At 43.0% G+C, this 72089-nt stretch overlaps 3 protein-coding genes and 1 non-coding gene across 4 annotated transcripts; all 4 read left to right on the forward strand.

The window, feature by feature from the left end:
- Window positions 1-3389: 3389 nt before the first annotated feature.
- Window positions 3390-5676, forward strand: LOC523762 (upstream-binding factor 1-like protein 1). The gene is given in 2 exon segments (XM_024987575.2): window positions 3390-3635; window positions 3638-5676. Coding segments are annotated over 2 exon segments (1257 nt in total). The 5' UTR covers window positions 3390-3487; the 3' UTR covers window positions 4747-5676.
- Window positions 5677-21864: 16188 nt separating this feature from the next.
- On the forward strand, window positions 21865-21973 carry LOC112444941 (U6 spliceosomal RNA). Its single transcript, XR_003033348.1, has one exon. It is a non-coding gene; the product is annotated as a U6 spliceosomal RNA (small nuclear RNA).
- Window positions 21974-26798: 4825 nt separating this feature from the next.
- On the forward strand, window positions 26799-33803 carry LOC100336475 (PRAME family member 8). Its single transcript, XM_059883209.1, has 3 exons — window positions 26799-29393; window positions 30532-31783; window positions 32746-33803. The coding sequence occupies exons 2-3, from the start codon at window positions 31266-31268 to the stop codon at window positions 33296-33298; spliced, it is 1071 nt and encodes a 356-aa protein (XP_059739192.1). The 5' UTR covers window positions 26799-29393; window positions 30532-31265; the 3' UTR covers window positions 33299-33803.
- A 16945-nt stretch (window positions 33804-50748) lies between these two features.
- Window positions 50749-58066, forward strand: LOC528629 (tripartite motif-containing protein 43-like). The gene is given in 8 exon segments (XM_059883071.1): window positions 50749-51159; window positions 52327-52422; window positions 53871-54182; window positions 55438-55460; window positions 55597-55667; window positions 55809-55995; window positions 57103-57113; window positions 57456-58066. Coding segments are annotated over 8 exon segments (1596 nt in total). The 3' UTR covers window positions 57941-58066.
- The last annotated feature ends 14023 nt before the right edge of the window (window positions 58067-72089 follow it).

Consider the following 72089-nt stretch of genomic DNA (forward strand, 5'->3'; position numbering starts at 1 on the left):
AAATGGCATGAATCTATTCAGTGTTGATTGGGTTTATCCGAGAGAACTGTAGTAACCTAATCAAAGGAGGGACTTCAAGAATCCTGATAGTCAAGCATCTCAAAAGTGATATTTCTGTTTTCTTTTTTTCCTGTTCAGAGATGTTTTGAGTTGTCAGAACCCTGGGAAATTCTGAAAGTTACAGGGGCTGACCCATCCAGAGAGCATAGAATTCCGGACCTGATTGGGTGGATTCTCCTACCAGAATTGATGAGACCAATTCTGCAATCTTATGGTGAGTACAGAGTTCTAAGTAGTGGAATTCTTGCTTCTTTCTATATATATATAAATTTTAACACCCAGCAGACTTCAGAATTTCTGAAGCAGGTGATGTACTCCCAGCTAATAAAAAAATTGAAGTTGCTTTCAGTTCACTCTGGAGCTAGAGAATTATAATATCTTCCAATGTTTGAAATTTGTAAATGAAAATGAATGATTCTGCTAACTTATGGTTTCCATGGTATAAAACTAAAATGTGAATTTGGGGATGGGAAATCCTATACAGATAGTTTTTACATTTGGCATGATGCCTAAAACTTGATGAGAAACTGTTGTAGAATGTGAAGAGTAATATTTCTTCAGGAAATGGTGGGGCTCATTCTTTGAAATGTCCAGTGATAACCTAGATACTGATGATGACTCTCAATACATAACATTGGTGACACCAAATATGAAAAAGCAGAGAAAATTCTTCACTCAGTCTGATATAGAAATGGAAATCTTGATTAATTTCAGCCATTTATTTTTATGCCCACTATATTAGATAGCACCATTATTTTTAAGTATTTATTTTTAAATTTCACTTATTTACTTGTATTTTCTGGTTCTTAGCTAGAGATGTGTGGGATACTTGGTTGAGGCATGCAAACACTTAATCACCACCCATGAACTACTAGTCCTGGCATGTGAGCACTTTGCTATGGCCTGTGGGATCTAGTTCCCTGAGGGGGATTGGACCCTGATGCCCTGCACTAGGAGCATGGAGTCTTAGCCACTGGACCACCAGGGAAGGGCCAGCACTCTTTTGCATTTTAACTTGGAATCTACATATTTCCAAATGTGAAAAATCTTTAGGAGTATCAGTTCAGTTCAGTCCCTCAGTCGTGTCTGACTCTCTGCGACCCCATGGACTGCAGCACACCAGGCTTCCCTGAGGATCATCAACTCCCAGAACCTACTCAAATTCATGTTCTTCACATCAGTGATGCCATCCAACCATCTCATCCTCCATCGACAACTTCTCCTCCCACCTCAGTCTTTCCCAGCATCAGGGTCTTTTCCAATGAGTCAGTTCTTCACATCAGGTGGCCAAAGTATTGGAGTTTCAGCTTCAACATCAGTCCTTCCAATGAATATTCAGGACTGATTTCCTTTAGGATTCACTGGTTGGATCTCTTAGCATTCCAAAGAACTCTCAAGAGTCTTCTCCAGCACCACAGTTTGAAAGCATCAATTTTTCAACACTCAGCCTTCTTTAGGGTCCAACTCTCACATCCATATATGACCACTGGAAAAACCATGGCTTGGACTATATGGAGTTTTGTCAGTAAAATGATGTCTCTGCTTTCTTAGTATGCTGTCTATATTTGTCATAGCTTTTCTCCTGAGGAGCAAGCTTCTTTTAATTTCGTGGCTGCTGCTACAATCCACAGTGATTTTGGAGCCCAATAAAATCAATTGTATTTAATAGGCCTTAATACAATGTCTATTAATGTTATCTGAAAAGAAATATTTAGCCCTTCAAGTCTTTGACTTTTACATAAACATGTTTACACTTGTCTTCATCTTCGATGGCACTTCTGTTGTTCGATGAAACATATCAATTATTATCTCAGTTGCACATTCAGTCCATGGCCACCTGGACACTTCCTTCTATACTCATAGCTGATTCACATTGTTGTATGGCAGAAACCAATACAATCTCTAATGCAATCATCCTCCAATCAAAATAAATTAATAAAAAGGAAGAAGAATGTAGCTATTCTCTGGAATCCATGGAGTGTTACGATTTAAGAGATTATATTCACATTAAATCTCAGCAGAACACAGACAGTTCCCATATATATCCTGCCTCCTCAAAACAAAGGCACACACACAGTTTCCCCATTATCACATAATGTATCAGAGTGGTGTATTTATTACAACTGATACTTCATTGTCACCCAAAGTTCCTGATTTTCCATTAGTGTTCATTCTTGGTGTTGTTTATTCTACTAGTTTTACACTGATGTATAGTGACAGGTACCCCCCAGTATAATATATGAAAGTGCTATATGCCCTAAAAATCTTTTGTGATCACCTGTTCATCAGTCCTCTAACCTTAACTGCTGGAAACCAAGGATTATTTCACTCTATATTTTTCTTTTTCTGGAATGTCTTATAGTTGGACTCATGAAGTATGTATCCTTTTCAGATTAACTTCTTTCACTTAGTGATATGCATTCAACTATACTCCATGTCTCTTGCTAGCTTTCTCACTCATTTCTTTTTAGCAGTGAATACTATTCCATGGCCTGGATGTACCAGGGTTTCTTTATCCATTCATCTACCTAAAGACATCTTGGTTGCTTTCAAGTTTTGTAGTTATGAGCAGAGCTACTAGAAGTATCCATCTGCACTTTTTCTAAATGGATTCACCTGATTTTGGCAAATGTAGAAGAAGATGATTATGGAATTTCATGGTAGGAGGATATTTAGTTTTGTAACAAACCACCATGTTGCCTTTCAGAAAGTGTTAGTCATTCAGTTGTGTCCAACCCTTTGTGATGACACGGACTGTAACTCACCAGGCTCCTCTGTCCATGAAATTCTCCAGGCAAGAATATTGGAGTGGGTTGCCATTCCCTTGTCCTGTCTTTCAGAAGGCCTGTACTATTTTGAATTCCCATCATCAGTGAATCAATTGATGATGAATCCTGATTCATCAATGAATTCCTCAATCAGGAATTCATCAATTAATTCCTGATTCTCCCCATCCTCTCAGTATGTGGTGATGGCTGTCTTTGGGATTTTGACCATTCTTATCCATGTGCTGTGGTTTGGCATTGCGGTTTTAAAGTCCTTTGCTTTTCAGGCACTTACTTTTATTAACTCCCTTCATTTTCTCTTATTCTTTGTCCCTTGAGTGAGTAGCCAGTCTTTTAGTTTGCTCCTTTATGTGTAAAACACTGTCTGGTGAAATTGTTTGGAAGGCAGAGTGAATGCGGTCTGAAGATACTTAACTCTGCAAAGGAACCTTCATAATGTTCACCATGAATCTCAATTCAGACTAGGCCAGTTTTCATTTACATTCTTAAGGGTAAATAAAACGATAGAAGAGACATATCCCAAGTGATATGTTCTTCTCTCATGTGTCACATAGGAGAGTAACTTTCTTTTTCTTTCTTCACAGAATCATCACACTAACCTGCTGAATCTTGAGAGTGCAGATGCTGGAGATTCTGCTGAGATGACTGAACTTCCAGGACCATATAATTGTCCCAAAGACCTAGAAATGGTGCTGCCTAAAAGTCAAGATGACTGGTCCAAAGAAGACATTGTGCAGTTACTGGAATATATGGAGAAAAGCATTCCATCCAATGACAGACACACATTCAAAAGACCCAGTCAATGGTGGACTGGGAAAAAGTAGCTTTTAAAGATTTTTCTGGGGAAAAATGCAAACTCAAATGGTTAGAGATTTCTTATAACTTGAGAAAGTTCCACACTTTTAAAGAAGTAATCCAGGAAGCTAAGGAAAATGTTAACAATCCTTCCAAAAGCAGAAACCACAAGAAACATCCTGATTTACCCAAGAGGCCCCTGACAGCTTACCTTCTCTTTTTTAAAGAGATGAGACCTCAGTACCTCCAAAAACACCCCAAGATGAGCAACCAGGAGCTGACCAAGGTTCTGTCTGAGGAATACAGGAAGCTGCCCGAACACCTCAAGCTGAAATACAGTCAAGATTTCCAGAAAGAGAAACAGGAGTTTCAGGAGAAAATGGTTCTGTTCAGAGAACAGCACCCTGAACTAGTCCAGAACTCCAAGAAACCTGATGTCCCCAAAGGAAGTCGAAGTAAAGTGCCAAAGAAGTTTCAGGAAAATGTGCAAAAAGTGAGGTCTTCCCCAGAAAACAATTTACCCATGAAGTGGAAATTCCATGGAGAGCCCAAGAAGCCCCTGATGAATGGCTATCACAAGTTCCACCAGGATCTCTGGTCAAGCAGGGAGCTGAAAGTGGTGCCCCCGAGGGAGCACATGGTGGAGATCAGTAGACGCTGGCAGTGGGTCCCTCAGGACCAGAAGGAGCTTTATAAGATGCAGGCGGAGGGACTGCAGACACAGTACAAGGTGGACCTTGATCTCTGGCTCAGGACTCTGTCTCCTGAAAAATATGCTGCTTTCAGAGAGGCGACTTGTGCTAAGTGTAAGAACATGAGCATGATGGGGAGCCCAAACCCCAAGATTAGAAGAATGGGTCTGCAGTCCCCATCATCAGGGAATCTGCAAGGAAGACTTAGAGAGGACCCGGGGCTTCAGTCTGAAGAGTCAGAAACATCAGACACGATTGGAGAACATTGTCCTGCCTCAGGGAGATCAGAGGAAAACAAGGAAGAGGAAGCAGGCAGCAGCTCCTCAGCCCCCAGCACTGAGGATGAAGATGGAGATTCTGAGCTGGAGGACAGCAGCTCCAGCTCATTGTCCTCAGGGGACTCCTCTGACTAGGATTCCAACTGAGTTTTGCTTCATAACCTGAAGGGACAAAGAACTTTCCAGCAAAAGTCCATGGGCCCTTCTCTCTATTGCCTCTTCATTGTCTTCCTTCTTTCTCTCCCTCATCATACAAAGTGGGACCTGTTGGAAAGAAGGCATGTTGTGCTATAATTTCTGACCTCTCCATCTACCCTACATTCACCTCGAGAGAAAGTCAATGCAATGATGCTTCGTGGAATAAACCCTGAGCTGACTGGGCTCCGGGGCACCCTGGACTAGACTGAGCTCCCTGAACTGGGAAGGTTTGCTCTCCTCACCCTCTGCCTGTCACACGTGTGAGGGGCTCCCGGGGTCTGTGACCCCCTCTTCTCTGTGACCTTGTCCCTCAGGACTCAGGCAGTGAGCTGGGGAGGGAAGATCTGATTGACTGGAAGTAGGAGACTTGCCTTTAAGACAATTGTCTCTGTCCCTTCTCTCTGAGGTGAGGGGCTGGCCCTTCCTTATCTTGGAAGCACGGATGGGCATGTGGGCAGCAGCATTTCTCTCTATATATTTATTCTTTGAGTTATCAGTGACATTTTTCTTACTGATTTCAAAAATCATAAATTAAAATTTAAAACTGCTCCATTTGAGTTAGCTTTTCCTTAAAACCATCATCCTTTGACTCAATGACACTAATTTTCCAGGCTGCATCTAAATTTCTTCTGGTTTCTGCCCCAACCCATTCCTCATGCTGAAGATTGTAAGGAATCATGTTTTTACCATAGACTTGGTTTTTTGCATTATGTTATGTGATTGTATTAAACAGGTGTTTTGTATAAGCATTTTAGTCCATAGGTTACTAAATTGTTTGGGAATTGTTATGTAGCAGAATGACATTATTTTTAATATTTTGGTTTATTTATATATTTGAAAATGAGTGTAAACCATCATGATCTCATTAAACTTTTCTAAATATTCTTGGCTGAAAATGAAAAATATTCATTTTTGGCTCTCATGCACTGTTAGTATCACAGAAGTAGTTGTGTTCTTATATATGAAAAGGGATGAGTTTTGAGAGTTCATCTTACTCCTTGATGTCTTAGGGAAATATTTTATTCTTTTCTTTTTATTTTGTTTTATTTTTAAACTTTACAATATTGTATTAGTTTTGCCAAATATCGAAATGAATCCACCACAGGTATACCTGCGTTCCCCATCCTGAACCCTCCACCCTCCTCCCTCCCCTCCCCTCCCTCTGGGTCGTCCCAGTGCACCAGCCCCAAGCATCCAGTACTGTGCATCGAACCTGGACTGGCGACTCGTTTCATACATGATATTATACATGTTTCAATGCTATTCTCCCAAATCTCCCCACCCTCTCCCTCTCCCACAGAGTCCATAAGACTGATCTATACATTGGTGTCTCTTTTGCTGTCTCGTACACAGGGTTATTGTTTCCATCTTTCTAAATTCCATATATATGCGTTAGTATACTGTATTTATATTTTTCCTTCTGGCTTACTTCACTCTGTATAATAGGTTCCAGTTTCATCCATCTCATTAGAACTGATTCAAATGTATTCATTTTAATGGCTGAGTAATACTCCATTGTGTATATATACCACAGCTTTCTTATCCATTCATCTGCTGATGGACATCTAGGTTGCTTCCATGTCCTGGCTATTATAAACAGTGCTGTGATGAACATTGGGGTACACGTGTCTCTTTCAATTCTGGTTTCCTCAGTGTGTATGCCCAGCAGTGGGATTGCTGGATCATAAGGCAGTTCTATTTCCAGTTTTTTAAGGAATCTCCACACTGTTCTCCATAGTGGCTGTACTAGTTTGCATTCCCACCAACAGTGTAAGAGAGTTCCATTTTCTCCACACCCTCTCCAGCATTTATTGCTTGTAGACTTATGGATCGCAGCCATTCTGACTGGCGTGAGATGGTACCTCATAGTGGTTTTGATTTGCATTTCTCTGATAAAGAGTGATGTTGAGCATCTTTTCATGTGTTTGTTAGCCATCTGTATGTCTTCTTTGGAGAAATGTCTATTAGTTCTTTGGCCCATTTTTTGATTGGGTCATTTATTTTTCTGGAGTTGAGCTGTAGGAGTTGCTTGTATATTTTTGAGATTAGTTGTTTGTCAGTTGCTTCATTTGCTATTATTTTCTCCCATTCTGAAGGCTGCCTTTTCACCTTGCTAATAGTTTCCTTTGTTGTGCAGAGGGTTTTAAGTTTAATTAGGTCCCATTTGTTTATTTTTGCTTTTATTTCCAATATTCTGGGAGGTGGGTCATAGAGGATCCTGCTGTGATGTATGTCAGAGAGTGTTTTGCCTATGTTCTCCTCTAGGAGTTTTATAGTTTCTGGTACAGACAGGGAACTTACTGTACAGCACACGGAGCTCTGCCCAGTGTCATGTGGCCGCACGGATGGGAGGGAGGTTTGAGGAGAATGGACACACGTGTCTGCAGGGCTGAGTCCCTTTGCTGCTCACCTGAAACTATCACAATATTTCTATGATTACTTATTTTTTGTTTTCAGCTGCACTGGGTCTTCATTGCTGACCAAGGGCTTTCTCTAGCTGAGAGAGTGGGGCTCCTCTTCCTTGCAGTGTGCGGGCTTCTCACTGGGGTGCATCTCTTGCAGACACAGGCTCCAGCTCATTGGCTCCGCAGCTGTGGCAAATGGGCTCAGTTGGGATCTTCCCAGACCCGGGATCGAATCTATGTCCCCTACACTGGCAGGTGGATTCTTAACCACTAGATCACCAGAAAAGGCTTACCACATTGCTATTCAGCTATATGCCAATACAAAACAAAAAGTTTTAAAAACAGATGCAGAAAAATACAAATACTAGATCAATATAAGTTCAAAGTCTGAATTTTCTAATAGAAGCAGATGGCATTTGTTAAAATTATAAATCTGTATTTGTTGCCTCATCTACCTAGTCATGAACTGGGAATAAAACTGCAATCATAAAAGATCTAACTTAAGATTAGATTTAGTGCTTCTAAAATGACTGACCCACAGTTCATTCACACCCACAAAATGTTAAGTGGATTTCTATCCTCCTGGTAAATCTAAACATATCTTTTGATTGAAAAACTCACAGAAAAGAGAGGGAGGCGCTGCTCACTGATGGCCAGACAGCTTCTCCCTTTCCCCTAGAAATGAAATTGAAGCCAGGAGTCTAGCAACTCAGCCGCAGAGATATTTCTACATTTTTGCCAGCACAACCCAGTGCTCTACTTCATTAGACCTTCCTTCTCAGAACCTGCCCAGCCTGTACTTCTGATCCCTTCACTGTAGAAGGAAAGGTACGGGGCAGCAGCAGGAGGAAAGCAGGGGTCAGGGACTCAGCTCTCAGGATTCTCGGTCCCCCCTTTCCTTGTCTGCAGCTTCTCTTTCAATGAAGGGCAGGAATTCTTGAACTTTCATTCCTGTTTCATTGAATGTTTCATTGAAGTTTCATTGAAACTTGAAAATTCCAAGTTTCATTCCTTGAACTATCCCTTCCAAGATATTCTGCCCCCTCTATCCAGGAGTGGAGCCCACTGGTTCCCCTGGAGGTGCAGGCCCTGGAGGTGAGGGGCGCAGACTCTGAGTGTAAAGAGCAGCTTTGGGACCCCTTCAGCCCCCCTCCCCTGCCCCCTCCTGTACATCCTCCAAGGGGGACTGTGCTGAGCAGAGCCTCACCCCCACTTTCCCAGATGTGCCAGGTACACGAGCTGGTCTGGGGCCTCAGGGTAAAGCTCCCTCTCTGGACAAAACCACATTGGACTGTTAGAGTTTCAGTGCCTACAGAGGCAGGGACGAGAACACAGAGCCCAGTGTTGCCATCTCCAAGGTCTGCAGGGTCCCTTCCTGCCCTGAAGGAAGGTCCCAGCGGGTAGCCACCCCTTGAGTCCAGGGCTGAGTCTACTGGGGCCCCGCACCACTGTGGGCAGATTGGCCTTGGGCAGGCAGGAGATCACCTCCCTCCTGGGTCCAAGTCCCTTCAGAAGCTACCAGGATTCCTTGGTATCACAGGGCTTTCTGCACCCTGGGAAATTTTGTGAGCTCCTGGAGAACCATGATTTTTAAGGCCTAAACTTCCTCCATTGAAATGTAAGATCAAACCAGTCTATCCTAAAGGAAATCAGTCCTAAATATTCACTGGAAAGACTAATGCTGAAGCTGAAGCTCCAGTACTTTGGCCACCTGATTCGAACAGACAACTCATTGGAAAAGTCCCTAGTGCTGGGAAAGATTGAAGGCAGGAGAAGAAGGGGGCAACAGAGGATGAGACGGTGGATGGCATCACCAACCAACACATTTAACTACCAAGAATGTTTAGGGGAAATTTTTTTAACTGTAAGGTACACTATCAAAATTTCTATTTGCATTTAACTTGTAATTCAAATGTCCTGAACTAATTTATAGTTCTCTGTGACTCTGGGGCTTCCCTGGTGGCTCAGAGGTAAAAAATCCACCTGCAGTGCAGGAGTCACAGGAGGCACATGTTCGATTACTGGGTCTGGAAGATCCCCTGCAGGAGGGCAAAGCAACCCTCTGCAGCATTCTCACATGGAGATTCCCATGGATAGAGGAGCCTGCTGGGTTATAGTCCACGGGATTGCAAAGAGTTGGACATGACTGAAGTGACTGAGCATGCACGTGACTCATGCACGTGAGCAACTGACATATCTAAGAATGATTCCAGGTCTTAAGGGACCCTTCTTTCAGAGTCTTCTCTCATTATACAAAAAAATAAAAAAAGTATAATAGGCTTGAATCCCATTATCATTTCACCAACTTTCAGGTAGATTTGTCCATATTATCTTGGTAGAAATATGATTTTAAATATTTAAATTGAAGATTGGTAAAGAGGTTAAGATTGACAATACAGAATCTTTATTTAAAGATCCCAATATGTGGGGTTCCACCAATGGACCAAACTCATCTTGAAAGTGGTTGAGCCAGCCCATCCGTCCAGTGATGTCTTCTGGACAAAGTTTTGGGTTCATAAGTTGGCACATGGACAGCAGCACTGACTCATCCCTGCAAAGAGATTCCTTTAAGAGTTTCTCTTTTGTATCAATGTATTTACAAATGATAGACAGTCACTTGAAAAGTTTTCATCAAAATCTTTATCTCATATTGCATTATACATGCACAAACATCAGATAAGTTTGCACAATTCTTAGAGAATCTTTCTAATTTTTCTCTTGACTGACTCCACTGTCCTGACTCTCAGAGGTATTTGCCTCTCTCACCTACCCCTGAAATAGAGCAGAACCCTATGCTCCTTCCTCCCTCCACCCATAATGTCCTCAGCCTGTCTTTTGTCTGAAGAAAAACTTTAGTCAAAGAATAAATGTAATCTAAGAAGTGAGAAAACCCAGATACAAAGGAAAAGCAGTCAAACAATAATAATTTAGTCATTAAGCAAAGTCAAGAATCTTTAATTCCTCTCCAAAGACTATGCATAGTATTCTGAGCCATACCCTTTGACCTGTTTTGTAGAAACCAGAAGCCCCGCCTGACAGAAGTTAACTACATGACAACCAGACTGTCCGTGCCATAAGCGGCACAATTCCGAGAACTGGCCCCAGAGAAACTGGAAAAATGTAAATGACTCTAGACTTGAAAATTAACTGTACTTAAAACAATCAAATGATGCTAGTCAGACAACCTCATGACCAATTTCAAGATGACTGTTGGAGCTGACTGCGCTTTTTCTGCGTGGAGCCCTTTCCTTTCTCCTACACACCCTAAACTCCCCATTTAAAAATCCTCACCCTCAAATTATCAGTGGGGAGTGGGAATTTGGACATGTGGACCCTCTCTGACAATTGCTGGTCTCCAAAGTAAAGTGGACTTTCCTTTAGACCAACCTTACCTTTGGAGTAGACTTTCAAGCAGTGGGCAGCCAGACCTGCCTTTCAGTTGATGCTACCTGGAGGAAATGAGCCTGGACACCAGAAGAAATCTGTGAGTTTGAATCTTAGAAACATAGGCAGCAGTTTACCCCTTGACTCCTTCAAGACATACACCTGCATCTCAGACTAACTTCCAATAAATGAACACAGAATCATATTCACTAGAATGAACATTGGGGTGCATGTATCTTTTCAGGTTAGTCTTTTTGTTTTCTTCAATAAGTCCTCAGAAATGGATTTGCTGGATAGTGTGGTATTTATGACTCCTATTAGATCACATGGTAGTAATGTACTATTGTTTTGAAACTGAAGATTGGATTAACTAAAAGAAATTTTAAATATAATTTTCTTTTTCTTGTTGGCTTAAAGCTCAACATTCAGAAAACAAAGATCATGGCCTCCGGTCCCATCACTTCATGGCAGATAGATGGGGAAACAGTGGAAACAGTGGTTGACTTTATTTTTCTGGGCTCCTAAATCACTGCAGATGGCAATTGCAGCAATGAAATTAAAAGATGCTTACTCCTTGGAAGGAAAATTATGACCAACCTAGGCAGCATATTAAAAAGCAGAGACATTGCATTACTTTGCCAACAAAGATCCGTAGAGTCAAGGCTATATTTTTCCAGTGGTCATGTATGGATGTGAGAGTTGGACTATATAGAAAGCTGAGTGCTGAAGAATTGATGCTTTTGAACTGTGGTGTTGGAGAATACTCTTGAGAGTCCCCTAGACTGCAAGGAAATCCAACCAGTCCATCCTAAAGGAGATCAGTCCTGGGTGTTCACTGGAAGGACTGATGTTGAGGCTGAAACTCCAATCCTTTGGCCACCTGATGGGAAGAGCTGACTCACTGGAAAAGACCCTGATGCTGGGAAAGATTGAGGGCAGGAGGAGAAGGGGAAGATAGAGGATGAGATGGTTGGATGGCATCATTGACTCTATGGACATGGGTTTGGGTGGAAACAGGGAGTTAGTGATGGAGAGGGAAACCTCGTGTGCTGCGATTCATGGGGTCACAAAGAGTCGGACACGGCTGAGTGACTGAACTGAACTGAAGTATTGTTTATACATTCAACAAAAAGTTTTGCTGTGTATTCTGATAAATTTCAATCCTTAAATTTCAAAATTTCTGTGACTTGAGGTCTCTCCTCAATTAAAATTTCACATGGGTTTGGGTGGATTCTGGGATTTGATGATGGACAGGGAGGCCTGGTGTGCTGCTGTTCATGGGGTTGCAAAGCGTCAGACATGACTGAGCGACTGAACCAAACTGAACTGAGCAGTGACCTTGGTTCACCAGCCCAGAAGGGGAAAAAATCTAAGTAAAGTTTACCTTTTGCCTGAAGGTTATCTGAAGGAGTGAATAAGAAGTGCCCACATGGTGGCTCACTCAGTTTCTGTTCAGTAACAGAGACATTTATGCTTATTATTGTTACTAACCTCACTCAACTGCATGTTATTAATAAAAGGGATTGCTCACCTGGGATTTAAAACACCTATTGATTTGAATCCATTAAACCCTTTCTTATGCTAAGGCTATTCATACCCATGGCAGAAATATGGTGAAAGGGATCGTCCCCAAAGAGACCAAGTGGGAGGACACCCTTAGCAGAGTCATCACCTTGGTAGCCAGCGGTATGTAAGAATTGCTTGGGCATCAAATAAATGGGCTGGGAGAGAGGCATGGGAAACTCTTGGAGATGGGGAAAGCCTCTCCCTTTATGTATGACCTTAAACTTCAGAGGTATCTTTGCATGATGTAGCCGAAAGTGGGTGTCATCCCTGAATGTAGCAGAAATTTAGACACCAAGGAGAGCTTCTGTACTTAGTGCAGAAAAGGTGTTGGTACTTATGAAGAGAAATCAGAGAATTTTATTTCTGTGCTTAATTCCATCACCTTGGTAAGAATTTGTGTTGATCTTAGCTAAGTCTGAGTAATGATGTAAATATACTGGAAAGGGGCCAATAAAATTATGGTTTGGCTTCTAAGATTCTGGGAAAATGGCTGGGGAAATGTGCCTTCTGGAAAATGTCCTTAGTGAGAAAAACATAAAGAAATAGGTGGATGTCTCCTGGTAGCAGCTGCCTCTGGATGACCGTTTGGGAATGGACCACGTTGATTTCTTCTCTGACTCCAAGTTCTCAAAGTGCCCCCCAGGGCCCATCTTTGAGCCTCTTGGTCTTGGGAAAAGTCTTGACAGAATTTTTACTTCTTCTGCTTCTCACATCTTAGCTTGAATCTTTGCATGCAGTTTGCTGTGCTGATCCCAACTTTCTGAGAAAAAACACTAAGGTGACTGTCTCCTCTGAGCCATTCTCCTTTACTACCTTTAAAAAAAAAAAAAAAAACTGTTTTATTTATTTTTGGTTGCCTGAGGTCTTTGGTGCTGAGTACGCTTTTTTCTAGTTGAGGCAAGTGGGGGTGCCCTGTGGTTGAGGGCGCCTCCCTGCAGCGCCCTCTGTGCTGTAGAGTGGGCTCTAGAGGGCATGGGTTTCAGTAGTTTCACTCCCAGCTATAGGGCACAGGCTCAGTATTTGTGGGGCTCACGGTTAGTTGCTCCTTGACTTGGGCTATCTTCCCCGACCATGGATCAAACCCCGATCTCTTCACTGCCGTCAAATTATTTACCAATGAGCCACAGGGCAGCCTTCTTTCACTACCTTAATATCACCCTGAATAGTGTCTTTGTGAATCAGTGAATGGGTCCTTGATGATCCAGCCACCCTGTCTTTCTCTGCCTCCTGAATGTGTATCAGATTCAATCAACTAACCTAGAGAAATACGATGATCCAATCAGGATAAACCCAATGGGTACTCAGTAATCTAAACAAGTATCCCTTTCTGATTGGGTTAGTAGTGGGACAGAGGGATGATGGGAATAAAAGGTTGTACTGAAGAAGAGATGCAGAATCTTCATACTCTGGAGACACCAGCAGGGCTCTCCATGTGTCTGACGTCTGAGCACCTTCCAGACACATCAGAGCAAGAAGTCACCTCCCTCATATAAGAACACCTTTTTTTACCATTGACTAGCTAATACTTTCACTTTTCACTTTCATGCATTGGAGAAAGAAATGGCAACCCACTCCAGTGTTCTTGCCTGGAGAATCCCAGGGACAGGGGAGCCTGGTGGGCTGCCGTCTATGGGGTTGCACAGAGGCGGACACGACTGAAGCGACTTAGCAGCAGCTAACACTGAAGGGTGGCCTGTATCTCTGGATGTAGCGAGAGTTTTCAAAAAAACCATTTCTCTCACATGAACACATTTCATGTCTTGATTTTGCCTAGCAGTGTAATTTTGCCTGAATCTCAAACATTTTGATTTGTGCTTTAGCTGATATAAATTTTTTTTAAAATATAAATTTATTTATTTTAATTGGAGGTTAATTACTTTACAATATTGTATTGGTATTGTCATACATCAACAGGAATCCGCCACAGGTATACACATGTTCCCCATCCCATACTCCCCTCCCTCCTCCCTCTCTGTACCATCCTTCTGGGTTGTCCCAGTGCACCAGCCCTAAGCAACCAGTATCATGCATCGAACTTGGACTGGTGATTCATTTCATATATGATATTATACATATTTCAATGCCATTCTCCCAAATCATCCCACCCTCTCCCTCTCCCACAGAGTCCTAAAGACTGTTCTATACATCTGTGTCTCTTTTGCTGTCTCGCATACAGGGTTATTCTTACCATCGTTCTAAATTCCATATATATGCATTAGTACACTGTATTGGTATTTTTCTTTCTGGCTTACTTCACACTGTATAATTTTAAATGACTTTACCAAGGAGATATTTTTAATGAAAAACATCCATTTAGAATTTTATTTCATGAAATTTAAGATATTTTGACACAATGGCATTCATGTTGGGGGTAACTGAGGTTAGCTGTGCTGGTCCACATGACTCTCATCTGCCCATTAATGTAAGGCTCTAAGGATGATTTTCAGCTCTTCCCCAATTAAAGACTGGAGTGAACTCTCAGGCTTCTAGGTACCCACTTTCTAGTGGGACCTGCATCATGCAAAGCAATGGGTGGAACTGAACAGGCTAGTGACTGTCTTTTTTCCTCTTTGGCCAGAGTGTCATATGAGCTAACTGAGGCACTTCCACCCCTGCCAGAGCAGTGACCTTGGACCTAGTAGGTCCTTCTGAAAGGTTGGGAGATTGTCTTAGGTGTGCTGCTGCTTGGCCTGACATGGATGCCTTGTTCCTTGGCAGTTTCCACAGGACTCCTCTTCTTGTAGAGTCAGGACAAATGTCTGGAACCCACCCAGATTCCTGGATCTGGCAGGAAAGCACCTGCTGAGGAATGACGATTTGGCCTTTTCTGCTTTGGAGGATCTGCCCAGGGAGCTCTTCCCACCCCTCTTCATGGAGGCATTCTATGGGAGACACATCGAGACCCTGAGCCCATGGTGCAAGCCTTTCCCTTTGTCTGCCTGCCAATGGGGAACCTCATTTCCCCGCCTCATGTGGGGCCCTTACAAGCAGTGCTGGAAGCACTTGATGTCCTGCTGGCCCAGAAGGTTCGTTCCAGGTGAGTGTGATCAAGGCACCCTGATAAAATCCTGGGTGTACCAGGGGAGACAACTGGGTTGAGGGCACGTGGATGGAAAGGGTTCTGAAGATGGCAATGAAGAAGCTTGCTAAGGGAAATAGCTTCTGGAAGCATTTGAGTGCCTTTAGTGAATGGGAGCCTGAAAGAACATTCAGAACTTCCTCACCTACATCCTCAGGTGGTTGGAGCAGAGTAAATCCTCCATCCACCTGTACAGTAAGAAGCCGAAGACTGTCTCTATGCCCGTGGATGGCACTGTGAAGTTCCTGAGCATGGTGCAGTGGGACGTGTCCAGGTGAGTGGGAATCGGCCGTGGCATCTGTCCATGCTGGCCACGTCTGCTCCTTTTCTAGGAAAGATGAATAATTTGCAGAGACTCTGCCTCTCTCCCATCCACCCGACTGCCTTCATGAAGCAGGAGTAGGATCACTTTGTCCAAATTACCCCTCAGTTCCTGAGGCTGGGCCACCTCCCGGATCTCCATCTGGAGTCTCCCTCCCTTCCTGAAGGATGCCTGAAACAGATGCTCAGGTGAGAGTGGACCACGAGCTGGGTAACACTGAACACAACCCTAGAATTTCAAAAGTACCCTCTCCTTTCTTGCACTCTCCTGAAGCGTGGCATCCCATAACCACACAAATGTAGGGGGTAGGGGGCTGAACTGGTCTCGTGGCTCTTGTGAGATACCTGGCTGGGGAGATACAGAGGATTGACTGGGATGTTTGCATCCCAGCATTTGTAATTCCCTCCTTTTGTGGAGGTGTCTATGTTGAAATGATAAAATTAAGTAAGTTAGAAATGACATTGAAGTGAGGAAACTGCATCAGATCCAAGCATTCTTGAAGAGAAGCTCTATGCTCCACAGGTTTGTGCCCACAGTGGACCTGTTAATTAACATGTGGGAAAAGCATGATTCTGGAGATGCTGTTAATCAAGCTGAGAGAAAAGGATAATAAAAAGTGATTGAAAGTTGAAGATGATGCAGGGATGTATGTAAGCCCCTTTGGTCTGGCATCACATTTCATGTTGTGGAATCTTGTTTAAGTTGGTCTCGCTAGAGCCACTCTGGCCAGAGATATAGGCATCCAGAGCTCAACCTTGACTGAAACGTTAACTGAAATCATTTTTAAATCTCATCTCCCAACACTAATATTCAGTGATGTCCAAACTCGATGGAGACCCTCTCTGGCTCTCACTGTTCTAGTGATTCCATCACCTTCATTCATCCATAAGGAAATGGGGTGTGTTGACTCTACTTGATAGATGAGGAGGTGTACCTTCCAGATTCTGTGACGTGACTTATTCCTGCAGTGAAGGTGACAGTGCTCAGCCTAGCATGAGACATGACAATCAGTATATTGACCCTGAATTGATGGTCAGACCAATGATAGTTCTGTACAAACCATTTCTCTATCGTGTGTGTGCAACCTAGCACTCCAGTTTCCAAGAACTAATTATTTGGTTTCTCCCCAGGTGCCTGCCATCCCCCTTGAACAACCTGTCAATAACCAACTGCTGGCTGACAAAATCAGACTCGACCCACCATTCCCAGAGCCCAAAATCAGTCAGCTAAAGGGCCTGGTTCTGAGTGGGGTCACCATGACTAACTTTAGACCTGAGGTCCTCCACGTTCTGCTGGAGAAAGTTGCAGCCACCCTCCAGGACTGACTGGACTTAGCTCTGTGTGGGATCAAGGACTCCAGGGTGGAGGCCATCGTGTCTGCCCTGAGCCATTGCTCCCAGCTCTGGCACTTCAGTCTGGGCAGAAAACCTCCTGTCCAGGCTGTCATGGAGAAGCTGGTCCGACAGCCCACTGGGCTGCCCGGTTTAATGCAAGAGTGTCATCCTGCCCCTCAGGAGAGTGACAGACCTCAGGGTATTTTCCTGGAAGCGAGACTTGCCAAGCTTCGGGCTCAGCTGTTGGAGATTCTGAGAGCCTCAGGATGTCCCAGGGCCTGTGGCTTAGCTTCAGCCCCATCCTCCCTGTGGTGAGGGCATCACGTGGTGCCCATTTTACACAGGTATACTGCCCCTGCCTAGAGCACTGGCTCCATCAGGAGCTTTCTTCTGTGTGCTTGGAAACTGAAATCTAAAACATGGGGATATCATGGAGGGAAAACAGCATGGTTTCAGACATGTGCTCAATGTGGATGTGAAAAGGAACAGCGATCCTCAGGGGTGGGGGTTGCTGTGGAAATGTAGACTCTGGGAGGGGTCGGACTGGCATGGACATGGGCTTCTAGAATCTAATATGACACCTGGATACGTGCTGGACACCCACATGTTGCAATTATCCTTCGGAAGATAGTTGTAAAGAAACTGTCAGGAAGAAAGTTATCTTCTTGGTGATCTAAACAGGAAGGAAATCTAAAACGAGAGTGGATAAACAGATCGATATGACTTATTTCGTTGTTAAGCAAGAAACTAATATGACATTGTAATGCAAATCTACTCAATAAAAATGAATTAAAAGATAAGTAAATAAAGAGACGCTCATGGAAAACCAACTGCTGTCCTCCATGATATATTGTTCTGTGTGCGTGTGCACATGCGTGCTTAGTCATTCCATTGTGTCCAACTCTTTAAGACCCATAAAGAGTAGCCTCTTCTGTTCATGGGATTCTCCAGAGAAGAATATTGGAATGGGTAACGATGGCCTTCTCCAGGGGACCTTCCCGATCCAGGGCTTGAACCCCAGTCTCCTGCACTATAGGTAGATTCTTTGCCATCTGAGCCACCATGTAATGTAAGCCTCCTGGGGCAACTCTTACCTCCTTGCTTATTTCTTTGGCTGTTCAGTGGATTGATACACACAGAGGGTAACACAGCATCCGATGAACTATTGGAATGAAGAGCTCTCTGCAGGGCTCTCCCTGCTGACTCAGGCCATGACCCTGGGCATGGGTATTCTTCATGCTTCTATCAGTCTGTGTTAAGTCAGTTTCTTGCCTTTGTGTGTCCTTCACTGTCAAAGGCGAGGTCCTCAGTTCTGTTAAGTTTTGCACACTGCCAACAAGATTGAGACTGGTTCTCACTGTTCCATGCCTGTCAGGGAGGAGGAGTTATAATCGATACAATCAATTATAGGAGTGGTATATAGAAGTGATATAGGAATGATTATAGGAATGATATAGGAGGAGATATAATTGAGTTGTGACCAGACATTCAAAGTCTTTTTAGTAAAATGCTAAAATGTAAAAAAAAAAAAAAAAAATTGACATGGATTTTATTTCCACACCACATTCTAGATTTATATCAGTTTGGGTGGTTGATCATATCAGAATAGGTTGATAGTTTCCATTACAGTTCCAGTCTCTCCCTATTAGAAAAGTCAAGGGTAGCTTGTCTGGACATCAGAATGTTCAAATGTAAAAGAAATATATGTTATGTATTACATATAACTCACAGTCAGCTCTCCCTATCCTCTGTTCATCATCCTCAGATTCAGTCAACTACATATGATTTTTTTAACTACTGTTAAAAAAATAAATCTTCGTCTAAGTGACCCTGAGCAGTTGAACCATGTGTTGTTCAAGATTCACCTGGTACAGACACATACATAGTTTCAGAAGAAGCTGACATGATTACAGACTCTATAGTCCCACTGTGGTGTTGAAGACTCTTGAGAGTCCCTTGGACTGCAAGGAGATCCACCAGTCCATCTAAAGGAGATCAGTCCTGAATATTCATTGAAAGGACTGATACTCAAGCTGAAGTTCCAATACTTTGGCCACTGATGCACAGAACTGACTCCTTGGAAAAGACCCTGATGCTGCAAAAGATTGAAGGCAGGAGGAGAAGGGAATGACAGAAGATGAGATGGTTGGATCACATCACCAACTCGATGGACATAAGTGAGTAGGTTCTGGGAGTTGATGATGGACAGGGAAGCCTGGCGTGCAACAGTCCATGGAGTTTCAAAGAACTGGACACAACTGAATGACTGAACTGAACTCATAGTCCCACCATCTTCTATCTGTTGCCTAGAGAACTAGAAAAGGCTGTGGTATAATTCAGACCTAATCTTAATGGTATTCACTTCAGTTCAGTTCAGTCACTCAGTCGTGTCCGACTCTTTGCGACCCCATGAATGACAGCACACCAGGCCTCCCTATCCATCACAAACTCCGGATTTCACTCAGACTCACGTCCATCAAGTCAGTGATGCCATCCAGCCATCTCATCCTCTGTCGTCCCCTTCTCCTCCTCCCCCCAATCCCTCCCAGCATCAGAGTATTTTCAGATGAGTCAGCTCTTCACATGAGGTGGCCAAAGTACTGGAATTTCAGCTTCATCATCATTCCTTCCAAAGAAATCCCAGGGCTGATCTCCTTTAGAATGGACTGGTTGGATCTCCTTGCAGTCCAGGAGACTTGCAAGGGTCTTCTCCAACACCACAGTTCAAAAGCATCAATTCTTCGGCGCTCAGCTTTCTTCACAGTCCAACTCTACATCCATACACGACCACAGGAAAAACCATAGCCTTGACTAGATGGACCTTTGTTGGCAAAGTAATGTCTCTGCTTTTGAATATGCTATCTAGGTTGGTCATAACTTTCCTTCCAAGGAGTAAGCGTCTTTTAATTTCATGGCTGCAGTCACCATCTGCAGATTTTGGAGCCCCCCAAAATAAAGTCTGACACTGTTTCCACTGTTTCCCCATCTATTTCCCATGAAGTGATGGGACCGGATGCCATGATCTTCGTTTTCTGAAAGTTGAGCTTAAGCCAACTTTTTCACTCTCCACTTTCACTTTCATCAAGAGGCTTTTTAGTTCCTCTTCACTTTCTGCCATAAGGGTGGTGTTATCTGTATATCTGAGGTTATTGATATTTCTCCTGGCAATCTTGATTACAGCTTGTGTTTCTTCCAGTCCAGCGTTTCTCATGATGTACTCTGCATAGAAGTTAAATAAGCAGGGTGACAATATACAGCCTTGACGTACTCCTTTTCCTATTTGGGACCAGTCTGTTGTTCCATGTCCAGTTTTAACTGTTGCTTCTTGACCTGCATACAGATTTCTCTAGAAGTAGGTCATGTGGTCAGGTATCCCCATCTCTTTCAGAATTGTCCACAGTTTACTGTGATCCACACAGTCAAAAGCTTTGGCATAGTCAATAAAGCAGAAATAGATGTTTTTCTGGAACTCTCTTGCTTTTTCCATGATCCAGCGGATGTTGGCAATTTGATCTCTGGTTCCTCTGCCTTTTCTAAAACGAGAAGTATCTCCTCACCGCCGCCCATCCAGACCTTGACGTGGAATAGCTCCTCTAGGCCCTCCTGGGCCTGCGCAGCCACCGCTCCTTGGACGTGGGGTTGCTCCTCCCACCCGCCGCCCGTGGCCTTGGGCATGGGGGTAGCTCCTCCCTGCCGCCGCCCCTGGCCTAGTGCGGCAGTAGCTCCTCTCCGCTTTTGCGCTGTTGCAGCTTGGCATTCTTGGCCGCCACCCCTGACCTCGGACTTGGGGTAGCTCCTCCCGGCCGCTGCCCCTGACCTCGACGTGAGGTAGCTCCTCCCGGCCGCTGCCCCTGACCTCGGACGCAGGGTAAGTCCTCTCGGCTGCTCCTGTGGTGTCGCAGCCTGGCGTTCTCGGCCGCCGACCCTGACCTTGGACTTGGGGTAGCTCCTCCCGGCCACAGTCCCTGACCTCGGACATGGGGTAAATTCTCTTGTTCGCCGCCCCTTTGCATGGTGTCCTCCTGGCTTATGCCCCTGACCTCGGACGTGGGGTAGCTCCTCTCTGCCACGCTCTGTGCGCCGCCGCAGCCCCCGCGCTCTGTTCTTAATGGTATCCTGCTACTGCTGCTAAGTCTCTTCAGTCCTATTCGACTCTGTGCGACCCCATAGACGGCAGCCCATCAGGCTTCCCCGTCCCTGGAATTCTCCAGGCCAGAACACTGGAGTGGGTTACCATTTCCTTCTCCAATGCACGAAAGTGAAAAGTGAAAGTGAAAGTGAAGTCGCTCACTTGTGTCCGACTCTTCACAACCCCATGTACTGCAGCCTACCAGGCTCCTCCGTCCATGGGATTTTCTAGGCAAAAGTACTGGAGTGGGGTGCCATTGCCTTCTCTGACTTAATGGTATAATTCAGACCTAATCTTAAGGTTGAAAAGCAATGGAAGTGATGGTGTAGCTCTAAGTCAAAACTAAAGATCTGAGAACCAGGGAGCCACTTGTGTATGTACCGGAGTTTCCAGGTTCAGGAGCTAGAAGCTCCAGTATTCATGGCCAAGAAGAGAGAGAAGGCGAACAGTTGTCTTTGTTCCATCCAAGCCCCCAGAGGATAAAGTGATGCCCACCCACACTGGTGAGGGCTGATGTCTTGACTCAATTACTGATTTCAATGCTAATCTCTCCCAGGAGTTCCCTTGCAGATTCTCCTAGTGTTAATCTTTGACCTGATCTGGGCATCTCAACTCACAGTGAAGTTGACACATAAATTTAACCCTCACAGTGTGCCTAAACAAATGGAGACAAATAAAAGTTTCCTTGCTAAGGATTCAGAGGCTGCAATTGTTTCTGATTTGATGGAAGGGGATATAGGGCTTAGAGGACCTTAGGCAGATCTTTGGTTCCCCCACAGTGAATATAATGATGCACGTACAGTTTATGGGATTTTTAGTAGGATCCAACGAGATATTTGCTCTCACTTTGGCAGCACATATACTGAAATTGTAACGATACAGAGAAGTTTGTCATGGCCCCTGCACAAGGATGACACACAAATTCATGAAGCATTCCATATTTTTTAGGCTTCCCTGGAGCCTCAGCTGGTAAATAATCCATCTGCAATTCAGATGGGTTCAATCCCTGGGTTGGGAAGATCCCCTGGAGAACAGAAAGGCTAACCTCTCCAGTATTCTGCCCTGGAGAATTCCATGGACTGTATAGTGCATGGGGTCACAAAGAGTCAGACATGACTGAGTGACTTTCACAAAATGAGATATTGCCTGTTGAGGACTGGGCTCTGGAGTTGTTGAACAAGAGCTCATTATTATGTAAGCACTTCACATTTTTTTTTTTTTTTTTTTAGTCTTCTCCCTCCTCATGAATAGCATGAGTCTTCATCCCTTGAACTCAACCACTGTTGTTTACAACAGAGGAAAGAAAAACCTGGATGCTGAAACTGGACTCACATATTACATGTGCTTATCAATGAGTCAGGATTCATCCAGACTGTTCCAGTAGCCAGTGCCGGGGTGGGGGTGAGGGTGGGGGCTGGGGATGGGAGGGAGTAGGAGAGACTGGATTCATCTTCAGTGATAGACATTCTGAGCCTCGGGTCTCTAGGCCAGCTGCTTGTAGATCAGACCAGAGTGCAGGGGTTAATAGTCAGCCACCTGTTGCTCTGGCTAAGCCATGAGAAAAACCCCATGGGAAAAGAATAAAAGCAAAATATAGCAATGGGAGATGTGATCAGGGACACAGGACTGATTGTATCATAGCACAACAGACACTTTCTGTGTGCCAAGACACTAAAAAAAAGTGACCTGGCCCCAAAGAACAGGGCTCTTGATCCAAGAAGTCTTGAGTCCCCCAGTTCCATCTTTGAAACTTTAATTCTGTTTCTAGTTTCTTTTCCCCAAACTGTGCATCAACCACTTTCAATCCCTACCTGCTTCCCTGGCCACAGCACCTCACAATAAAAATCCGTTTTGTAATCAGGACTGTATACTTTAGAATTTTCAATAAACCTTGCTGTCCTGGAACTTCCCTGGTGATCCAGTGGGTATGACTCCATGCTCCCAGTGCAGTGGGCCCTGCCTGGTTCAATCTCTGGTCAAGAAACTAGATTTCATATCCTGAAACTAAGTATTTGCATGCCACAACTGAATGATCCCTCCAATTTCCCAGGTGGCCCAGTGGCAAAGAATCTGCCTGCCAATGCAGGAGATACAGAAGACATGGGTTCTATCCCTGGGTCGGGAAGAACCCCTGGAGAAGGAAATGATACCCTACTCCAGTACTCCTGCCTAGAAAATTCCATGGAGAGAGGAGCCTGGTGGGCTACAGTCCATGGGGTCACAAAGAGTTGGAGCAAACTGAACATACACAGGCACACACACACACACAATACCCACACAGGGTCACAAGGAAGATCAAAGATCCTGTGTGCATGACTAAGACCCAGGGCAGCCAAATAATTAAATAAATAAATATTTAAAAAACTGTGTCTTCTGGTAATATCATTGAGTATAAATATTTGCACAGTGGTTTATATAGAAAACACTCTAAAGTTAATTGAGGCAATATACTATTTTTAAGAATTCATGTGGGTAATTTAAAAATATTGTACTTGCTTAGAAGACTCAAAAAACAAATGTGATTTAAAAACTGATTTTAACCATAAATGAACAAGAATTGTTTCTTTAAAAAAATATGTAGTTCAATAAAATTTTGAGTCGAAAGATTTCCAAGGATATTTTTAATAGTTCAGTTCAGTTCAGTTCAGTTGCTCAGTCGTGTCCAACCCTTTGTGAGCCCACGGCCTGCAGCACACCAGGCCTCCCTGTCTATCACTAACTCCCGGAGATTCTTCAAACTCATGTCTGTTGAGTCGGTGATGCCATCCAACCATCTCATCCTCTGTCGTCCCCTTCTACTGCCTTCAATCTTTCTCAGCATCAGGGTCTTTTCAGATGAGTCAGTTCTTTGCATCAGGTGGCCAGAGTATTAGTGTTTCAGCCTCAGCATCAGTCCTTCCAATGAATATTCAGGACTGATTTCCTTTAGGATGTAGACATTATATTTAGAGCAGTTTTTGGTTCACAATATTATTGAATAGAAGGTACAGAAAGTTTTGTGAAATGAAGACATCTCTTGCCATTTCAATAAACAAGAAATGACACAGTCACCAGAGATTTCTGGCATCCAAATGTGAATGAGGGCTCCCAGACCTCCAATCCAACAGATGTCACTGCTCCCCATGGTGATCTCTGAGGAGCTCAGAGGGTGAAAGAAGCAGCCATCTGGGGCATCTAGCACTCCTTAAGTTGAACAAGGGAACAGGATTTGGCCCCAGAGAGCTGAGGTGCATATGAAAGGAATGAATTCAGTGAGCCCAGAGGCTTGCATCTTCCCATATGCAGTATGCTAAATTCCTTCACTTGAAATCTGATTTTTCTTATAGCAGCCCCTGGAATCGCAAAGTCAGACTGAGTGACTGAACCACAACAATCTTTGATGTTCAGACTGCCTTCTCCCTTTTTACAAATTTTATCACATGACTCCCCCTCCTGCCTTCTTGGAGCAGTTTTCTCAGAGCAACTGAGATTCTGTCTCCTGGGCTTGGGTCCTAAACACGGCTACCAAATAAAATCTCCCTCTACTTTCAGGGGGTGGCTAATGTTTTCATTGGCAGTTTCCATGTAACTCCTGGAACTCAGGTGAGTGGGGCCAGGACATGTGTGTTTGGAAAAGGTCTCGGAAGAGCATATCAAATGACAAGTACACAACCTAAAAGGTGAGAAGTATGTTTTATTTGGTGACTACAGATTATAGGCAGAAAGGTGGCTTCTCAGATAGCTCGAAGGAACTGTTCAAAAGTTATAAGGAGGAAAAAAAAAATTATAAGGAGAGCCTGATGGGTCGCACAGAGTCAGACACGACTGAGGTGACTTACCTTACCTTACAGTATATAAGATCATTTGGTGTTAAAAAAATCAGAAAATATCAAAGAATTATTGCACATAATAAAAATGATACATCTCACTAATTTTCATGCATTTTAAATTTTATTTATTTACTCCTCTGATTTTAAAATTTACTTATTTTGGCTGTTCTGGGTCTTCCTTGCTATGCACAGCCTTTCTCTTGTTGTGGCCAGCAAGGGCCACTCTCTAGTAGAAATGCACTGGTTTCTCATTTTGGTGGCTTCTCTCATTGCAGAGCATGGTGCCAGGGTGTGTGTGCTTCAGTAGTCACGGCTCCCAGGCCCCAGTCCGGTGCTTGTGGGGCTTGGGCTTAGTTGCTCTGCAGCCTGTGGGGTTTTCCCAGACCAGGGATCTAACCTGTATCCCTTGCACTGACTGGTGGATTCTTAATCACTGGGCCACCAGAGAATTTTTTCTTTTTCTTTTTCTCTGTATGGAAAGAGGCAGGAGTTTGGTCTTATTGAAGTCATCCATGTGAGGTTCAAGGTACCACCTCAGGACACCGACCTTCTTCTCCTCCTTGAACTGCCCTCAGGGCACACTGTCTTGGGGCTGCAGTGGATGACGGCCTTTGGGCTGCAATAACCTTTGTTTACTGACGTGCAAGTGAAATAATTGTCTCCAAAGGAAAGTGTAGGAGCAGATGGCAAGTGGAACTGAGGGAGAATGTCTACCGAGTCCCCGCTAGATGCACCTGCTCACTGGGTTACACAAGTGAGGCAGGGAAAGCATTGTTTCACCAAAATTTATTCAGGCTCATGATCCTACTCCTCGAATTATCAGATGGCTTCCTTGTAAAATCCAGTTTGAATAATTATTCTAAGTCAGTTCAGCAAAAAAACCCACTCTTGATATCTGTATAATCATAAAGGATTTGATTTAGGTCATACCTGAATGGTCTAGTGGTTTTCCCTACTTTCTTCATTTTAAGTCTTAATTTGGCAATAAGGAGTTCATGGTCTGAGCCACAGTCAGCTCCTGGTCTTGTTTTTGCTGACTGTATAGAGCTTCTCCATCTTTGGCTGCAAAGAATATAATCAATCTGATTATGGTGTTGACTATCTGGTGATGTCCATATATAGAGTCTTCTCTTGTGTTGTTGGAAGAGGGTGTTTGTTATGACCAGTGCATTTTCTTGGCAAAACTCTATTAGTCTTTGCCCTGCTTCATTGTGTATTCCAAGGCCAAATTTGCCTGTTACTCCAGGTGTTTCTCGACTTCCTACTTTTGCATTCCAGTCCCCTATAATGAAAAGGACATCTTTTTTGGATGTTAGTTCTATGGTTTTTCCTGTGGTCATGTATGGATGTGAGAATTGGACTGTGAAGAAGGCTGAGCGCCGAAGAATTGATGCTTTTGAACTGTGGTGTTGGAGAAGACTCTTGAGAGTCCCTTGGAATGCAAGGAGATCCAACCAGTCCATTCTGAAGGAGATCAGCCCTGGGATTTCTTTGGAAGGAATCATGCTAAAGCTGAAACTCCGGTACTTTGGCCACCTCATGCAAAGAGTTGACTCATTGGAAAAGACTCTGATACTGGGAGGGATTGGGGGCAAGAGGAGAAGGGGACGACAGAGGATGAGATGGCTGGATGGCATCACTGACTTGATGGACGTGAGTCTGAATGAACTCCAGGAGTTGGTGATGGACAGGGAGGCCTGGCATGCTGCGATTCATGGGGTCACAAAGAGTTGGACACAACTGAGCGACTGATCTGATCTGATCTTAATATCTGGTCTCCCCAAGAATCTGATCAAACTTCCTCACTGCCCACTATTAGTATCCAGTTCATCTGGGCTGCCCTCAGCAAAATCTACTAGTTTGGTTCAGCCAAGATCCTTTGCAGACCTGATTCCTCCTCATAGGAAATTACCAGCCAAGAAACACACTGCTTCTGAATTGTGAGTCCCTACCACCTGTATCTGTTGAAGTTGGATGACCTGAGATGCTAGGGTATCCTTATCTGTATTATCGTTGTCCTAAATAAAATTTGATGTAGCCACTTACACCTGTTTCTGTGTCTGATTTTCCTTGGAAACAATTCCCTCAGCTGATTACTGCTCAGGCAGGAAGCGTTCTACAAGTATCCCCCAGATTCCCACATATTCAACGATGACCAATTTGGAGTCTGACCACTTTTTCAGCCATATCAGGCCTTGAGTTATTTTCAGAAAATTCATTTAAACTTTAAAACATTCTTCTTTTTGATCTCATAGTAACTGTGATCCCAGAGGAACATCACCACCTTGAATTTTGAAATTTCCACATTTCCACTAACATCACAGTCTTTTCCAACATTTATGTGATCTGACAATTGGAGGAGTCCTTCTCATCCCTTCAGCTATGACAGGAATGGGCGAATTTAATTCAGATGACCATTATATCTACTACTATGGGAAAGAATCTCTTTGAAGAAATGTAATAGCCTTCATAGTCTACAAAAGAGTGTGAAATGCAGTACTTGGGTATAGTCTCAAAAATGACAGAATGATCTCGGCTCTTTTCCAAGGCAAACCATTCAACATTAAAATAATCCAAGTCTATGCCCCAACCATGGACATGTCCAGTGATTGACATAAGTTTGAGAAAGCTCCAGGGGTTGGTGATGGACAGGGAAACCTGGCTGCGGTCCATGGGGTCACAAAGAGTCAGACACGACTGAGTGACGGAACTGAATTGATGCCCCAACCACTAACGCTGAAAGCTGAAGTTGAACGGTTGTATAAGGACCTATGTGACCTTCTAGATCTAAAAACAAAAAAAGATGACCTTATCATCATAGGGGGCTAGAATGAAAATGTAGGAAGTCAAGAGTAACAGACAAGTTTGATCTTGCAGTACAAAATGAAGCAGGCAGAGGCTAACAGAGTGTTGTGAAAAGAAGACACCTGTCATAGCAAACACCCTTTCCATTAACCCAAGAGAAGACTCTACACATGGATATCACCAGATGGTCAATACCAAAACAGGTTGATTATATTCCTTGTGGTCAAAATTGGATAAACTCTATATAGCCAGCAAAAACAAGTCTGGGAGTTGACTGTGGCCAGATCATGAACTTCTTGCCGAATTCAGACTCAAATTGAAGAATGTAGGGAAAACCACTAGGCCATTCAGGTCTAACCTAAATCAAAAAAGTGAAAGTCACTCAGTTGTGTCCGATTCTTTGAGACCCATGGACAATACAGTCAATGGAATTGTCCAGGCCAGAATAATGGAGTGGGGAGCCTTTCACTTCTCCAGGGTATCTTCCCAACACAGAGATCAAGCCCAGATCTTCCACATTTCAGGTAATTTCTTTACCAGCTGAGCCACAAGGGAAGCCCAAGAACACTGGAGTGGATAGCCCATCCCTTCTCTAGTGGATCTTCCGGAACCAGGAATGGAACTGGGTCTCCTGCATTGCATACAGACTCTGTACTAACTGAGCTATCAGGGAAGACTCATGATTATACAGTGGAAGTGACAAATAGATTCAAGGGAATAGATCTGATAGATAAAGTGCTTGAAGAACTGTGGACAGAGGTTTGTAACATTGTACAGGAGGTGGTGATCAAAACCATCCCCAAGAAAAGAAATGCTAAAAGGCAAAATGGTTGTCTGAGGAGGCCTTAAAAATAGCTGGAAAAAAAAAAAAGAGAGAGAGAGAGAGAGAGAACTGAAAGGCAAAGGAGAAAAGGAAAAATATACATCTGAATGCAGAGTTCCAGAAAAGAGCAAGGAGAGATAAGAAATCCATTTTAAGTGAAAAATGCAAAGAAATAGAGGAAAATAATAGGGCATGAGAGACTAGAGATCTCTTCAAGAAAATTAGAAATACCAAGGGAACATTTCATGCAAAATAATGTCTCTACTTTTTAATATGCTGTCTAGGTTGGTCATAACTTTTCTTCTAAGGAGTAAGCATCTTTTTATTTCAGTGGCCATATTAACAAAACTCAATCAATTTTATATAGTGAATCACTGAATAAGTCCTGGATTCCCCCTCCCCCAATTCGTTTTCTTTCATGAATGATGATCTGACTCAATCAGTTCATCTGGAGACTGGCAGTAACCCAATCAGGATGAACCTGAGGGATGCTCTGGAATCCAATCAGGTAATGCCTACTGATTGGAAGTTAGCAGTTGAAAGGAGAGAAGATGTGGTTAAAAAGTTCCATAAAATGCCCCAGCACCAAAGAATAGACACAGAAACTTCTCGCTCTGGAGTCACTCCTTGTGTTCTCCATCAAGTCTGAGGTCTGAGCAGCATCCCTACCCCGACCACATCAGACCTGGTGAGTTAACCTCAGTGAGGGATGTTCTGCCAATGGCAGGCATGCAATGAATGGTATAATGCAGTTTGACATGGCATGGAGAGTTTACCTTTTTCTCTTCTTTAGGTTAAATTTAAATCTGTCCTTCTGCCTCAAAGTATTCTTTTTTTTTTTTTTTTTATCCTCCAGGGTTTCCATCTGGCCCAACTGGAATCTTCTATGATCTAGCATTGCAGAAATGAAGAAGTGGACATTTTAGTGGTGAGCAGAACTGGGTGTGACATTGTCCATTCCAAATATAGGCTGTTTCACCATGGGTGAGACCAGTAACCAACCCAAGCTTCAGTCGCTCCTCTGTACAATGGGAGTCATCATGTACTGTCTGGATGATGTGCCCATTGGTGTAATGAGTTATTAAATTCTCCTCCTATCATTGTACTGCTGTCAGCTTCTTCCTCAATGTCTGTTAATATCTGCTGTACATATTTAGATGTTCTTATGTTAACAAATACATGTTATTTTTCTTCTTTTTTTTATTATCAAATCTTTATTACTTTTCCATTCCTTTATCAAGTATATTCAGTATATATTTGGATTTTTCTTCTAAATATTTCTTTTTTTTAATTTTATTTTATTTTTAAACTTTACAATATTGTATTAGTTTTGCCAAATATCAAAATGAATCCGCCACAGGTATACCCGAGTTCCCCATCCTGAACCCTCCTCCCTCCTCCCTCCCCTCCCCTCCCTCTGGGTCGTCCCAGTGCTCCAAGCATCCAGTACCGTGCTTCCATTCTAAACATTTTGATTTGTGCTTTGGTTTATATTATTTAAAAGTCTTAACCAGCAGTTTTTCTTTTTAAAGACATCTGTTTGACATGCTGTTTCTTGACATTTACGGTTTTTGCTCTATACACAAATGGCATTCCCTTTACAAGTATCTCCTTAATCTTTCCCAGCTAAGTTGACTTTGGGAACTGAGGATGGAAGCTGTGTTCTACATGAACTCCTGTCCCCATAGTTTGGGCTTTAAGCAATAGTTCTTTTTTTTTTTTTTCCACCATAAAAACAAAGAGAGTCAGCTTTTTCAGTCTCCTGGTGCAGATGTGCAAGAGGGACATGCATTAAGGAAAGCAGTGGATGGAAACAGATGAGCCTCCATTTGGCTTTCTTCCTTCCTGCAACTTGTTAGATTCTTGCTCTAGTGGCAGGATGGGGAGAGCTCTGGCCTTAGGGACACAAACCCAGACTGGAATCCAGACACACCGAAGTCTTCCATTCTGATTCATCATTGCCAGAGCAATGACTGTGGGCCTGATTTGATTTCTCTGAAGTGTGGGGAGAGAGACTACCCTGATGGTTATGATTGTTCTGAGAAGGATGTCTTGTATCTTTGCAGTTTCCCACGATTCAATTCAGAGAAGAGTCAGGATGAGTGTTCACAACCCTCCCAGACTTGCGATCTTGGCAGCAATTGGCCTGCTGAGAGACGAGCCCTTAGCCATCTCTACTTTGGAGTTTCTGCCCACAGAGCTCTACCCACCACTCTTCATGGCTGCCGTCTTTGGCAGACACAGGGAGACCCTGAAGGCTATGGTGCCAGCCTGGCCCTTTGCCCGCCTGCCTCTGGGAAGCCTGATGCAAAAGCCTCACCAAGGAACCTTACAAGCAGTGCTGGAAGGCCTTGATGTCCTGCTTGCCCAGAAGGTTCACCCCAGGTGAGTCAGATCCAGGGAGCCTGGCAGGGTCTTGGATTCCTGGAAGAGACACATGGTGCCAGGCAGAGTGCATGACCAAGTGGTGACCAGAGGCTTCTGAAAAAGCTCAGAGGCTTTTTCAGAGGAATTGCTGAGATCACTTTGGGAAATCCCTTACAAATATATAATAGGAAGGATGGAAGAGAAAAAAGAACTGGGGGAGAGGGAGCAAGAAAGGAAAGAAACAACAGCAGGTGAGAGCAGGACTGTGAAGTAAGAGCACACATGGGGAGATGGAATGTTGCCTGAACTCTGAGGCTGTGGGTTCATTCAGTGTGGATTTTGAATAATCTTACCCCACCATTTGCTGTTTCCCCACAGGAGGGGCAAGCTGCGGGTGCTGGACTTAAGGAATACCAGCCAGGACTTCTGGAACATGTGGTCTGGAGGCAAGGGCCACATGCCCTCCAGCTCACTGCTGGTTCCAGTGGCTGAGGACATGTCCAGGAAAAGGCACCCCTTGACTCCCTTAGAAGTGTACATAGAACTTTGTCTTACGAAAAAGCCCCTGGAGAAATTCCTTACGTACCTCTTCAGGTGGGTGGAGCAGAGAAAAGCCTCCATACACCTGTGCTGTAAGAAGATGAAGATTATTTCAATGTCCAAGGAAAATATGAAGACAGTTCTCAGGATTGTGAAGCTGGACTGTGTACAGATGGTGAAACTGAGTTTCACCCAGAAGCTGTCCACCCTGGCCCAGTTTGCTCCTCTCCTGGGTCAGATGAGCAACGTTCAGAGTCTCATTCTCTCCCGCATTCGTGGGTCTGCTGTTGAGGAGCAGGACCATCAGGATCTTCTGCAATTCACCTCTCAGATCCTCCAGCTGCGGAACCTCCGGAACCTCGGCATGGAAGCTCCATTCTTCCTTGAAGGCTGTCTGGACCAAATGCTCAGGTGAGGCTCTGCCAACAGCTGATTAACAGTGGACACAATGGTAGAATATCAAGGGCAGTGTCTCATCTGCTGCTCCACCGTGAAAAGCAGTATTACAGAAGCACAGGAATCCAGGTGGGGGGAATCGGTTACAGAAGCTCTGGAAAGGGACGCCATGTTGGGAACCCACAAGTTAGGGGGCCTAGATCTAGTGCAAGTGTGTATGTGATTTCTTCTTGGAGGAGAGATTTCTGTGTTCTGAAGATTTATGTATAGGTAAGCAAAGGGGGCATTGAAGAGGGAAAATCACATCAGCCTAAGTGTTGTGAAAAGAAACTCTGTGGTCACTAACCCATGACCACAAGGAGCCTGTTTTAAAGTCCAAGTCAGTAACAGGTGTCCTTTTGCTGCATATAAGGTAATTAATATATGGGAAATGCATGGTTCTGGAGATGATGGTAGCAAAGCAGAGCCAAAAGAATGTAAAAAGTGATAGAAAGTTTGTAGATGTCATAGGGCTGGGAGTCCCTAAAGACCGGCAGCCCCTTTCTGCATGTATGCCAAGAGCCTCACCTGGCCAGAGGTATATGACCATCAGCTCACCCACAGAGTGGCGATCTAAATGAAAAGCATTTTTTATCTCATGTCCCAGAACTTACACTCAGTGATGTCCACCCTGATGGACACTTTGTGTCACGATCTCCTCTGATCATGTTCTAGTGCATTCCATTATGTCTATTCATCCTGCTAAGGAAATAGAGTGTACTGTACTCTGCTTGACAGATGAGGAAAGACGGCTTTCAAGATCATGTGAATGTGATCCAGTCACACTAAGAAAATGGCAGGACTCAGCCTAGAATGAGACTGGACACTCTGGAATTTAAACTATATCAGCTTTGGGCCAATCACTGAGTTCTCCTCTGGAACTCAACTGCTACTTTGCTTTCCCTCATCTAATTGCTTCTTCCCCCCCTCCACCCCAGGTGCTTGAAGACCCCCTTGGACAACATCTCAATCACCAACTGCCTGCTTACAGAATCAGACCTGACCCATCTGTCCTGGTGTCCAAAAATCTGTCAGCTGAAGGGCCTGAATCTTAGTGGCGTCACCCTGACCGACTTTAATCCCAAGCTCCTTCAAGTTCTACTGGAGAAAGTTGCAGGCACTCTGGAAGAACTGGACTTAAACCTGTGTGGGATCACGGACGTCCACCTCATGGGCTTTCTGCCTGCCCTGAGCTGCTGCTCCCAGCTTAGGGTCCTCACCATGTGCGGAAACCTCATCTCCATGGCTGTCCTGGAGAGTGTCCTGCATCATACTGACAGGCTCCCTGATTTAAATCTAGAGCTTTATCCAGCCCCTCGGGAGAGTTACAGCTCTCTGGGTGTCCTTCACCGGGAAAGATTTGCTCAGATAAAGGCTAAGCTGAGGGTGATCCTTACATACTTAGAACGTCCCAGGAAGATTTGGGTTAGCCCCAGCCCCTGTCCTCACTGTGGTGATGACATGTGTGGTCACCTGAGTCCCAACACATAATTCTGTAATACACTGTGTAGTCGGTTGCTTCTATCAGAAGCTTTTTTCTGGACACTTGAAAACTGAAATCTAGGTCATACATCCATTATGAAGGGAAAACACAGCCCTGGTTTCTGATATAAGCTCAGTGTGATTGAAAAACCTGATCCAGCAGGGGTGCAGGATTCCAAAAGGGAGTGTTGACTTGAGGAATTGATGTGACTTTTTTAGATATGTGTTTATAGAGTCAAATATGAAACTGAGTTTCTGGAAGGTTCAGTCTGAGACACACATGTTCAAGTTATTTCTGTATGCACACTTGTAGAAATGATCAGAAATAAAGAGACCTTCAGTGTAAATGATAAATGCCATCCATGATATTATTCTTCTTTCTGTATTTACATCTCGTAGATCTCCAGTTACTGGTGGAGTGGAAGCCCTCTGTTGCATATGATCTGAAACTCCATCATTCCCTAGTTATCTTTTTTCTTCATAGTTTCCTTACTTAGTTCTGGTGGTTAATACAAACAGCAAAGGAAATACACTCAGTGTTCCTCAATAGCACATCCTGTCAAGAGTGGGTACTTACATGCATATTCCTATCAGAAAAATACTAAAATCTTACAGCATGAAATATGGTTTTGTCACATTTATACCAGAAGTATATTTCAGAAGCATGTCTTTTGAAAGCTGGGTCATGTCAATAAGAGTTTTATTTTATTCCCATACCTACTATTGTTCTTCCCTATCGAGGAAGACTAGTAGAGCATGTTTTGACATCAGCATATCAAGATGTATAATAAAATGTCTTTACACCATATAACTTATAGTTGGCCATTTTTATTCTCAGCTCCCTACTCTATCCCTCAATCAGCTGCAGATTCATTATAAAATATTTCTTATGATTCTCTGGATCTCCTGTCTTACTAGTCTATAATGGTGCAGAAAATATTTTTCCCTGTTCCCTCTTCTCATATCTAGATATGTACTATTACAAATATTCTCTATGTGGTTTTAAATGTGATTGATAGCCTCAGGATATTTAACTGTGTTAGAAGCCTGGGTTCCCCTTGGGTAGTGCAGGAGACACTATTTTATAAAGTAGATGGGCTATAAGGTATATAGCTCGTTACATTTATAAATTCATAATACAGCGAAGAGAGACACAAGACATAAACCATTTGAAAACAAGTTAGAACAAACTAAATAATGATTAGTGAAAATCAATTGTGATCTGGTGGCAGTAATTCATCAAGTCCACAGGGGAGCTAGAGAAGCCAAATTCTGGAGGAATGTCAAAAGAAGCCCATTTGGCAGTCTATTGTCATCATGCTGAATAAAATTTGTCTTTAGCACTTAACCCCATGTCTGTCTCTGATTTTCTTTGGCACAATGATGACAGCTCAGGCAGGAAAGGTCCTTCTGCATATCCCCCAGATTCCCGCATACCCGAGAATGACCAACTTGGAATCTGGCCACTGTGGCAGAGCTCCATATCAGCCCATGAGCTTTCTTCAGAGACTAATTTTCTGATTGATTGATTGATTTTGTTCTGGCTGTGCTAGGTCTTCCTTGCTGCATAGCTTTCTCTAGCTGTGGTGGACACAGCTGCTCTTCATCGCAGGGCTCGGGCTTCTCCTTGTGGTGGCGTCTCTCGTTTTGGAGCACAGGCTCCAGTCCACAGGCTTAACTTGTTGCTACACATGGGCTCATGGTTGCTGCTCATGGGCTTAGTTGCCCTGTGGCATGAGACATATTCCTGGGCCAGGGATTGAACTGGCATCCCCTGCACTGTAAGATAGATTCTTAAACTCTGGACCACCTCAGAAGTCCCAGGTTTTTTTAAAAACAGTTTTTGTTGAACTATAGTTAAATCATTGTGTTTTTACTTAAACACACAATTAAAAATAAACACAATTTAAACACACAATTATAAATAGTTTTAGTTAAATTATTGTGTCTCATCTTAACTGTAAGGCAAAGTGACTCAGTTACACAAATATGTATTTTTTTCATCATGTTTATGTTTAAAATGTCATGAGTAGAATCCATTTTAATGCTTTTTATGTAAAGGTCATGAGACAAATATGGTGAAAGCAATCTTCCCCAAAGTGACTCAGACAGAGAACACCCTTCAGGGAGTCTTCACCTTGGTGGTCAGAGGTGTATAAGAATTGTTCAGGCATCAAATAACTGGGGTGCGTGACGGGCATGGAAAATTCTTATCGATGGAGAAAAGGTCTCCCTTTGCATGTGACATTCAACTTCAAAGAAATCCTTGTATGATGCGTCTCAAAGTGGGAGTCATCCCTGAATGAGGTAGTATGCTAACACCATAAGAGCTTCAGTATTAAGTGCAGAAAAGATGTTGGTATTTATGAAGAGAAATAGCAGAATTTTATTTCTGGGCCTAACGGTGTCAACTTGATCAGAATCTGTGTGGATTTAGCTAGGTCTGAGGAAACAGTAATCATCTAAATACAGTAGAAAAGGGGCCAGTGAAATTATGATTTATTTGACTTCTAAGACCCCTGAAAAATGGAGGGGGAAATAGCCATCTGGAAAGTGTCCTCAGTGAGAACAACAACAACAACAAAAACACAACTTAAAGAAAACCTCTGGACGGCAAGGTTATTGGGGACTGAAGCAGGTTCATTTCTTCTCTGATTCCAAGTTCCCAAAGAGCCCGCAGTGCCCAGCCTCAGTGGGCTGTGCTGATCTCAACTCTGGGAAAGAACAGCCTCTAAGGTGACAGTGTTTCCTCTGAGCCTCTCTTTTTCCTTGAAATTTATTGCATTTCTTTTTGTGGCCTTGGGTCTTCACTGTTGTTCCTGCTTTTTTCTAGCTGGGGCAAGGGGCCTGCTCTCTAGTCGTGGTGTGCAGGCTTCTCACAGAGGTGGCTTCTCTTGTTGCAGAGCAAACTCTAGAGTGCTTGACTTTCAGTAGTTTCGGCTCCCAGGATTTAGAGCACAGACTCAACAGTTGTGGCTAATGCTGCTGCTGCTGCTAAGTCGCCTCAGTCGTGTCCGACTCTGTGCGACCCCCAGAGAGGGCAGCCCACCAGGCTTCCCCTTCCCTGGGATTCTCCTGGCAAGAACACTGGAGTGGGTTGCCATTTCCTTCTCCAATACATGAAAGTGAAAAGTGAAAGTGAAGTGGCTCAATCGTTCCCGACTCTTAGCGACCCCATGGACTGCAGCCTACCAGGCTCCTCTGTCCATGGATTTTCCAGGCAAGAGTACTGGAGTGGGGTGCCATTGCCTTCTCTGACAGTTGTGGCAAGTGGGTTTATATGCCTCATGTCATATGGGATCTTCCCAGACCAGGGATCAGACCCATGTCTCCTGCATTGGCAGTCAGATTTTTTATGACTGAATCACAGGGAAGCCTTCTTTTGCTATCTTAATATCACCCAGAGTAGTGTATTTAAATTTCCCTATTTCTCAAAGTATAAAAATGAAAAAGAAATCTTTATTTTCCATCGTTGTGATCATTCATGATGTCCCTTTAGGAATGCTTAGCTCCAAACTGTCCAGGACCACTCTTACTCTCACTGAGGTTTTGACCTGTCTACCTTCAGAGAAGGCTTGGCTTAGGCCTGGAAAACCAATCACATCCCCCAAAGCTCTTCCCAGTATTTCCAGTTATCTACTAATTTTGGGACTTGGAAAATGACTCAGTTAAGCCAGCCAGCTTCAAAGGATGGAGGGAGGAAACCAAAGCCATAAGATTTGATCCTGAGAATTCATTAGAACCAGTGACAAGACCCTGAGGGTGAGGGGCTGCTGGGGGCAGCTGGGTTCTGTATTGGGTGTGAGTGGCATGGTATAGAGGATGAGTCCTCCCCTGTTCCTCCAGGGCTAGCATGGTGGAGAACTTTGGTCACTGGGACAGGGCCCATGTGAGTGGAGAGATCCCAACACCCGAAAGTCATGAGGGACGGGTCTGAGCTTAAACCTTTCATGGAGCAGAGGCTGCTTCCCTAGTCCATCCCAGCTCCAGGATTAAAGGGAACGCTACATTCTTTCTGAGGGCTTCCCTGTAGCTCAGCTGGTAAAGAACCTGCCTGAAGTGCAGGAGATCCCAGTTCGATTCCTGGGTTGGGAAGATCCCTGGAGAAGGGATAGGCTACTCAGTTCATCATTCCTGGGCTTCCCTGGTGGCTGCTCTGGTAAAGAATCCACCTGCAATGTGGGAGACCTGGGTTCGATCCCTGGGCTGAGAAGATCCCCTGGAGAATGGAAAGGCTACCTACTCCAGTATTCTGGCCTGGAGAATTCCATGGACTGTATAGTCCATGGGGTGGCAAAGAGTTGGACATGAGTGAGTAACTTTCATTCTTTCTGTGCATTTCTTTTTGTGTTTGTGAAAGTGTGATAAAGACTGAATGGGTGATGAATGATCCCAAGAAGACTATCATTTTCAACAAAATCCACTGAACCACCACCAAGAGCTACAGAAGAAACCAGGGTTGGTGAAGATGACCAGAGGCCTACTTGGCCTGGAGGGGCCCCTTGTTCCCAGAGCTAAGACTTCCTTGTGTGTCTTGGAAGCACAGCGGCTCTGTGGAGGGTGTGGTTCTACTTCTCTCCAGGCTGAGAAGAGCCTAGGAGCCCTCCATATCTGGAGCAATGTCTCCTTCTCCAGTCCACAGGTGTTCAGACTGGGGATCTCCAGGCCAGGGCACTCACCGCCGCCTTCTTCAGCCGAGGAAGGAGGCAGAGCCCAGAAGCCCACTGTTACAGCCGCAGCTTCTCTGGTGTTCAAGGCTCATCAAGGCTCATGTGGACAAGGACTCTCCAGTGCTTGCCTGTGACCAGGGTCACAGGTCGAGAATGTGGAGAGAGGGGAAGAGGGGTGCAGGGGTGGGGCAGTTTACCAGGCATGGAGTTGTTCCAGACACCCTGCCCCCAGCAGCTCTGCGAGGGATGCCTAAGGTCTACACAGCATGCCAGATCCCAGGATTGTCTGGGAAAGACCTGAGGTTCTGTCTGGCCAGGAGCTGTCGAGACCGAGTAGGGAGTTAGGAGGATGTGAGCTATGATGGGAGAACAGCCATATTCCTGAGGGTAAACAGGCTGCTCTTAAGGAACTCAGGAATCTTGTCCACAACTCCCTGGCAGTGTCAAGGAGTCCTGACCACATCCCTTAAGATATTGTTGAGGGATGGAGGTGGTGCAAGTTTCAGAAAGAAGTTGGATCTGTGGGGACCATATGCAGGTGCCCTGACGAAATTTGGTGGGAAAATAAAAGATGTGGGACCATGAAGCCATCAGGGATTCTTAGGACTTTTGTGACTGCAACCTCATCTCCAGCTCACTTACATAGCTCTGCAGGCACCTAAACCCACTTGTGCGTCTACACCTCCCTCTCTCTTCTTCCTGGGCGAGGCCCCAGGGGACTTCTTTGACCAGAACAAACCGAGAGGAGAAGCCCTATAGTTGCCCACACCTCCCAGGCCAGATGCAGCTGCAGGGGCAGGCGAGCAGCACTAAGGTGTTCCCAGCGCCAGTCTCCTTCCTTGGGTATAAACACAGCTGGGATGTCCTGATTCTTTTGCTTATTTGTTTTCAACTCTGAATATCATGCTATTTGTCTCAATCTATTTCTTTTTTAATAAAAGTTTATTAAGTAGTGCTGACTGTCGTATAAAATGTGAAGGAGTAGGAAACATCTCAAATATTGGCAAGCATGTGGAGTAACAGAAACTTTCATTGGTTGTGGGAATTTGAATAATAAAACAATCCAATAAATTATGAGTATGAGATTCAATCAAATGATTCGCCACAGAAGATACATAGGTGGTGAATATTTATAATGAATGCTATTCAACATCATTAATCATTAGGGAAATGCAAAGTAAATCAAAATAATATACAACTTTTAAAACTTTAAAAACTGTACCTATTAAGTATTGTCAAAAACATGAAGGAACTTAAATACATATTCTGCTACTGGAAATATGAAATAGTGCAGCTATGTTGTCATTTATTAAAAAGTTAGATATATGATCTATTCATCTGAGTCCTAACTATTTACCTAAGAAAAATTAAAGTATATATCTATACAAGTACATATATATATATATATATATATATATATATGTTCGTAGCACCTCTTTTGTTGTTTGTATGCAAGAGGGGAAGATGTCTGAATTTTACTGAATTTCAACTCTCCTGTGGTGGAGGGGTGGGGGGTGGGAATCTAGGAAACAAGCAGAAAAGGGAGTGACTGTCCCCAGACCCGAGGGGACCCAAAACTGTTTCAGCTGCATTCTGTGCCAAGTCAGCCTTTTATGTCATCCTTCCTTTGCTAAGTGTGTTCATGAGTTCCATGTGATACCAAGCCATGGGTTTTACAGGCACTCTAGGTGTTTAAAGGTGTATACACCTGATGGCTTCCCTAGGAAGCAGATGCCAAAGTGATGCCCACTGTGCAGGTAGGGTTCTGGGGAGACGCTGAGATGCACATGGCTTGCCTCCTGTCATATGAGGAGGAGGAGGAGCCAGGTCTGAACCCAGCTGCTTCCTCAAGGCTAGGGCCCTGGCCACACCCAGGCTTCCCAGGGACTGTGGGGTAGGCTGTGTTGGAGTCACTGTGATGGACGTGGCATGGGGTGGACAGAGCGGTGAGCAGCTCACAGATGCCCTGGGGGAGCTTTGAGTAAGGGGGAAGCCAGGGCAAGCAGGTCCCAGAACATGACCTCAGTTCCTGGGCAAGAGAGCCCCCAAACTTGGAATCTGGGTAACCAGGCCCCCTCTTCTAGAGAAGCCCCCTACAGAGCTCACTGGGAGGGAGGATGAGCCTCCAGCAAGAGCAGACAGATGGGGTGTCAAAATCCTGGCGGGCCAGTCACATGCACACCCAGGTTGGAGCTGGTGGGATGAGCTGTGGAAAACCAGGACAGCACTCTTCCTTCCAAGGTTTATCCCAAGCCCTCTAGACAGATGTCTTCCTACCTGGTGGGCATCTGCACAGACTCAGGTGTGGGCCTGCTCTGGGCGCAGATGGTCAAGTGGGCAGAAGAAGCAGGGATAAGATAATGACCACACCAGTATCTGATACCTCCAGGCCAGGCCGGCTGCTGGTCACTGTCATTGCAGAGTCCCACCTTAGAGAAGCAAGGAGCCGAGGTCAGGGTGCCACACTGCCAGTGAGGGCCAACTCGAGCTCCTGGTAAGGGTGGCCACTGAGGGCTCTCCAGAAGCAGGGCCCAGAGGTGAAGAGGGAAGGCCTTCTCTCCACACCACCCCTCCCAGGCCACCCCTGAGGACCCAGTTCTGGGTCCATGCACACTCAGCACACCTGCTCAGACCTGGAGCATCGTGTGCACATTCCCCTGAGTCAGCTGGAGGACATGGAGCCCATCTCGGCAGAGCCCAAAGGTGAGAAGGCCATAATGAGTACTTGTGAGTATGTGAGGGGTGATCAAAGTGCCAACATGCGCTGGGTCATTGAAAAAGCAAGAGAGTTCCAGAAAAACAACTACTTTTTCTTTATTGACAATGCTAAAGCCTTTGACTGTGTGGATCACAACAAACTGTAGACAGTTCTTCAAGAGATGGGAATACCAGACCACCTGACCTGCCTCCTGAGAAATCTGTATGCAGGTCAAGAAGCAACAGTTAGAACTAGACATGGAACAACAGACTGGTTCCAAATTGGCAAAGTAGTACGTCAAGGCTGTATACTGTCACCCTGCTTATTTAACTTATATTCAGAGAACATAATGAGAAATGCTGGACTGGATGAAGCACAAGCTGGAATCAAGATTGCTGGGAGAAATATCAATAACCTCAGATACCCAGATGACACCATACTTATGGCAGAAACTGAAAAAGAATTAAAGAGCCTCTTGATGAAAGTGAAAGAGGAGAGTGAAAAAGTTGGCTTAAAACTCAACATTTGGGAAACTAAGATCATGGCATCTGGTCCTATACCTTCATGTCAGATAGATGAGAAAACAGTGGAAACAGTGAGAGACTTTATTTTGGGGGGCTCCAAAATCACTGCAAATGGTGACTGCAACCAAGAAATTAAAAGACGCTGCTCCTTGGAAGAAAAGTTATGACCAATCCAGATGGCATATTGAAAAGCAGAGATATTTGCCTACAAAGGTCCATCTAGTCAAGGCTATGGTTTTTCCAGTGGTCATGTATGTATGTGAGAGTTGGACTATAAAGAAAACTGAGCGCCGACGAATTGATGCTTTTGAACTGTGCTGTTGGAGAAGATTCCTGAGAGTCCCTTGGACTGGGAGGTGATCGAACCAATCCATCCTAAAGGAAATCAGTCCTGGGTATTCATTGGAAGGACTGATGCTGAAGCTGAAACTCTAATAGCTTGGCCACCTGATGCAAAGAACTGACTCCTTTGAAAAGACCTTGATGCCGGAAAATATTGAAGGCAGGAGGAGAGCGGGATGACGGAAGATGAGAGGGGTTGGATGGCATCACCGACTCAATGGACATGAGTTTGAGTGAACTTCAGGAGTTGGTGACAGACAGGCAGGCCTGGCGTGCTGCAGTCCATGGGGTCGCAAAGAGTCGGACATGACCGATCAACTAAACTGACTGTGGTGGGGTGAGTTCTGGGCCACATGGAGAGGAGACCCATGAGCAAAGACTGGCCTCAGACCACCCATCTGGTGGACTGCAGTTTGAGAAGACTTCCTGTTGTGAATTCCTGAGCTGAGCCTTCTCTGGAAAGCTCTGTGAAGATTTCTCTTCTTGGAAACACACCTTCAAAGGCAGACACGTAGGTAATCTTTTCTCCTCTCACAGTTCCACACTTCCACAAGTGACTCCATAACCAACATCTGTGTGACTAGGTGCATGCTGAATCATGTCCGACTCTTTGCAACTTCATGGACTGTGGCAACCCAACGTCTCTGACCATGGGATTCTTCAGGCAAGAACACTGGAGTGGGTTGCATTTCCTCCTCCAGGGGGTCTTCCTGGCCCAGGGATCACACCTGAGTCTCCTATGTCTTCTTCATTGGCAGGTTGATTTTTTACAACTGAGTCACCTGGTAAGCCTGTCCAATATCTGCAACTTCTGAGGTTTTAGGTGCAGGTGGTAACTAAGTCCACAGGCAGACAGCTTCCAGCAGGGCTGTTCTTGGAGCTCAATGATGTCAGCAGGAATCATCTCTCTTGATCTCTGAGGTCTCCTTAGTGAGGCCCATGGGCTTGCAAAATGTCAGACATGACTGAAATGATTTAACACACACGCACCTCACTCAGGTGGCTCTGCTTCATGAGAGCAAGACGGCACCAACTGCCACAGGGTGAGACCATGTGCCCACCACTCCCAACAGAAAGAGAGCTTCTCTTCTCCAGGATTTCAGCACAAGACCCATAGCAGCTTTATAGAAAATATCAATAAACCATAGTAAGATGGCAGTAAAATAGGAATAACCCGAGTATCTACTAAACAGGTGAATGGATACATGAATTGTGGTATATCCATAAACTGAAGCACTACTTTGTGATACGTGACATGACATTTATATTAAAACACACTACAAAAAGATGAATCTCAAAATAATCATTCAGAGCAAAAGAAAGTGAGATTAAAAAAGAAGAGGATGTAGTGTGTGATTCTATTTATATAATGTTCTAGAAAGCACATCTAATCAATAACAACAGAATACAGATCAGTGATGCCTGGGGACGGAACTGGGGTGACTTGGAGTCTTGTGTGGGGAAAGTTTGGTGAGAAAGACTATAAATGGGCAGGAGGATGTTTTGCAGGTGGTGGGTGTGCTCATTATCTCAATCTAAGGGATACAAAATAATCATTATCACAGTCTTTGATTTTGTTATTTTAATGTTTTATAGGGAAGAGGATGGGAGAGAGGACTCTAGTGTTGTTTTCATGCATTTCCTAGATTTATTCCACCCAACTTATTTATTGACTTATTTAGACTCTAAAAATAATGTTGCTCTTCTTACCAAGTAGGTGAACATACAGTACAGCCCAATACAAAATTCTGTGTATTCTATGCAGACAGTTTATTCAAATCACATGGTGTGTTCAAATTTTCATATATCCACCTGTCAGCTGATGTAGTCCAAGCTCACCTTTCAATTTACATAAGTAATAATGTTGGTAGCAAAGTCCAGAGAGAGCATATTTGCAACTATCCTCTTGTGGATTAAATTCTCCCTTGAATTACAGTGCATTCCGATTTGTGAACAGAAATGAGAGGAGCTAAAGAAGTGAGGAAAGTACAGTAACTGGAGCTAAAATCTCGAAGCCTTCAGTGAGGTCAAAATGAAACTTGTTACAAAGTGAACACTGTGTCTAGTTAGGTTATTTCTCACAATGAAGTACAATTTTTTTGTGGGGAAAGAGGGTTGGGAAGTTGGGCAATGAACAGAATTTCATATCCCACTAAAGACCTCAGGATATCTTATACAATGGAATTGCATGATAATACACTATGATCTTTCCCCAAAAAAACATACATCAAATATGAAATTGTAAATTTATTTTTTTTATGTTTGCTTTGTAGTTTATTGGAAAAAGCCATCCAGGCCATTTGTTGAAAATAAGCATACAAAATTTCTAAACATTGCAAATGCTTACTTTTCTTTTTCAGAGTTATTGGTGATGGGGATGGGTTTATGTGTATGGAGAGAGATGTCATCTTTACTAGAAGAGAGATGGAATCCTAGGGCAGAACAAGAAACAAACTGAAGCTTTACTGAACACATATTTATTGTTGTATGACCAGAGGAACACAAAATACAGCAATATCAGGGATACACATATTATTATTAATCTTCAAATTCCAAGAGGAAACAGTATTAAAGATTAATTTGGGGACTTTCTTGGTGGTCCAGTTGTTAAGAATCCACCTGCCAATGGAGGAGACGTGGATTCGATCCTGGTCCAGGAAGATCCTACGTGCCACAGAGCAACCAAACAAATGCACCACAACAACAGAGCCTGTGTGCTGCGACTGCTGAAGCCGTGAGCCTAGATCCTGTACTCTGCAGCAAGAGAAGTGGCAACGAGAGAAGCCACTGGAATGAGAAGCCCCTACACCACCGCACAGAGTAGACTCTCTCCCTGTAAGTAGAGAAAGCCCATGCATAGCAACAAAGGCCCAGAACAGCCATATACCAATAGATAAATTTTAAAATATTAACATCTTAAGAATAGGCTTCACTTTTTTAGACATGGCTTTATGAGAAGAGCAGATTTGTGTTTTAATTTTTGTGTTTTAATATTTGTGTTTTAATATTCATGTCAGGTGTCCTTCCTGAGTAAAGCTCCATGCCCAATCATTGACTGAACAGGAAAATGTCTTATGGAGCAGGAAGAGGATGCAAACCAAGCCAAGATAAAGAAAACCTTTGGAGATATTTGATGAAACTTAGCAGATAATCTCATATTTCTTTCAGAAAAACTATGATTCCTGTCAGTCAATCATGCGGTATACAACTATGATGTGATCATTTAGTCTACTACATAGCATCAGTATTTCAATTGTGCTTATATATCGAACAGTAGAATGAGAGGCATGAGTACCTAGGGTACTAGGACAAGGGATAGACACTTAGAGAAGAACCACCAATAGCTACTGTGTGTGCAGTTATAGATGGAAAGAAAAAAAGCACTAGTGTGCTACCAAAAACAAAAAACACAGAGGGAAGAAATTCGTGGAGAACCCAATGAACAGTACAAAATTTCAGAGAATGCTAGTTCAGATGAAGTTAACAAAATCCATCAAACAATAGAGGGCTATTTCTGCCAGTGCTGTAAGTGGTATTGGGGCGCTTGACTGAGCTGAGTTGAAAAATGAAATGAGAATGAGTCCTATTTCTGGGGGAAAAAAAAGTCAAGGAAATAATAGAGGCAGAGTCAAACAAGTAATCAGTAGATCAGGTGGGTGGTAATGGGTTAGGACTGAAACATATTTTGTTAAGGGCTTCCCCAATAGCTCAATGGTAAAGAATCTGCCTGCACTGCAGGAGCCTCAGGAGACATGGGTTCCATACCTGGGTTGGGAAGATCCCCTAGAGGAGGACGTGGCAACCCACTCCACTATTCTTGCCTGGAGAATCCCAGGGACAGAGGAGCCTGGTGGGCTACAGTCCATGGGATCACAAAGAGTTGGACACGATTGAAGTGACTGAGCAGGAGCATAATCTGTAAAACGCATATTCATTTATTTTAAAAACAACACTTCCAGGGGTTAAAAATGTGAATTTAGGATATAGCTATTTTACTATAGATTGGATTGTGGCAATTGGATTAAGTACGTTTCAGAGGTTTCACTTCAGTCAATATTGTTAGGGTGTGTTTTCAATTCTTCCAAAAGCTAATCATGTGCACCTTTCCACTGGTTTGATAACCCTGTCACTGGGAGGAAGTGGGCGTGGTCTTTTGGCAACCATGGGTGACCTCCTCCAAGAGGGCTTATGCCATATCCAGTTCTGCTGCACCCAGAGCCTGTGCCCCTGAGCAGACAACTGCTGACCCGTACCTCCACAGGAGACACTCAAACACAGTTCTGTCTTGTCTCTGTGGGGTCCCTGGGTCCTGGTGTGCACAAGGTTTGTTTGAGCCCTCTGAGCATCTCTGGTGGGAATACTGTCAATATGGACTCGATATTGTCAAGATGACAGTTCTTCCCAACTTGATATTTAGATTTAATTCAATTCCTGTCAAATCCAGAAAGTATGCTGTCATGGAGGCCAATGTGCCCAGCTGTTTGCTTCTGGCTCCTCATCTCTGTAGCAACCAGCATAGAAACATGGACTGCAGTCCACAGTGGGGCTGCTGGTAGAGCTGCTGAGTGTGGAGAGTTCATGTGAAAAATCAGGGGTGACAGATAGAAAGATCTGGTGGAGCTTCCACTCTCCTGAACAAGAGCTTCATCTTCTAAGACTATGGGCCAGTGTTTCTCGTGTCACCTGGGGGTCCATCCTCCTGTACCTTGCTGGGCAGGCTTTCACTGTCCTGCCTGCTGAGCCTCTGGTCACTAGAACTCCATCCTCAAGATCCTCTGTTTTATATGGACACTCTTCTCATATTTTTCCCAGAGCTTTAAAAAGACAAATGTCTCACAGGCGGTACTGTCCTGGCTAAGAGTCCTGGGAAGCTGGCAGGAGGCCTGAAATCCTTCTGTCCCTGGTTTTAACCTGTGTTCATCCCACCATACTTCTCATTCACCTGAAAGTTGAAGGAACCTACTCACAATCCCTCATCCATCCAATCAGAGCGGAACCATCTAAGTCTGAATCAGGACGGTCTGGTGGCAATTATCAGAAGCTTGTATGCACATATCCTTTTTAACCAGCCACATCCACTCTACCTATCTTTCCAAGGAATTATCAAAAACAAGGATAGATGCACAGAAGGATTTATTATGTAGCACTTTCAATAGGAAAATTATAAATAAAAAATCACTCAAAATTTCTGAAATGTGAACTATCATTTTAAAAGTGTACTACATATCATTAAACTGTTATGTAAGTGATGATATTCAGTGCTTAGCCCATGATCTCTTACATATGTTCAAATGATAGATTTAATTAACATTCTAAAGCCACTGGTTCCATATGAAAATAAAAAACATGAAGGAACATTCACAAAACTGACTGATGCAAAATGAAAAATAGAAATTCCCTGATATCTGTCTAACTCAGAGATAGTAGTAAGCTTAGAACCCAAAATTTTACTTTCTTACCTTTTCAATCACAAGAGTGTAATAATGCAATCAATTTATTGAGTTCTAAATGTCTATCTAAGACATTTACTCTGTGGGTGGTCTTCACCACACATTTACAATAGAATAAGTAGATTTAATTTTATATTTGACAGCTTTTCTGGTGTATAGACTCATGATGGCTTCACGACATGCCAACTTGGGAGAGCTAGAGGACAAAGAGGGTAGTGAGGGCAACAGCTATGTTATAACATGGACTCATCTTCTGTGATTATTCATTCAGGCACTAAAGCAATCCAAGGGCTACCATGATGGAGGTTGCAGAAATAAGTAAGATCATTATCCTAATTTTAAACTACAGAGTTTACACTAATCTATCTTCCTAGCTGCTGCCTGAGGGACAGACTATTAATTAAACAGGGTCTGACAAGACCAACTTCATCCTCTACAGGGAGCTCTGGGCTGAGTCCTGTCTTCAAGCTCTTCTTCTGAGGAGATCCAGTGCCGTGTTTCTGCAAGAGGAAAACTTATACCTGAGTTTGGTGACCTCACTTGTGTCTACCATCATTTTGTAAAATACAGAAACATAGAGAAATGAAATTGCTTTCCTGTCAGCATCCGTAAGAAAACTTTATGACTAATTTATAGCAAGTTGTATTATTGTCATAATTACCTACATTGCCATACTTCATTTAGGAAATGAGGGTGGTAAAAAAAACTTGGGTTAAGACTTGGAAATTAAGGCCCTGGGGTTACTGTTAACAAGAATCACCTCCCATTAAAGAATGGTTGTGATTTTGCAATACAAGGTCATTTTAAAAAGTTTACTCATAAACTCTAAGAACCATCAGCCACTTGAAATATGTATAAAAGGTACATGTGTCTTGAAAAACTTAAAGAGGGGTCATGATTCCTACCCCTTTCCAGAACTCTGAATTCTCCATGTGACTGTTCAGTGGGAAATATGTCAGAAAAGAAAGATGAGGATATGGGCTATCATTTCAAAATATTTTTTATCCTAATTTTTTCAATGTAGTGGCTGTTGTTTCTACTTTGTTCTAAAGTAGCCTATTAATGACATTGGCCTAAAATGATGTCTGAGCTGGGGTCTCTGTCTACTGACCCTTTCCCCTGGAGTTGGCTGGGAGAGCACCAGGCAGAGAGCATCCCCATCCTGCCATTGCTCTGAGGCACTGGGGGGCTTGACCCAGAGCATGAGGTTGAAGGACAAGAGAAACTTCCATTCTGAAGTGGTGGCCACAGAGTTTCTACCTTAAAGAGTTCCTTTAAAATTTAAAAATCAAACTATTTTTCCATGATAGAATATGTTTAAACAAACCTCACTATATAGTGTTGAAATAATCTTTTCAAATTCTTTGGTTAAAAATAAAAATTATTGAAATTCAGAAACTCACATATCAAAGTATATTTGAGATTGGGTCTATTGTACAATCAGTAGCTCTTGATGAGAGGGTGTTTGTGGAGATTGTTTATGAAGATAAGCCAAGATGTTAGACAATCTTGTCTTGTTTCAGAAAATCTCATCATCCACATTAACACCATCAGAAGACTGATGAACAAATGAGTGGGATTCAGAGACTCAATATAAGGAGACTCCAGGAGCCAAAGTCAGTCTTTTCCAAAACTGAGAGGGAGCTCACCTGGATCTGGAGGTGGCCACACTTGGAACCCTTAATCCCTGACCCAACTTCATATTATTGTCCAGGTAATGTCCAAATAAATTGTTATTGTTTCTACAACTCCTTAAGTGAGTACACAGTTCACCACAGAGCAGCTCCTGGGACTCTTCTGAGGGAAAACAAACTAAATTTCCTAATTTTGATTTATCAGTAAGATGAGGGTTTTTAAAATGAAACAACATTCTTTACCAATTTAGTGAAATTATTCTGTTCTGGTTTTATTAGCTTGTCTTGACATGCACTGTGGAACGGTTAAGGGCATTCATTTTACTTCTGTGATTGTATTTCTTTCTTAGTTGTCCTCATGCATTTTAAGGACCATATGGGCTTCAGCAGGCCAGGCTTCTCTCTCTTCTTCAGATTACTTGATTCTATAAGTAGGACTTAATCATCATTTACCCTAAAAGTGGAGTGTGTCTATAAATACAGCAGAGATAATATTTTACATTATAGAAGTAGATGGACTTCCCAGGTGGCTCAATGGTAAAAAATATGCTTGCAGTGCAGAAGACCCGGGTTCTAATCCTGGGTTGGAAAAATTCCCTGGAGAAGGAAATGGCAACCCATTCCTGTATTCTTGCCTTAAGAATTCTATGGACAGAAGAGTCTGGTGGGATATAATCCATGGGGTTGCAAAAAGTCAGACACAACTGAGTGACTAACACTTTCACTCTCACAGAAGTAGATGATGCATACAAAGATTTGCAGAAAATATTTTTAAAATTAGGTACCAGTTGGCCCTTCAGAAATACACTTTTTCTGACTGAAATTTTTAGTCATGTATGGATGTGAGAGTTGGACTATATAAGAAAGCTGAGCACAGAACTGATGCTTTTGAACTGTGGTGTTGGAGAAGACTCTTGAGAGTTTCTTGGGCTGTGAGGAGATCCAACCAGTCCATCCTAAAGGAGATCAGTCCTGAATCCTAAAGGAGATCAGTTCATTGGAAGGACTGATGCTGAAGCTGAAGCTCCAATACTTTGGCCACCTGATGCGAAGAGCTGACTCATTGGAAAATACCCTAATGCTAGGAAAGATTGAGGGCAGGAGGAGAAGGGGGAGACAGAGGATAAGGTTGTTGGATGGCATCACCAACTCGATGGACATGGGTTTGGGTAGACTCCAGAAGTTGGTGATGGACAGGGAGGTCTGGCGTACTGCAGTCCATGGGGTCGCAAAGAGTCAGACACGACTGAGCGACTGAACTGAAGGAATGTTTGAGCAGGCAGAAAAATGACACTGCTAAACATTTAGAACTTTGAGACAGTTGAGGCACTTCTCTACTTAAATAGTATAGACACAAGGACCCAATTTTTCACAAAGTAAAATTTTAAAAGCATAATTGTTTTTGGTAACATTATTACCATAACATGGAAAATTAATCTGATTACAAAATGAAAGGGGTACTTGAAAATAGTTTTCATGATTGGAAGATACAAACATCCTCTCTCTTTTTTAACTTGCTTGTGAGGATAGGGAGAAAATTTCAACTAATTAGTATATTTATATGTCAATTCTGGTTAGAATAGTATCTAATTTGTCAAGATTTGTCTCCTCCCTATCAACACTGAATGCATTCAGAAAGTGATTTGGAAAAAAATGGGGATATGGATTCAGATTGAGATTAAAAAAAAAATAAAATAACATCTAAGGGAAAATGCCTGATAATTAGATGAAATAATGAAACTACAAGTAGGCAAGTATCTTGCATAAATCAATGACTGACCTAGAACATTGTGATTGATTGTTTAGGGCAACCAGGACCCACCACAAAGAGCTATCACTTAGATCTAACTCCAGAAGCTCATGCTATACAGAGAAAAACAAGACCTCAGCAAAACTGAGCTTCTCTGTTAGGTAGGGGACAAATGGTCAAGAAGTAGGTAGTTTTGGTTTGATAGCTTTGAAGACTTCCTACAGCTCTTGAGAGCTGTCTTTTTGTCTCAGTTTTCCATTTGCATCAAAGCATCCTCTCTGTTCCCAATGCAGTTGCACAATTGAGTCACATCCCCCCCAGCCTAATTTTGCTTGCTCCTTTGTGTCTTTGCAGAAGAGGAATAAAGTCCTGATTTTCTTCCTTCAGGAAAATGGACTCAGAAATCCCAGAACCCTTCCAGAAGGAGCTCACCTGCTTCATCTGCCTGAATTTCCTTCTAGACCCAGTCACCATAGGCTGTGGGCACAGCTTCTGTAGGTCCTGTCTTTGTCTTTTCTGGGAACAAGCCGAAGTTCCTGCCAGTTGTCCAGTGTGAAGACAATGATCAGGACAGACAAACCTCAAAACCAGTTTTCTTCAGAAGAATCTGGTGTCCATTGTCAGAAAAGCCAATCTCAGGCAATTCCTGAAGTGTGAGGAACACCTGTGTGGGACCCACAAGCAGACAAAGAAGATCTTCTGTGAAGCCGACAAGATCTTGCTGTATTTGGTCTGCTCTCAAGGCCAGACACACAAGACTTATAGACACCGTTTCATTGAAGAGGCTGCTGAGGAATCCTGGGTGAGTGATAACTCTGAGACACTTTGAAAGTTAGCAGACAGTACACATAAGAGATTAAAATGATGATGTTTAAATCCTCTCTTTACTGAGTGCCACATACAATCTAGTTAGCAATAATAAAGCTGTGAATAAAATAGAGCAGTATATCTGACTTGGGGAACTTGTATCCAATGGCTAGCTCATGAAGCTAACTGAAATTATTTAGGTGACATTTTATTATGCTAAAGGCACTATGGTGCACTCTCAGTGGCTCAGCCCTGTCCAACTCTTTTGGGATCCCATGGGCTGTAGATCATGCGGGTAAGCTTCTCTGTCCATGGAATTTCCCAGGTAAGAATACTGAAGCTGGTTGCCATTTCCTTCTCCAGGGGATATTCCCACCCAGGGATTGAACCTGGGTCTCCTGCATCTCCTGAACTGGCAAGTGGGATTCTTTACCACTGAGCCACTTGAGAAGTCAGAGAATCAGAGGCACTTTAGGACCTTAATTTTAAGAGAGAATCTTCAGCTCTAATGTCCTCAAGTTCAAAAAGCATTTTCCATTGGATTCAGTTCAGTTCAGTTCAGTCACTCAATCGTTTCCGACTCTTTGTGACCCCCATAAACCACAGCACGCCAGGCCTCCCTGTCCATCACCAACTCCCAGAGTTTACCCAAATTCATGTCCATTGAGTCGGTGATGCCATCTAACCATCTTATCCTCTGTCATCCCCTTCTCCTCCTGCCTTCAATCTTTCCCAACATCAGGATCTTTTCAAATGCGTCAGTTCTTCACATCAAGTGGCCAAAATACTGGAGTTACAGCTTCAACATCAGTCCTTTGGATACAGGTTTCCTAATCCTGGACAAAGAAGGAAGATCCAGTACGTTAGAATTAGGAGGTGACAAGCATCACTAGACCAAATTCTGATACAAGGAGTCACATTATCTGAAAATTAATCATACCTAGACAGATGATTACCTAATGGTGTGTGGTTCTGCAGTGTAGAATTTCATACAACAGATCGTTAGTGGGGAAGAATAGGGAAACCTGATGACCTGTCATGGTCTTCAGTGTTTCTCTCAAGAACCTGTATCTAATGACACTCAGTACACTGCAAAACTTTGGGCTCTGAAACCTCAATGTATTTGCATTTTCTTATGCTAAACTTCATAATTCTTTTATAGGAAAAGGTAGCCAACCAAATGAGATCATTATGGGAAAAGATCCAAGGAATTGAGAGAAATCTCAAGAAAAACAGCAAAGGGATTGACCATTGGATAGTAAGTAGGAGAATGTATTTTTCCTTTTAACAGGTTGAGGCAGTCATGCTAGAAACTTACCCATTAATAATGTGAGCTGAAATCACCATGTACTATGAAATTAGAGAATGGGTTGAACACCATCAGAAAAAAAAAATTCTGTCCCCCATTTCAACCAACAATTCCATGTCTCTTTGGCTCTTTAGAATCCATAACTGTGACAAAGTCAGATCAGTAACTGTAAACAAAAAACCCATTAGAAGCATGTGCCGCAAGTGCTAAGGTGGAGACACACGAAGTGATGTGGAAGGTTCCACATACATGATTCAAGATCTTGGGGAAAATTTCATAAGTTTAAGACCAATTCCAGTTCTGAAATTCAAGTAGATGTTTAAACATCCATGGGTTATTTCAGGCATAGATTTCTGTCAGTCATACATTCCTGAAGTATGTTAGTTGCTCAGTCATATCTGACTCTTTGTGACCCCATGGACTATGGGGCTCCTTTATGGGTAGACCCCGTGTACTACCAGGCTCCTCTTCCATGGAATTCTTCAGGCAAGAGTACTAGAGTGGCTTGCCATTTCCTTCTCCAATACATTTCAGAAAGTACAAGGCTTTTCATTGGGAACCACAAAGTACTTCAATCTGATTAGAACAAAAGCCGAGATGATACAAATCAAACTTGAACAGCAATTTTAATAGTGTGCCCGCCAAAGTGAAAAGTGACAGCTCATTGGCTAGAGAGTGATATTGATTCAACAATAAGAAAATGTGAGATGTTAAACAAAACCTCATGGGGGAAAGAACAAGGAGAAAGACAGATGAGTGAGAGAGTCCATTGATACTGGGAGGGAATATGCCACAGATGAAGATGAATGACCTTCCAAACAATGTGGGAAGGAGCCTGTGAAGTTACAGGGGAGTGAAAACCCATTGATATAGAAAAGGACACTAGAATTAAATGGCTTATTTGGCTGGATATCCGTTTAAGCCCAGGCAATGAGATTATTAGGAATATATTTCCTAAGAATACCAACACTGAGAGCAAAATGTAACATGGCTGCTAAGAGAAACAGTCAGGCTGTGAAGTCCAGGAGGCATTATATGAAATACAAATTTACTTATTAAAGTTGAAATGAGGATATTGCATATGATATAGGAATCACTCATAAATTTTAATTACTTACATGGGCTCTTTCAGATTTCACAGGAAGTAAAGGAAAGTAATGATTCATGAAAAGATTTTTTCCAGAATTTCAGGAATTCATAAATTAGATGAAGGTGATTTAAGGAAAGGGTGTGTTTGGGTTTTGATCTAGTTAAAAACAATGTAAAATAAATGAAGGAAAGAGGAATGAACATGGTTTTCCAGAAGAGGAAGTTGATGAATTTAGTATGGATATAGCTTCATGGGCAAAAGCATGAATCAGAGCAAACTAATGCTGTTGAAATCCATCTCCCAACAGTTTTATGTATATCAATGTGGAGACATGATTTGGAGAACTTACCAGATGACATGGCCATTTCTTCCAGATTATTATGTAGACAGTATCATAAGTGAAGGCCAAAGCATATGTAAGCAGCTCACAAGAAGACAAGAGGAAATGATTGGAAAGAAGAGAGAGCTCAGAGTAATACACAAGGAGCTCACAAAAATGTGCTCTAAACAAGACATGGAGCTACTCCAGGTGAGAATTGAGGATGAGATTGAAAATATATTACCTGAAGTCCACACCTTTGACTCCTATGACATCGTACACTCATCTCCTGCAACTAAGGTGGGAGTTTCTCCTAGTTGGAAATATTATAGATAAAGTATATAAAGCATAAGTATATTTGCAACTCATGTACATCATTATTGAGCAAGTTTTACAGTATTCTTTTCTAGACATTCCCTGGGGAATATTTCTTTTCTTTTTTCTTTTTTTTTTTTACTTTACAATATTGTATTGGTTTTGCCATACATCGACATGAATCCGCCACAGGTGTACATGTGTTCCCCATCCTGAAACCCCTCCCACCTCCCTCCCTATACCATCCCTCTGGGTCATCCCAGTGCACCAGCCCCGAGCATCCTGTATCATGCATCAAACCTGGACTGGAGATTCATTTCGCATATGATAATATACATGTTTCAATGCCATTCTGCCAAATCATCCCACCCTCACTCTCTCTCACAGAGTCCAAAAAACCATTCTATACATCTGTGTCTCTTTTGCTGTCTCGCATATAGGGTTATTGTTACCATATTTCTAAATTCCATATATATGCGTTAGTATGCTGTATTGGTGTTTTTCTTTCTGGCTTACTTCACTCTGTATAATAGGCTCCAGTTTCATCCACCTCATTAGAACTGATTCAAATGTATTCTTTTTAATGGCTGAGTAATACTCCATTGTGTATATGTACCACAGCTTTCTTATCCATTCATCTGCTGATGGACATCTAGGTTGCGTCCATGTCCTGGCTATTATAAACAGTGCTGCGATGAACATTGGGGTACACGTGTCTCTTTCCCTTCTGGTTTCCTCAGTGTGTATGCTCCCCAGGGAATATTTCATTCTCAAAATATTTTGTTGTTTGCTTCTATTAAAACCAGGAACATCTTATATACTCTCATTCAAACTTTTGGTCTTCAAAGGTGCAAAGGGAGAAATTTGGGAAAGTGCATATATATATTCCAACTTCTGTTGAGACATCCCAGTTTTCATTAGCCCTTAGTTTGGAGCATATTACCCTTCAGGGAAAAGTCCTATGATAGATCAATTTTCAGAGAGCTGCATAGTCACCAATCTTGTCCTTTCTCTTTCATCCTGTTGTGTTAACTCATCAAAAAATGCTATTCTGTCCATATGCAATATGTTGTGCCAGAGTTTTGTTGTTGTTTTTTTTTAACAAAGAAAAGGAAAACAGATTTCTCAGACTGTTTCTGGTGGTGATGATTAGAACTCTACTGAAGTTTTGCCAACCCAAATCTTGGTTGCCTATGTATAAATAAGTCTAAATTGTCTTTTTTATTTTTCTTCTTGGCAGGAATTGGAAGACAAAGTGAAATGGTAAGTTTTCAGATGCTGATGAGGGCACCTGAGGGCTGGGAAAGAGATAAAGCAGCATTTAACAAAGTGATGACATAACTTACCTAGATAATGCTAGATTGCTTGAGTGCATGTGTCTGCACCAAGTTTCCAAAAGGCCAGTTATTTCTGATTTAGATTCCGCAATCAGACACATAGAAGTGCAAAGACTAGTGCTTCCGACATTAGGTAAAGAAGCAAGTGATGCTGAGAAATGAGATAGAACCAGGATAAGAAGAATGCCGAGAATATCAATAAATTTCCAAAAAGGGCACAGTTCTATTCCATGGGGGTGGAAAAAGGATTTGGATGAAGAATGTTGAGCTGGAGGATGCTTTACGATAGTAAAGGCTGTGTTTAAGAAGCCCTGGGAAGCAGAAGGATTAACCCCATCTCCCTCTTACAGGAGTGAGTCAGCACAGCTGCATGTGCCTCAGCCTCTGCTCCCAGAACTCCCTGCACCACCTATGTCTGGGCTGATGGGCTGGCTCAACCGCTTCCAGGGTGAGTGTCAGGAGTGACAGACACCCCTGCTGTGTCTGTCCTGCAGGGTCCTTCTGTGATGGTGTCCATGGAAAATCTTTCTCTATTCATCCTTCACCTTGTGCTGGAGAACAGCAGGCAAATAGGCTGGTACAGACATGTGTGGTCACAGAGTCACAAAAATCCTCTACAGAATACAGGCAGGCTGGTACAGGGACTCATGTGTTTCAGGCCTCATGAATCATCTTTAAATTTCATAAAACAATGTATTAATGAAAAAATTCACATGCTCCCAACATGTGAATTTTGATCCCTAGAAATATCATGACAATGTCAGTTCAGTGAATCCTAGAAAATTGGTTATTAATATAGGATATTCCAATTTTAGAGTTTAAGTGCAGGTAGAGTTTTTAAAACATTTTTTTGGAGTATATCCTTTTCTTTTTCTATCCATGTTATTTTTTAAATGTTTACTTATTTATTTTTTACTGCACTGGGTCTTTGTTGGTTTCTCTAGTTGTGGTGAGTGGAGCCCATCTTCTTCGGCCTTCTACTTGCACTGGCTTCTCTTGTTGCAGAGCACAGGCCCTAGGCTGCTGGGCTTCAATAATTGCAACATGTAGGCTGAGTAGTTGCAGTCCCAGGCTCTAGGGCACAAGCTCAGTAGTTGTGGTGTATGGGCTCAGGAGCTCTGTGGCATGTGGAATCTCCCCAGGTTAGGAAAGTCTGGTAAATTGGCAGATAGTGTTTTATCCACTGTGCTATGAGGAAAGTCTTAAACGTATTTTTCATTGAAAGTTTTTTAGTGATTAAATGTATGATGTGTTTTTCCATTGGCATAATCTGACCAAAGGCATAAGCCTGAAAAATCAAATGTAGGAATCACAAGGAAGCAAATGGTTGGTTGATGAGGCCACAATGAGCTTCATGATAAACCTCATCCTGGAGCGTGACTTAGCAGAAAGTGGACGACTAAGCCTCAGGTTTGAACTACAGATCAAAGTCAGAAAATTCTTACAAAGAAACCACTTTGAAGAAGCTATCCTTAGGCTTCACATCTTCAGTGTTCATTTTCTAACTTAACTGAGATGATAGAATGATCATCAGTTCTCTATTCTATGATGCTTTTTTCCCTGCACAGTGTTGGTGGAGGTAAGATATATACTGTCATGTCTCGGAGGTGATCAGTGAGTAGGTACTCAGGTTTTTAGATGTCATGGAAAATGCCCATCCAGAAGTAACTGTGACCTCCCTCTAATTTATAATCTCTGAACCTGTAGGAAGCTTTTTTCATTTTAATTAGTTGCTTCCTTAGCAGATATGCTGGCAATATTTATATGCAATATTTTCTAATCAGAGCTGACCTTCCAATCTTAAAATATATTTCCAGTGAGACTCTAGATAGATTATCTTCTCTGGTAGAGAATTTTTTATTTTACCATTGATTTTTACTGCTTTATTTTCTCATCTCTACACAGTCAATTTTTCATTCAGCAATGAACGTAAGCAGTCAGCACCTCAGGCTGTTCAATGATGCAAGAAATCTGATGTATGAACGTGACAGCCTCCATGTGTCTTTGGATGATGGAACATCAAAGTGTTTTGCTGCATGGGGAGCCCAGAGCTTCACCTCTGGCAAACAGTACTGGGAGATGCTTGTGGACAGCTCTTGGGACTGGGCTGTAGGTGTCTGTAAGGATTCCTGGATAAGAAAGGACGACAGCATACTGGACGAGTCCAATAGGGACAAATTTCTCCTTGTGTGTGTGAAGCAGGATGACCATTACCAACTCTGGACCACAGCCCCCACCATGCCTCTGTACATAGGGAGACCTCTGGGCAGGGTTGGGGTGTTCCTTGATTGTGACAGTGGGAGTATTAGTTTTGTGGATGTTGCCAAGCGCACCCTCCTTTGGAGGTACGATGATGGCGTGTGCACTTTCCCTGTCAGGCCCTTCATTTGTACTGGCCACAGGTGAGGAGGCTGACTCATGGCCCAGATGGGATGCTCTGGACTGCTTTTCTTAGAGAGCCCTTCTCCAGTGCTGTAAATCAAGAATACTTCATTGACTTTAGGCTCTTTCTACTGTAATGAACCCTCCTTTATTGTTATTCAATGTGAAGATAGTGTCAAAGGCAAACTTCACTTGTTGCCTTCCATCTTTCTGACAATAAATTCTTGTCTTGAAACCATGTGTCAAGAATATATATTGTGATTATTCACTTCTTTTGTGAGCTTACTATATTCACCACAATATGAACATGTACTTCTCACCTCCTGAGCCCCAATATAGGGACCCAGAACTTGCACAACATAGACAGACCTGGTCACCCACCAGACCCAGGTCAGCCTGCAACCTTCTCCTTCTTATAATCTACAGGGTCCTACACATATATTCACCCTTAGGGTGAAAATCAATTTGCAGGGAAGTTGCCACTGCTCTGAAGACTGGGATAAGCATTTCCTTTAGAAAATTCAGAATTCACAAGTCCTTTTTTATTACAATAGTATAAGGGAAAAGAGAATGTCAGAAACCATCTCCTAAAGGAAGGACCCTATGGCTTCCCTGTGGCATATCCGAAATGCCACTATCACCAGTACTATAATTTGAGGCCATTATTAAATAAAATAAGGGTTGCTTGAATACACCCAATGGGATTTTTAGGTGAAGCTAACCCAAAAACTAAGTCAACGAGGGTGGGATAAGCAAGACAAAGGGAGGATACCTGTTCTTGGAGGGATGGAGCTGGATGGTATGGTATTTCATCCCACTACCCAGAATGGCCCACAGTTAAATGCACCTAAATTATTTATTTCTGGGATTTTCCATTTAATATTTCTTGAACAAGGTTTTGACACCCAGGTAACTGAAATCAGGGAAAGCAAAACTGCAAATGAGTGAATTTCTTTCCTGTTGTTGTTTAGTCCCTAAGTCGTGTCTGACTCTTTTTGACCCCAAGGACTGCAGTGTGCCAGGCTTCCCTGTCCTTCACTATCAGTTTGTTCAATTCATATCCATTGAGTCAGTGATGTCACCCAACCATCTCATCCACTGTCACCCTCTTTTCCTCTTGACCTCAACCTTTCTCAACATCAGGGTCTTTTCGAATGAGTCGCCTCTTCCCAAAGTACTAGAGCTTCAACTTTAGCATCAGTTCTTCCAATGAATATTTAGGTTTGATATCCTTTAGGATTGACTTGTTTGACCTCCTTGCTGTCCAAGAGAATCTCAAGAGTCTTTTCCAGCACCACAGTTCAAAAGCATCAGTTCTTCGACACTCAGCCTTCTTTATGGTCAAAATTTCACATCTGTACATGACTACTGGAAAAGCCATAGCTTTGATTATGTGGCCCATTGTTAGCAAAGTGATGTCTCTGCTTTTTAATATATGGTATAGGTATGTCATAGCTTTTCTTTGAAAGGGTTAGCATCTTTTAATTTCATGGCTACAGTCACCACCTTAAAAATAGCTGAGAAAAGAAGAGAAGCAAAAGGCAATGGAGAAAGGGAAAGATATATCAAACTGTATGCAGATTCCCAGAGAATAGCAATGAGAGCTAAGACTTCTTTAAGTGAACAATGAATCAAACGAAAGCAACAGAATGGTAAAGACTAGAGATCTCCTCAAGAAAATTAGAGATATTAAGGGAACATTTCATGCCAAGATGGGCACAATAAAGGATAGAAACCACAAGGACTTAACAGAAGCAGAAAAGATTAAGAAGAACTGGCAAGAATACACAGAAGAACTGTACTGAAAAGTCTTAATAAACCAGATAACCACTGTGGTGTGGTGACTCACCTAGAGCCAGATATTCTGGAGTGTCAAGTCAAGTAGGCCTTAGGAAGCATTACTATGAACAAAGCTAGTGGAGGTGATGGAATTCCAGATGAGTTATTTCAAATCCTAAATGATGATACTGTAAAAGTACTGCATTTAATATGCCAGCAGATTTAGAAAACTCAGCAGTGGCCACAGGACTGAAAGGTCAGTTTTCACTCCAACTCCAAAGCATGGCAAAGAATGTTCAAACTACTATATAATTTCACTCATTTCAAATGCTAGCATGAAAATATTGATGAAAAATTTGGGTATATGTATCCTAATATCTGGGAGGGGCATTGTCAGTCAATGGACTATAACATTCATGGTTAAGTTTGAGAGGGTAACAGGCAGGAAGGCTAGGGGACCCCAAACAGAGGAAATAAGCTGCAACGGGTCAGACTTTTTTCATCTCTCTCATAAGTGGCAGGAGGAAACAAACTACAAGTGTCAGATTTTTTTTCCCTGTTCTATGCAAAATTAAAAAGAGGTTTCTTTCAAAATTCTGTGTTGACATGATGACACCTGGTTCCACCTTTTCTCAAACCTTGAGCTAACCAATGCAGAATTCTTATGGAAATTCTTTTCTTAAGGCTATGCATTTGTTTGGAAACCTGCCTTTCTTCAAGACTCATGTCAATCATTTTACGGCCTGGAATGACTCACCTTGTGCTAATGTTATCTCATGTTGCGGGTGAGGGGCCTGGTACCACTCTCTGAGTTTTGAGACATATCCTTTCTTTAATTAGCAGCCTGCTAATAGGTATACAACTTACTGCTAGAGACTAGCAGTGGAGAAGGCAATGGCAACCCACTTCAGTACTCTTGCCTGGAAAATCCCATGGACGGAGGAGCCTGGTAGCTTGCAGTCCATGGGGTCGCAAAGAGTCAGGCACGACTGAGCAACTTCACTTTCACTTTTCACCTTCCTATTAAATCTGTATTTCAGGGTAACCAAATATTTGACTCGGAGAAAGAAATGGCAACCCACTCCAGTGTTCTTGTCTGGAGAATCCCAGGCACGGGGGAGCCTGATGGGCTGCCGTCTATGGGGTTGCACAGAGTCGGACATGACTGAAGCGACTTAGCAGCAGCAGCAGCAGTAGAGACTAGCAGGGGGGCACTCTTTCTGCCCCTTCTGATGTCTATGTCAGAAGCTTTCTCTATTTCTTTTATACTTTAGTAAAACTTTATTACGTAAAAGCTCCAAGTAATCAAGCCTCGTCACTGGCCCTGGATTGAATCCTCTCCTCTGGAGGCCAAGAATCCCAGTGTCTTTCATGGCTCAGCAAAAACCTTTCAAGGTTATGCTAATAGCTGTCATAAATGTTTCAGGTTTGTTTCAGCAGGGTTCAACTAGAGAAGCAGGAGCAGTAGGAAAGAGAGAAAAAGATAAAGAATTCACATTCATAAGGAATTGCCTCTGGTGATGGTTATGGAAACTGCCTAAGCAAGCTGAGGACATTAGGGCACTTAGTCGGGAGGGAAAACACAAACAGGCTGGAACCTAAATTGTTGAGGACAAAGTTGTTGTCCACAGGAGGTTGGCACAATAGAAATTATACAGATCCCTTTGTCTGGAATTTTATTCAGGGAGTTTCTATACACTTCTTTAAAGACTCCTGTTGATGAAATCAGGTGCACCTGCATAATCATCCTACATTGGCGTCAATATCAGGGACTTTTCATGCTTAAAACCTCTTCACAGCATCACCTAAATTAGTATTTGATTGAAAAATTGCAAGAGATGTGAATGTACTATAAAGTAACTGATCAACTACCTTAAATCCTTGTATTTTAGCCTTTTGTTATTCAGTTGCTGTCATGTCAGACTCTTTGCAACCCCATGGACTGCAGCATACTAGTCTTCCCTGTCTCACCATCTCCTGCAGCTTGCTCAAAGTCATGTCCATTGAGTTGGTTATGCCATCCAACTATCTCATCCTCTGTCACCCTCTTCTCCTCCTGCTTTCAATTTTTCCCAGCATCAGGGTCTTTTCTAATGAGTTGGCTCTTTGCAATAGGTAGTCAAAGTATTGGAGCTTCAGCTTCAGCATCAGTCCTTCCAATGAATATTCAGGGCTGATTTCCTTTAGGATTGCCTGGTTTGATCTCCTTGCAGTCCAAGGGACTCTCAAGAGTCTTCTCCAACACCACAGTTCAGAAGCATCGATTCTTTAGTACTCAGCTTTCTTTATGCTCCAACTCTCACATACATACATGACTACTGTAAAAACCATAAGCTTTGAGTATATAGACCTTTGTTAACAAAGTAATGTCTCTGCTTTTTAATATGCTATCTAGGTTTGTCATAGCTTTTCTTCCAAGGAGCAAGCATCTTTTAATTTCATGGCTGCAGTAATTTTGCAGTAATTTTTGCTGCAGTAATTATTTGCTGCAGTAATTTTGCAGTAATTTTGCTGCAGTAATTATTTGCTGCAGTAATTTTGCAGTAATTTTTGCTGCAGTAATTATTTGCTGCAGTAATTTTGAAGCTCAAGAAAATAAATTCTGTCAGTTTTTCCATTGTTTCCCCCTTTATTTGCCATTTCAGCCTAGCCAGGTCGAAATAACAGAAATCTATAGCAAGGCAATATGCCATTTAGCATAATTAAGTATAAAAATTATACAACTTTTCCCATTTTAAACTTCGTGCACAGAGCTGCCCATCCAGAAAATGACCTAACTATGCACTCTATTTCTCAATGAATCATTTTAGGAAATATTACTGATTGCAATGCTAATAATATGGTAATATTAATAATAATACTGAAGTTTTGTTATCTTAAATCATCATATGTGAGCTTGACTAAAATCTGTGCCTTTTAATCTTTAATTTTCTTCAGTGTATGAATTATTTTGTAATGATTGTTGTCATTTAGATGCATTGGTTTCACAGTATTCTTAAGTTAGTAAACACACATGAACTATCACAGACTCAATTATTATTTTAAAAATCATTTTGGTATTGTATTGAATTTGATCAGCATTTTTTTTATTAAACTATTCCCTACTTTGTAATATTTTCAAACATTCATCTATTTTGCTATTAAAAATAAGTTATTAAATATACTTTTCTGTGTATATCACTTTGTTGAGAAATTACATAAGAAAGATTATGAGATGTTCCTCGTAGTTTATTTTTGTGAATATAAGATTTTGATAGGCAACACAGTATAGTGCAGTTACAGAGGGTGCTGGTCCTTCCCTGGCTGGAGTGGTCTCAGACCCCTCTGATCCTGTGTCCTATCCTATGCCTTGAATCAGGAGTGCAGGGAGTGAGCATGGAGAATGGAATTGCAGGACCAGAGGTTTAGCAGGCTTGCACAGTGAGGCATACCCAGAAATTGGGGAGAGTATCAACCAGTTGGGATTCCCTGGTGGCTCAGATGGTAAAGTGTCTGCCTGCATTGTGGGAGATCCGGGTTTGATCCCTGGGTCGGGAAGATCCCCTGGAGAAGGAAATAGCAATCCACTCCAGTACTCTTGCCTAGAAAATCCCATGGATGGAGGAGCCTGGTGGGCTTCAGTCCATGGGGTCGCAAAGAGTCGGACGTGACTGAGCGACTTCACTTCTTCACATCAGCCAGTTAGCAAAAGAGTCAGAGCCCTGGGTGTGGTGGGCGTGGCAGGGAGGGCAGTGATTCCAATCAGTCTTTCCCAGTATCCCTGCTCCCAACAAATACACACACACACACAGCACACTTATTGCAGCAGAAGCATGGAAACATATGGCCAGTGAATCTACAGGGTCTTGGCTTCTGAGGCCAGAGAAGCTCTTCCCTGGCCTGGACTTTTCAGCATTGTCATACGCTATTTGTTTGCTAAGGGCCCCACTGCCCTAACTTGAGGTCAGACAGAGCACCCAGAGTTTCCCAAAAAGCTTCTAGGAGGCTGGCATGGACTATGACTGGAGCCTTTTGTTGTTCTTCTTAATAATTTTTATTTATTTACTTATTTACTTTTGTCTGTATTGGGCCTTCATTTTTGTGTGGGCTTTTCCCTAGTTGAGGCAAGTAGGGCCTACTCTCTAGTGTCGGTGGGAGGGCATCTCATTGCCCTGCCTGCTTTTGTGGAACGCAGACTTGAGGGTGACTGGCTCAGTAGTTTCGGCTCCTGGGCTCGAGAGCACAGGTTCAACAGTTGTGCACAGGCTTTGTTGTTCCAGGGCATATGGGATCTTCCCAGATCAGGGATCAAATTCATGCTTCCATGGAACTCTTCTCAATGTTATGTGGAAGTCTGAGCAGGAAGAGAGTTTGCAGGAGAATGGACACGTGTGTGTGTATGACTGAGTCCCTTCCCTGTTTACCTGAAACATCACAGCATTGTTAACCAGCTATATTTCAATACAAAAGAAAACGTTTGTGTTTTTTTTAATTTTGTTTTTTAAAGTGTCTCCTGGATTGTCAGATGGATTCTTTACCCCTGAGCCACCAGGGAAGCCCTGACTGGAGTTTTGATGTTTGACAGGAGCGTCTGCAGGTTGTATGTAAATTATGATTCAGTTAAAAATGATGTTAAGGTGCATATTATTCTATGATTATTATTTAGATGTTGTTAAATAAAGTTCAGTATGCATTTTTAGATATGTAGTTAGAATGTTAATACTTCCTGTTCCGTTTTTTTTTTTAATCTGGCATAAAAGTTTGACCTCTTCCCCAGATAGATTTGAATTTACAAATGAGAAAATTGACATTTGGTTGCTTAACAAGAGTTTATTTCTACAAGCAAGGCAGTGCATTTTGTTTAAAAAAAGAAGTAACATAAGTAAATATGTATCACTGTTTTATTTGTTTGTTATGCTTTAAAAGCAAAATCATTTTGTTTCTTTTAGCTTTATGATGTTTTCCTTGGAAAAATATTTAACTACATTTATGTTCTGTGCTTTGTCATTCAGTCACGTCTGATTCTTTGAGACCTCATGGACCCTGCCAGGCTCCATTGTCCATGGGGATTCTGCAGGCAAGAATATTGAGTTAGGTTGCCATGCCCTCTTCCAAGGGATCCTCCCAACTGAGGGATCAAACCCAGGTCTCCCGCATTGCAGGTGGATTCTTAACCAACTGAGCCACCAGGGAATCCCAAAAATCCTGGAGTAGGTAGCCTATCCCTTCTCCAGGGAATCTTCCCAACCCAGGAATGGAACTGGGGTCTCCTGCATTGCAAGCGGATTCTTTACCATCTGAGCTCCCAGGGAATATGCACCTCTATGATCTAGCTCAAGTTAAAGGTGTCATGCATGTCCAGGGCAGATGAAGGCCAAGTTCAACAGAAAGGTAGGTACTGTCCAGGCACCCAGTACCTGAGGGAAACTGCTCCAATAATTTCAGCTCTAGGCTGGATGGCAATAGGACCTTCTGGCCTCTTGGAGCAAACTGTGGAGATTCCCACTTCACTGAAGCCCCCTGGCCAGCACAGAGTTACAAGTAGGAGGCGTCAGTAGACCTAGCTCATTCAGCTACAGAGCCTCAGACACCTACTTACAGGGGCTGGTGGTGGAAAGACCTCCCGTCTCCAAAACTGGATCTCAAAAGGGTTTGAGGAAAAGACGTCTACTCCATCATCTCTGGAAAAAAAACATGAATAGCCAAGGTGCAAGGACCAGAAGGGAATACAGGGCTTTAAAACTGTAGTTCTCCAGGAGCTCACAAAGTGTTTTGGGTACAGAAGCACCTGGCTATACCAAGGAATCCTGGTGGCTCTATATGGGGTTGGACACTGGAGGAAGTTTATCCAAGTGTCCACACAAAGGTAACCTGCCCACAGCATTTGAGAGGCCACTAGAGGCTCAGCCTTGTGCTCAAGTATGGGCTGCCCATGGGACCTTCCTTCTAAGAGGACAGGGACCCTACAGACCTTTCCGGGGCAATCCCCGGTCCCTATCCCCTTCCTTGCCTCCGCAGGAGCTCAAACTTGGACAGCTCCACAGTGTTCTCCAGAGATGACGCTTTTCGTGAGGACCAAAGAGGGCGCCCATACTTGGAGAATTGGTAGGGAAAGCACGGAGCTCATCTCTGTTCAGCCAGAAGTCAGCCCTGGAGGCTCTGTGGGGAGGAGTGACAGGTGGGCCTAGCGCTGTCCTTCTCTCCTTTCATTACAGGGTCTGCACCTCTCACAGCCAGCGTCTGTACCCCCAGGGGTCCCATGGGCTCTGCTCCTAGACAAAGCTGGCAAGAATTTCGGAAAAAACTCCAGCACCAAATAGTTCAAGAACTCCTGCCCTTCATTGAAAGAGAGGCTGCAGACAAGGAAAGGGGAGACTGAGAATCCTGAGATTCTCAGGGGTGAGTCCCTGACCCTTTCTTTCCTCCTGCTGCTGCCCCACACCTGTCCTTCCACAGTGAAGGGATCAGAAGTGCAGGCTGGGCAGGTTCTGAAAAGAAAGGTCTAATGACATTGAGCAGCTGGGTCCCACAGCCAAAGAGGCAAAAGTATCTCTGGGGCTGAGCTGCTAGATCCTTGGCTTCAATCCCATTTCTAGAATAAATGGGAGACGCTGTCTGGCAGTCAGCGAGCAGTACCTCCTGATTTTCTCCAGGAGTCTTTTCAACCAAAAGATACGTTTAGATTTTCCTAGAGGAAAGAAATCCACTTAATATTTTGTTAAGAAATCCACTTAACAGTTAACATGAACTGTGAGCAAATTATTTTAGCTCAAAACATAAGATCCTATATGATTGGACTTCGGAATACCCAGTTCATGTATAGATGAATCAACAGATAAACACAGATTTTATCATTTTAACCAACGTCATCTCTCGTACTAAAAAATTCAGAATTTTAGCCTATATTCATGTAGCATTTGTATTTTCCTGTTTCTTTCTTTAAAACCTTTTTCTTTTGTATTGGAGTATAGCTGATTAACAACTTTGCGGTATGTCTTCCCTGGTAGTGTAGTGGTTAAGAATTTGCCAGCCAGTGCAGGGGAGGTGGTTTTGATTCCTGGTCTCTGATGATTCCACATGCCTCAGAGCAACTAAGCCCATGCGCTGCAATAAGTGAGCCAATGCTCGAGAGCCTGTGCCCCTGCAACCCATGCTCCCAACAAAAGAAGCCACCCCAGTGAGAAGTCCATGCACTTAGTCCCAGCTCACCCTGACTAGAGAAGTCCTCTGCACTGCAGTGAAGACCAAGTGCAGTGAAAAATAAGTGAATTAATCTAAAAAAAAAAAAAAGAAGAAGAAGAACAAATATTGTGGTAATTTAGGTAAACAGCAGAGAATCAGCCATACATATACATGTGTCCATTTCCCGCCATACTTCCTTCCCATCCAGGCTGTTACATAACAGTGAGCAGACTTAATGTGCTGTACAGAAGTTCCCCACTGGTATATGTACACAGAGCAAAATATTTCACTAAGACATCAAGGAGTAAGATGAACTGTCAAAACTCAACACTTTTCATATATAAGAACACAACTACCTGTGCAATACTAATTGTCCATGAGAATCAAAGCTGAAAATAGCCAGGAATGTTTAGAAAAGTTTAATGAGATGGCACTATCTTTCAATACATTTTCATATATATCAATAAACCAAAATAATAAAAGCAGTGTCATACTGGTACATGAATTCCAAAACAGTTCAGTAACTTGTGACCTAAAATATTTATACACAACACATATAATCTCATAATATAATACAAGTAAATTGAGTGTATGGTAAAAACATGATTCCCTTACAAAGCATGAGGAAGGGGTTCGGGCAGAAACCAGAAGAAATTTAGATGTAGCCAAGAAAATTAGTACCATCGAGTCAAAGGAGGCTGGTCTAAGGAAAAGCTAATTCAAATGGAGGGGATACAAACTTTTAATTTCTAGTTTTTGAAATTATTAAGAAAATGTCGCTGATAACTAACAGGGTGAATGTTCATATAAAAATGTTGCTGCCCACATGCCCAGCCCCTCTTCCAAGGTTAGGAAGGCCCAGCTCCTCACTTCAGAGAGAAGGGACAGAGACATCAAGAGTCTCACAATGTTCTTAAAGGCAACTCGTCTATTTCCAGTCAATCAGATCTTCCCTCCCCAGCTCACTGCCTGAGTCCTGAGGGACAAGGTCACAGAGAAGGTGGGTCACAGACCCCTGGAGCCCCTCACACATCTGGCAGGCAGAGGGTGAGGAGAGCAAACCTTTTCAGTTCAGGGAGCTCAGTATAGTTCAGGGATCCTGCAGCCCAGTCAGCTCAGGGTTTATTCCACGAGGCGTCATTGCATTGACTTTCTCTCAAGGTGAACTTGGGGTAGATGGAAAGGCCAGAAATTACAGCACAAGATGCTCTCTTTCCAACAGGTCCTACTTTGTATTGAACAAAGAAGGAAAGTAATGAAAAGGTGCAGGCAGAAGAGCCCTTCAGTTTGCTGCAGGTGCCATGGACATTTGCTGAAAGTTCTCTGTCCCTTCAGGCTGTGAACTAAACTCAGTTGGAATCCGAGTCAGAGGAGTCCCCTGAGGACAATGAGCTGGACCCGTGGTTCTCTGGCTCAGAATCTCCATCTTCATCCTCACTGCTAGGGGCTGAGGAGTGGCTGCCTTCCTCCTCTTCCTCCTTTTCCTCTGATCTCCCTGAGGCAGGAGAATGTTCTCCGGTCGTGTCTGATGATGCTAACTCTGCAGCCTGAAGCCCCAGGTCCTCTCTAAGTCTTCCTTGCAGATTCCCTGATGATGGGGACTGCAGACCCATCCTTCTAATCTTGGGGTTCAGGCCCCCCGTCACGCTCATGTTCTTACCTTAGCACAGGTCGCTTCTCTGTAAGCAGCATATTCTTCAGGAGGCAGAGTCCTGAGCCAGAGATCAAGGTCCACCTTGTACTGTGTCTGCAGTCCCTCTGCCTGCTTCTTATAAAGCTCCTTCTGGTCCTGGGGGACCCACTGCCAGCGTCTACTGATCTCCACCATGCACTCCCTCGGGGGCACCACTTTCAGCTCCCTGCTCAACCAGAGATCCTGGTGGAACTTGTGATAGCCATTCACTGGGGGCTTCTTGGGCTCTCGGTGGAATTTCCACTTCATGGGTAAATTGTCTTCCTAAGGAGACTTCACTTTTTGCACATTTTCCTGAAACTTCTCTGGCACTTTGTTCTGGCTTCCTTAGGGGACATCAGATTTCTTGGGGTTTGGGATTTGATCAGGCTGCTGTTCTCTAAATAGAGCCATTTTCTCCCTAAAATCCTTTTTCTCTTTCTCAAGATCCTGACCATGTTTTACCTTCAACTGCTCTGGCACCTTCCTGTGTTCCTCAGACAGAACCCTGGTCAGCTCACGGTTGTTCACCTTGGGGTGTTTTGAATGTACTGGGGTCACATCACTTTGGAAAACTGGAGGTAGGCTGTCAGGGACTTCTTGAACAAATAAGGGGTTTTGCTTTTTATGCTTTCGTAAGTATTGTTAACACTTTCCTTAGCTTCCAAGACTAATTCTTTGAAAGTTTAAAATTTTCTCAGTTCAGTTCAGTTTCTCAGTCGTGTCTGACCCTGCGACCCCATGGACCACAGCACACCAGGCCTCCCTGTCCATCACCAACTCCAAGAGTCCACCCAAACCCATGTCCATTGAGTCGGTGGTGCCATCCAACCATCTCATCCTCCATCGTCCCCTTCTCCTCCTGCCCTCAATCTTTCCCAGCATCAGGGTCTTTTCAAATGAGTCAGCTCTTCACATGACGTGGCCAAAGTATTGGAGTTTCAGCTTCAACATCAGTCCTTCCAATGAACAGCCAGGACTGATCTCCTATAGGATGGACTGGTTGGATATCTTTGTAGTCAAAGGGACTCTAAAGAGTCTTGTCCAACACCACAGTTCAAAAGCATCAGTTCTTCAGCATTCAGCTTTCTTTATAGTCCAACTCTCACAGCTATACATGACTACTGGAAAAACCATAGCCTTGACTAAACGGAACTTTGTTGACAAAGTAATGTCTCTGCTTTTTAATATGCTATTTAGGTTGACATAACTTTCCTTCCAAGGAGTAAGTGTCTTTTAATTTCATAGCTGCAATCACCATCTGCAGTGATTTTGGAGCCCAGAAAAATAAAGTTAGCCACTGTTTCCCCATCTATTTGCCATGAAGTGATGGGACCAGATGCCGTGATCTTCGTTTTTTGAATGTTGAGCTTTAAGCCAACTTTTTCACTCTTCTCTTTCACTTTCATTAAGAGGTTATTTAGTTCCTCTTCACTTTCTGCGATAAGGGTGGTGTCATCTACATATCTGAGGTTACTGATATTTCTCCCAGCAATCCTGATTCCAGCTTGTGCTTCCTCCATCCAGCCCAGTGTTTCTCATGATGTACTCTGCATATAATTTAAATAAGCAGGGTGACAATATACATCCTTGACATACTCCTTTTCTCTAACCATTTGAGTTTGCACATTTCCCCAGAAAAATCTTTAAAAGCTACTTTTTTTCCAGTTCATCAATGACTAGGTCTTTTTAAACATGTGTCTGTCATTGAATGGAATGTTTTTCTCAATACATTCCAGTAACTGCACAATATCTTCTCTGGACTAGTCATCTCGGCTTTTGGGCAAAACTATTTCTAGGTTTTTGGGACACTTATATGGTCACAGCAGTTCAGACTGCTCAGTAGAATTTCCAGTGTCTACACTCTCAAGATAAAGAAGATGAGTAATTTCTGAAATCCAGCAGTGTGTGTGATTCTCTGTTTCTGTGGAGAAAGGAAAGGAAAGTTACTGTCCTATGTGACATATGAAAGAAAGATAGCCTGCTTGGGATATGACACTTCTATCATTTCATTTACCCTTAAACATGTAAATGAAAACTGGCCCAACCTCTGAGTTGAGATTCATGTTGAGCATTATGAAGTTTCTTGTAACAATTAAGGTAATATGCAACATCCTCCAAGCTAGACTTCAACGAAAAACTTCCAGATTTACAAACTGGATTTAGAAAAGACAGAGGAACCAGAGGTCAAATTTCCAACATCTTTGGATCAAAGAAAAAACAAGAGAATTCCAGAAATATATCTACTTCAACCTCATTGATTACACTAAAGCCTTTGGTATAAGGATCACAACAAACTATAGAAAATTCTTAAACTGATGGGACTACCAAACCATCTTACCTGCCTCCTGAGAAATCTGTATGCAGGTCAAGAAGCAACAGTTAGAACCAGACATGGAAAAATGGACTGGTTCCAAATCAGGAAAGGAATATGTCAAGGCTGTACATTGTCACCCTGCTTATTTAATGTATATGCAGAATACCTTATGGGAAATGCTGGGCTGGATGAAGCACAAGCTGGAATCAAGATTTCCAGGAAAAATATTAATAACCCCAGATGTGCAGATGACACCACCTGTGTGGCAAGAAAGTGAAGAGGAACAAAAGAGCCACTTGATGAAGGTGAAAGATAAGAGTGAAAAAGTTAGCTTAGAATTGAACATTCAAAAAAATAAGGCCATGGCATCCAGTCCCATCACTTCATTGCAAATAGATGGGGAAACAATGGAAACAGTGAGAGACTTTATTTTCTTGGGCTCCAAAATCACTGCAATTGGTGACTGTAGCCATGAAATTAAAAGACACTTGCTCCTTGGAAGAAAAGCTATGACCAACCTAGACAGTATATTAATAAGCAGAGGCATTACTTTGTCAATAAAGGTCTGATTATTCAAAGCAATGGTTTTTCCAGTAATCATGTATGGATGTGAGAGTTCGACCATAAAGAAAGCTGAGTGCCAAAGAATTAATGCATTTGTACTATGGTTCTGGGGAAGAATCTTGAGAGTCTCTTGGACAGCAAGGAGGTCAAACCAGGCAATCCTAAAGGAAATCAGCCCTGAATATTCATTGGAAGGACTGGTGCTGAAGGGGAAACTCCAGTACTTTGGCCACCTGATTCAAAGAGTCAATTCATTAGAAAAGACACTGAAGCTGGGAAAGATTGAAGACAGGAGGAGAAGGGGGTGACAGAGGATGAAATGGTTGGATGGCATCACCATCTCAACAGACATGAATTTGAGCATTCTCCAGGAGATGGTGATGGACAGGGACTGAAGAGCAGCAACAAAGTCCACATCCCAATTTGCCTTCCAATCAGTCTCACCACAGCATGTTTTTCATAGAAATGAGCAAAAGCCTGGGGACTCACTCAAGGGACAAAGGATAAGAGAAAATAAGATAAGTTAAAAAATTAAAATACCTGACAAGCAAAAGGGCTTTCAAATAGAAATGAGATTCCACAGCACATGAACAAGAATGGTCAAAATCCCAAAGAAGGACATCACCAAATACTGAGAGGATGGAGAATCGGGGACTTGGATTCATTGCTGATGGCAATGC

Source organism: Bos taurus, chromosome 29 (genome assembly GCF_002263795.3).
Source record: "Bos taurus isolate L1 Dominette 01449 registration number 42190680 breed Hereford chromosome 29, ARS-UCD2.0, whole genome shotgun sequence".
NCBI lineage: Eukaryota > Metazoa > Chordata > Mammalia > Artiodactyla > Bovidae > Bos > Bos taurus.

Coding starts and splice junctions, on each gene's coding strand:
- LOC100336475 (XM_059883209.1), top strand. CDS start 31,266: ATGTGGTCTGGAGGCAAGGGCCACATGCCCTCCAGCTCACTGCTGGTT. Junction 31,784..32,745: donor TGTCTGGACCAAATGCTCAG/GTGAGGCTCTGC, acceptor CCTCCACCCCAG/GTGCTTGAAGACCCCCTTGG.